The sequence below is a fragment of the Juglans microcarpa x Juglans regia genome, chromosome 5S (genome assembly GCF_004785595.1).
Source record: "Juglans microcarpa x Juglans regia isolate MS1-56 chromosome 5S, Jm3101_v1.0, whole genome shotgun sequence".
Classification (NCBI taxonomy): Eukaryota; Viridiplantae; Streptophyta; class Magnoliopsida; order Fagales; family Juglandaceae; genus Juglans; species Juglans microcarpa x Juglans regia.
In genome coordinates this window covers 27260444-27332532 of record NC_054603.1, presented here as the reverse complement: position 1 = coordinate 27332532, position 72089 = coordinate 27260444, and the positions used below count along the sequence as shown (strand labels likewise).

Here is a 72089-nt window from a genome sequence, read left to right as displayed (position 1 = left end):
AACTCTAATGTAGTCCAAATAACATGTAACATTAAAGTAAATGAAGATAAACTGGCCCAAGGCCCATGGCCCATGTTATTCTATCAATAGACTATGACAAACCATCCCCCATAGAAGCACCTTGTCCACAAGGTGCGGGTAAGTTTTCCTTGATTGAAAACTTAACTTATCGCTCCTTCAGTTTCTTGACAGCCTCAACTTCGTCCTTCATATTACAAGTTGACTCAAAAGGTGGTAACACAAAGGTCATTCATCTAATAGTTAGTCCTTTTCCTCTACCAAACGGCACTAGGAGGGGCTGAGTTATCAGATTCTTATCCCTAAAATTCTCAGCAAGGAGGTAAGTATTAGTGTGGAAGTCATCTCCACCAATAACATGAAGCCCATCCAAATCAAGCTTCAATGTTATTTCTTCAACTTGCTCAATCTGTACCTTCCCATTACCCTCACTGGCCGATGCAAGCTCATACCAGTTTTTGATTGACTGGTCATCCACAGATGGGGCTGGATCCTTTTCCTGAAAAATGGTTTTCACAAATTTGGCCTTCCAAAGAGTAATGACACCCACCAAGATTTGTGAGTCAACACAGAGCTTTTCGAAAAACTGAAGCACAATCATCTTCTTCCATCCATTCTTGGTCAAAAATTCACACAAGTAACTAGAGCCAGATCCTCCCACTGTCGTTGGATGCTCAAGTATTGTTCCACCAAGGAAAACTTTATAAATCTTACAATTCAAAACATCACGGTCAGTAGTAAGAATATGAACACAAGTTCGTTTGATGCCATGCTTGCTACCTCCCTTGAGGAATAATAGCAGCTGATCAAGCTTGGGGTAACCCGAAGCAAAAGCAATAACAACGTGTTGCACTGGCTGAGGCAGAGAAGCTAGTACAGCCGGATCAATTTCCAAATTAACAACACCATTCCAGGGCACAATTTCATATAGAATGTCACCACAGTGAACTCCAATCACTGTAGCCTTATACTGACTACTTTTATAGAGAATTTCATAGAGACAATTCTCTATTAGTCCATCTAATGTGCTGCAAGCCAATTGCCTTCCATCTGGACGATAAACCAACGGAAGAACATCGTGTGTATGATGAAATGTCTCAACAGCACGCCTCCCTTTGAAAACATCCCACAACCGAACAATTATGTCCCAAGATGAATCCCAAGATGAAGAAGCTAAAATTGCATTTGTAGGAGAAAACATCAATCCATTAACATGTCCTTCACCACTAAGAACATCCAACAAATGACCCGTCTTCATTGACCAAACAAAGATCTCAAAAGAATCTAGAGTTCCAGCACAGATCACTTCACTACTTTGAACAGTCGCTAGAGAAACAAATTGCCGAGATGAAGGGGTAGTGAATATCCTATCGAGCAACTCCCCCCCAGCGCACAACTCCATAACCAAGTGAATGAACACCGACTGAGTCAGTGTCTTCACGAAAGACACCTCTTGTGCTTCAGACTGATTAATCCCTTCACTCTGAGGGTGCACCCAAGGAAATCAAAGATGAGGAGGCTGTGAACCCTGAAGGATGGCTGGACGATGAGCCTTGAGATTTTTCTTTTCTACAATGGTGAGCTTTAGCACTTCACTGTGGGCCACGTTTTTGCGGAGGAACAAACCACCAATACTAACGCCAAGGTGCCAAGTGATACCATGGCTAACAGCCACCACAATCGCCACCCCACCCCTTCCTCTATCAAAAGGCTCTAAAACACCCATTAACGACCATACCTTAAGTAAAAGATGAGCAAGAAACTTCTTAGGCAACTCCCTGAAAATCCCATCAACCAAATCAAACCTGTTAGAGTTCACACAACCTCTCAAAAGCACATCGAGTGATAAAACCGTGTGCTTGCAGTTCCTGTCCAGCATTTCATCGAACACTTTCTGGGCATGCTCGAACATGCCTATTTTTTGGGCATTTCATCGAGTCTGACCGAGCTGCTATGGAGATATCCATGTGTTTCTTCTGATCTTCAAGAATCTCTTCGATCCAGTTGAAGCATTTCGCCGAAGCTAGGCGGTGGATGATGGTTTTGTATAAGCAACTTTCATGCTTAGTGGACTTATTGAACTTCTCGAAGACGCGTTTGAAGCTTCAGTCATCGTAGATATCGCCATAAACGAATTTGACCATAGATGTGGACTTGCATTGAAGGGTGGTGGAATGATTTCTTACGGTTAGTGAGTGTTTGTTGCTAAGAACGACCGGCAAATATGAGGGAAATGAAAAATAAATTTTTAGAGTAAAGGAAGGAAAGGATAGCTGGAGAGGGAGTTCTGAGAATGGATAAATCGATTTCTGATATCTAACAGGATTTCTAGGAATATGAGAAAGAGGAATTTGAGCCGAATTGACTGCCTCTTTTTCTTCCCCCGTTGTGTATTTTTCCTCTTCCTGCAGAGCATAGAGTTGGTTTTCTAGATTTGAGAACTCTTTATTGAAGTTGTTTTGAAAATTTTCAAGGTTATTCTTGACATCTTTAAATGTCCGTAAAACAATTTCAAAACGTTGCTGTGATTGTTCAACTTGCTTCATGATGTTGAGTAAGGATGAGAGAATGTTTTCCATTTCCATGGATTGATGAAGCCGATGTCAAGGAAAGACTGGCTCTAGATACCACTTGTAACACACCTGATAGGTAGTGTTTAGATAACTAGAAAGTATGAGAGAAAATGTAAAGAAAATGGTCAGATTCGAGGTTAACCTAGCCTCCAAGAGAAAGAAATAAAAGAGAATAAGAAAGCATTTTCATTAATGATTCTGGATAATCAGTCCTAGAGCCCTTGACTCTTACATAAAGGAGATGACCCCTACATGGGCCCAGACTAACACACTAAAAGCATATAAGAAAATCAAACTAAGGCCCAAGGCCCATTAACTCTATTGTAGTCCAAATAACATGTAGCATTAAAGTAAATGAAGATAAATTGGCCCAAGGCCCATGGCCCATGTTATTCTATTCATGGACTGTAATAAAAATATTGGTAAAATATTATTTTTTAATATTATTATTGTTTTAAGATTTGAAAAAATTGAATTGTTTATTTTATTTTGTGTGAGAATTTGAAAAAATTATAATGATAAGATGAGATAAGATGAAACCGTTTCTATATCAGACCCAAATAGACAATAGTTAAGAGAGGTGTGCCAACGGTGAGCAAAAGTAAGGTTATTTGATACCTTCCCCGCCACATATGAGTGGCAATAGCCAATTTTCTCTCCTTTTCTTTTGAACTGTATTGAACTATTATAACTTATAAGGCTATTAGCTTTTGTCCTATTGCTTGAATGGTAATTGGTAAGGAAATAATCCCTTTGTTAAGCATGTTAAGTCCACGATTTTGCTCGAGCTTTCATTTAGACTGCCTTGCTTTAAAAATAAATCATTTAAGAAAAAAACACCTCAAGATCTTGGTTTCACCTTGGGCATCGCTTGGAACCAGTGATGGATCTACATTCATACCATAAGGGGGCCATGGCCCCTCCAGCTCTAAAAAAAAATAAAATTAATTGCTCTTTATTTTCAACGAAAATATGAAGAAATATTCTTTTTACTTTAAAAAGTTCAAAAAATCTCTTAAAGTTCTTCAAATATATATATATATATATATATATATATATATATAAACTCTATTAGTTCCACCAAAATTATCGAGTCTCCATAAAAATATAAAATACAAGTTTCTCGGTTGTATTGCCTCTCCTCTATTGCATGTGATGCCCATGCGCCAACGTCGCTGCACATCCCTCATAGCCGCCACCGACCTGGATTGTCTTATTCTAATTATCCAGTCATGTTACCTTTTTTCTTAATCGATGATCTTGAAAAAAAAGATGTAAATTTCTTTGCCAATGGCTCTGGAATGGATGATTGCAGTGCTTCCTTTGCGGAAGCGAATCATGACCGTATTTGATAAATCCACTGGTTGGATTTCAAAACCGCTTTTACAGCAGTCCCCTCTTGGCCAAAACAAGGACCTGGATCCAATTTATTGGTCCTAGTGCCTCTTTATTTTTATTTATTCTGTTTGTATGCACTGCAATTTTTGTAATGTGGTTTTGTCAAGGTTCCCCCACCCCAACCTCTTATTATTTTTCAAAAAAAAATTTCTTCTAATCATTTATGTCCGTTTATGTTAAAAAAGAACTAAACCAGTTTTCATAAAATCCTAAAAACAAAATCTCTTAAAAATTTTATTTAAATAACTTTTCAAATTGACCTACTTACTTTTAAAAACCCAATACAAACACATTTCAAAATATTTTATTCAAGCACTTCTCATTTTGTTAGCTCTATACATAAAATCCAATAAAAAAAAAAAAAATCTCAAAATCTTTTTAAAACTTTTGAAAATTCTGAAAAATACAACTAATCAATGTGGCTGGTTTTTGTAAATAAGAAATCCTCTTTCGGCCAAATGATCTAATGCTCCTTTAATATTCTTGAATGTTTTTGGGTAATCCTTATGTGTGCCTCGGATGGAAACACAGGGTATCGCAGTTAGCTAGTTACCTTTGGATTCATATGAAAACCAAAGCTTGCATGGAAAACTCAAACCTGCCCATTTCAGTATGTAATATTCTAGGACCTAGTGACCCAAAGATAAATTGCTCACTTTGAGGGTGAGTAGCTTCCATAAGATTAGAGAGAGAGAATTTGAGAAACTTGTATTAAATTTTCCATGAAAAAGGAATCCTCTTACACGGAAACCAACCTCCGCTTTCGCAACAAACTTCTGTTAGCGCAATGGAGATGCGAGTGTTCTTTATCAAAGTCTAGTAATAGACATAACAACTAATGGGCTTTAAATACCCTTACAGATATGGGTTGAAATCCTGATTAAAAAGGAAATGAGAACTGGACAATCAGACCCAAAGCAAGAAAGAAGGGTCTCTCCGCCAACACAAAACTAAAATAAAGCTACATTAAGGCTAGCCCACCACAAACCACTTCCTTATCTTCTTCATCAGACCACCTCAGATCTTCATGCCGCTGTCTGCCCCCCGGTAGCTTCAACCGACGTATAACAATGCCTCTCTCTTTAAAAGCACCTTTCCCCTAAGGTGCGGGAAGGAAGCTTTAAGTTGGTAGTAGTTCTCCTAAGTGGCGTTCTCTACACCTATCCCTGTCAGAAAATCAAAAGTTTGACCACGAGTCGATTATGACAAGGACGGACTCGTCGATTGAGAACTTCTTCAGGTTGTAGTTGTAAAACACCTAAAGGATTAACCGGGGGAATCACTAGCACCATTGTAAATGTTCGCCGAGTCATTTCTTAAGCTGAGAAATATGAAAGATAGGGTGAATCCGAATTGTGGGTGGTAACTTAAGCTTGTATGCCATTGCCCCAATGCGACTGTCGATCTAGAAGGGACCACAGAAACGAGAGGCTAATTTCATGTTACAAAATTGTGCGACAAAGGTTTGGAGGTAAGGCTGGAGCCTTAGATAAACCTAGTCGCCTACTGAAAATTCTTGCTTTTTTCTTTGTAAATTAACATATCTCGTCATCTATTCTTAGGCTTGGTGCAAGTTATTTCAAAGGAGCTACAACATGAGATCTCGGGATTGTAGAGCGGTCTCCACTTCCCCAACTTGTGTAGTGCCCTGGTATGTAAGAGAGCAATCTAGGTGGGGGGTATCTGTATAAGGCCTCAAAAGGAGTAACCTTGGTCGAGGCGTGTTGGGTGGTATTGGACCACCATTCTACAAGAGACACCTAGTTGACCCAAACTTTAGATCGATCCCCCACAAAGCACCTTAAGTCAGTCTCCAAGCACTTGGTTACTACCTTTAATTGCCCATCATTTTGGGGGTGGCAAGCAATACTGAAAGCTAGCTAAACCCCTTGAGCCTTAAACAGTTCCCTCCAAAATTGACCAGTAAAGGTGCTATCCCTTCCGACACAATAGACTAAGGTAATCCATGGAGTTTGAACACATGTTTCAAAGTGACCCAATGGAATGAAATGGTTGGATTTGGTTAGGCGATCCATAACTACTCATAGGGTACTGAAACCATTAGAATTAGGTAGCCCTTCTTTAAAATTCATGGTAATGTGAGTTCATGGTTGAGAAGGAATAGGGAGAGGTTGCAGTAGCCCACTTGGGAAGGAGTGATATGTCTTGTAAAGTTGGCAACATCATTGCCAACTTCACAGCTCTTGATGAAGTTCTTGAAATCTGACTTCAATCCAGGCCAGTGAAAATCCTTTCTCACTCGATGAATGGTCTTGTCAAATCCAAAATGTCTGCCCCATGCACTCTCATGTAAGAATTGCAGAAGCTTAGTCTTAAACTTGCGACAACTTGCAATGTAAATCCTCACCTTGTAGAACAAGAGTCCATCCCGCCATGAGTAATGTTGAGATAACTGATCCTAGTAATATTTAGATATTAATTCCTATAGACTTGTGTCTTTGTCATAACCTTGCTTAATTTCTTCTACCCATTCAATAGAAGGTACTGACATTAAGGCTAGGGAGACCTTTTCTTCTTCCTCCTCCTCCTCCTTGTAGGACAATGCATCCACCACCATATTTTCCTGTCCTCTTTTGTACTCGACAACGAAGTCATAGCCCAACTATTTACTCAGCCACTTTTGCTGCATAAGAGTTTTGGATTTCTAGTCTAGAAGGCATTTTAAACTGTGGTGGTCAGTTTTAACCACAAATGACTAACCCAATAGGTATGGCCTTCACTTATGGATTTTTGACACTAAGGCATAAAGTTCCCTTTCATATGTTGATAAGAATAGAGTTCTACCTTTAAGATCCTGGCTGAAAAAAGAAATTGGTCTACCATGTTGCATTAGGATAGCTCCCACCCCCTTGCCTGAGGCATCACAATCAATAATAAAAGGGTTTAGAAATTTCAAGCAGGGCTAATACTGGAGGGTTGGTGAGTGCTTCCTTTAACTTCCCAGAGGTTTACTCAGCAATTTCACTCTAATAAAAATTATCCATCCTTAAGAGGGAAGTGAGAGTAGCATCAATGTCTCCATAATTTTTAATAAATCTTCTGTAATAACCCCTGAGACCTAGGATATCCCTTAGGTCCCTTAAAATATTGGGTCCTAACCAATCTACCATGCTCTTAACTTCTCTAGACCAGCTCAAACTCCTTAGGCTAAGATCAAGTGGCCTAAGTATCCAATTGTTTTTACAACCAAATCGACACTTGGACAACTTGGCGAATAATTGATGTTTCCTCAAGATATCTAGGGTTAGCTTCAGGTGCTTGAGGTGTTCTTATTCACTTTGATTGTACACCGATACATCATAAAAAAAGCCAAAATAAACATCCTCAAGTGTGGTCTAAATACTTCATGCATCAAGCTCTGGAAGGTGGATGGTGTGTTTTTCAATCCAAGTGACATTACTAGAAATTCACAGTGCCCTTCGTGGGTATGAAAGGATGTTTTGTGCAAATATTTTGGTTTGACCCCAATCGGGTGGTATTTGGATATGAGGTCTAACTTAGAAATACCCTTGATCTACTTAACTCATCCACCAACTCTTCCACCACTGGTATTAGGGGTGAAAGTTGGTCGGTCCACACCAGAGAAACCGTTCGGATCGGTTGGTTAGGTCTAGATCGGACCAACCCGGGATAAAGACTGGTTGGTCTCGGTCCTTGAAATAGAGGACCGAGACTTTTCAATCCAGTCCCGGTCGAGGGGTTTCCCACCCCGGACCGATCGAATTTAATATATATATTATATATATTATTTATATAATAATTGTATAATTAATTATGTAATTTTCATCTAATTTATTATCATTGACCATTTAAAATAATTTTTTATTAAGTTAGTTACATAATCCACATTAATAATTTACTTAATTTTAATTTAGCATTTTAAATAAAAATTTTTATTAATTTTTTTTTAAAAAAGAAGCAAAAAAAAAAAAAAAAAAAAAAAAAAAAAATTAAAAATAAAATAACAATAATAATTGGGCCGGAATGAACGGACCGACCGAATTGATAGCTATCGGTCCGGTTCAATCCCTAGGGATCCATCACCACTCAGATTGGACTGGACTGATTTACACCCCTACATATAATCCACACACATCTTCCATGTGCCATATACTTTTCTGACTAAGAATACGAGAGAAGAATATAGGCTTTGGCTGGATTATATCACCCTTGAGTTCAATAGCTCTTGGACAATCTTTTTGATCTCATCCTTATAGAAGAATTAGTATCTATATGGCCTCACAGACATTGGTTTGGCTCCCAGCATCAAGTTAATGGTGTGGTCGTGAGATTGAAAATGAGGAAGACCTTTAGGTTCCATGAACACATCATCATAATGCCTCCAATGCCCCTTTATAGGCTTTGAAAGATCCTGTTTAGGAGTTAGTTCCCTTTATCGACTAATGCAATATATTCCTTTCCTTTCTAACTTGTTAAGTTTTTTGCAGGGGCTCTCTTCTAACAGCTTAGTCAAGACCATCCCTTGCAAGGTGATACTCTGGCCACCCACATAGAAGTCCATAGCAATCTGTTTGAAATTCCATGAAATGGTGCACATGGTTTGTAGCCACTCTACTCCACAAACCATGTCACAACCAGCCAATTCCAACACAAACAAATTTAAGGTGAAAGAGAATCTCTGAATATTCACCCTTACTCTTAAACCTTTCCCTTTACTGATTAATTGCTCAACATTTGCCACTCTTGCCTTAATGTTCTCCTTGAAATAAATAGGGATCAGAGATCTTTTTGCAATATCAGGGTCTAAAAAATTTTGAGTGCTCTTTGTGTCAATCAAAATCACAATCCACTACCTTGCAATCTTTCCCTTAACTGTCATGGTCCTAAGATTAGATAAACCAATTAATAAATGGAGGGAAATCTCATGTCTAGCAGTCACCTCAGAGAGTTCGACAATTTCTTTGCCCAAGTTAGCTTTTAACTGGTGTACCTTCCTTTTCCTCATCATCACCTTCCACTTCTTCTATAAAATACAACCTTGAATTCTTGTACTTATGACCTGGGTTCCATTTGGAATCACAATAGAGCATAATCCATTTTCTCTCGTCCTTTATTTAGATGAGATTTATTTTCTAAATTGGCAGTATGGCCTTATTGGCTGGCTTATTGGGATAAGCTATTTGGTTGTTAATACTTTTAAGACTACGTGCATCAGAGTAGTTAGGCATGGTACTCCTGAAGCCCCTTCTATTGATTTTGATATGTTCCTCTTGAATTTTAGCTAAGCTAAAAGCTGTTAAGAGATTTGAGGGGTTGATCATTTGGACTGGCAATCTGATTTCATCATTTAAACCATTTAAAAAACAACTCAACTTATGTGAGTTTGACAATCTACGAAGCCTATTAGATTTAGACAAGGTCTCAAACTCCACCCTATACTCCTTAATCGATCCTATTCCCCTCAATACAGTAAAGACCTCCATGGGATTGTCATAGGAGCTTTGGCCAAATCAAAGCCTTAACAAAGGAATCCCAATCCGTGAGAGTGCTTGACTCTTCTAAATATTGAAACCATACCAGGGCTTTCCCTTCCATGTGGAAGGAGACCAATTGTAATTTGTGGTGAGGCATTGTACTGTGTCGTACCACCACTCCTAAACAGGATCATTCAAAACCTATAAAGGGGGTATTGGAGGCATTATGCTGATGTGTTCATGGAACCTAAGGGTCTTCCTCATTTTCAATCTCACGACCACACCATTAACTTGATGCCGGGAGCCAAACCAATGTCTGTGAGGCCATATAGATACTCATTCTCTTATAAGGATGAGATCGAAAAGATTGTCCAAGAGCTATTGAACTTAAGGGTGATATAATCCAGCCAAAGCCCATATTCATCTCTTGTATTCTTAGTTAGAAAAGAGTGTTATACCACCACTCTCACAGTAAGTCCCACATTGCTTGAGTATGACTATTGTATTGCCTTGGTCTCCTATATAAAGGTTGGCCTAGGAGGCCAAGACAATCCAAAATACAATTCTAATGAGTTTATATTATTTTTGAATGTATAAATTTTAATTTATAATTTGAATTATATTATAATTTGGTTTCAACCTCACCCATCGGTACCGGGGCCGGGGTAAGGGTTGGAAACCCTCCCCTCGCATGGTGCGAGGTGGGGTGCGAGGGTGGGTCCCCCCAGCCTCACACCATGCGGGTAGCACCCATACATTTTAGAGATGAATAGTAAAACCTAAGATTTATTTATTCATCTATGCTTTTTTTATTAAATTTAGCATAAAATTCAAGTTGGCATTTCTATATTGGCTTTTCTAGGTTCTTTAGAGGTCATTATTCAAGTTTTAAAACAGTACTAATTATGTCACCCTTTTAGGATGAATTCCCAAAATCAAGGTAATATGTTTTTGACAAGTCTTTTGCAAGGAGATGTAAGTCTCAAAACATCATTTTTGGAAGAATCTCAAAATGTTCCAATGTCTATCCAAGACTCAACCTTAAGCAACTGTTTATACTAAGGAAACACAACGGGGTGGCAACTTCTCTATAGAGGAAGACAAGATTTTATTATCATCGTGACTAAATGTTAGTATTGATGTGGTCCATAGAACTGACCAAAAACATCAAACACTTTAAGACAAAATTACCACATACTTCCTTGAACACAAGGACTTCCCATCTACAAGTGTGTGTAGTTTTACCTCCTTAGTGAATCAGTGGTCCAAAATTCAACAAGTAACCGATAATATTTTTTAATGGCTAGCTCAAATTGAATATCAAAATCAAAGTGGCGTTACCGAGTATGACAAGGTATAACTTATATTAAATGTGATGTGAATACCTTAAATTACCAATACTTATTTATTTTTTATTTACCTTAATATTTTTAGATTGTCAAGGCAAAGATTATGTATCAATCCATAAACAAGGTTTTCTTTTCAATTGAACATTGTTGGCTTTTGTTGCGGGATCAATTGAAATGGTTATAGCATGGGCTTAAGGAAAGAGCAAGAAAAAAGTCATCTATTGCATTATTTTCAAACCTCACTTCCCACACTCTGGAATCAATAAATCAAGTTGGAGAGGATGATGCATATCATGATACCAATGTAGACATCATGAGACCAATAGGTGGGAAAGCTGAAAAGGCAAGAAGAGAAAATATAGTCCCTCCAAAGATGTTGTGGCATTCATGAAGAAGAAAGCGGAATATCTTGAGGATGCACGTGTCTAAGGAGAAGACCTAATTCGCTTGGAAAGGGAAAGGCTTCAGATGGAGCAATTAGAACGAGAACATAGACTTCATATTGAAGAAGAGAAATTGAATATTGAAAAAGAGAGAGTTGATATAGTAAGGAGAAATCTTCAATTGCAAAAATTGGATTGGGACGAGAGAGTAATTAAGGGTGTAATCGGTCCTGTCTGGTCCAGGGGAGGCCACGAGTTGAAAATTTTGGTCCACCCTTTTTGTCGGATCGGACCGATTACCGGTATAGACTGGACCAAACTGTTAGTTATTAGTCTAATTCGGTCCATGAACATTTTTTTCTCCTTCCTTTTTTTGGTAAATAAATTAATACAAAAAATTAATTAAATTAATAAAATTAAATTTAAGTGAGCTCTTTAATATGCATTATGCAACTAGCTCATTAAAAAAATAATTAATTATAACTATATTTATGATGTTAATAGTTACTAACTTAGTATTTTAGTATTCATAGTGGTTTATATTAAAATTCTAACGTTTTACATATGGTTAATAAATATTAAATAATTTCATTGTCCATAAATTATTCATGCTTACTTGCAACTTAGGTATCCTAAAAAAAAATTACATAATTACTTTAATTTGGTTTAAATAGTAGAGTATGTATCTACATATAATAACATATATTATCATATGATATATTAGTTAATTAATAGCATATATTATTTTACATTTTATATGATCAATGGTGATAGATTAAATAATAATTATATAATTCACTTGTACACTACTATGTAAAATAATATATAATATATAAAAAATATTAAAGAAATTTATATTTAAACATTTTGGTCCAATTCGATCTGGTTTGATTCAAACAACCACACCCCAAGACTGAATCGAAAGCCGAAATTTTCATACACTATGGACCAAGACCAACCAACATGATTTTCGGTCCTATCTGGTTAGTTTTTCCGGTCCAGACCAAAAATCTTTCACCCATAAGAATAATGATGATGGAAACAAGTGGGATGACTCAAATACAACAAAATTATTGGCACCGATGGCAAGTGGAAATATAAGAAAAGTAATGATCAAGCAACTAGTTGCCATAGGTGATGCTTATTTTGAAATATTTTAAAAAAAGATGTTTTGGCAACAACTGCGTTGCTACCTTTTGATATGGTATGATCTGAATCATGATATTTAATTTAATAGCTTTTGGTATATTGTGATATTTTGCAACCATATTAGATTCGCTTAGAGAAGGTCATTATTAAACTTTAGATACTGGGACACACAGATTTGTAAACACAAAATAAAACTAAGAACTCATTCAAAGTTCCTATGATTCTCCATGTAGTTGCCATAGGTGTTCAACAAGGTCCGACTATAGTTGTGAATGAGTTTGTCGATTTCTAATGCGAAGATGGCCATGAATGAACTCCATAAGCATATAATTTTGATCACGTGATACTGGTGCATGAGGGCTTTTATCTATTTGTTCATAATCAAAATCTATTTCTTGCACATCTCGCTCATCTTCAACAATCATATTATGAATAATTATACATGCCTTCATTATGTCCCTGAGCACGAAGACTTTGAACATCCGTACAGGTTGACGCACAGTGGCGAAACGTGCTTGGAGCATGCCAAATGCATGCTCTACATCCTTCTTTGTAGATTCTTGAGCTGCAACAAAATATTTACTTTTGGCATGTACTGGGGCTGGAAGTGTTTTGACAAATGTTGACTATTGTGGATATATACAATCAGTAAGGTAGTATGCCATTGTGTAATCATGATCATTAATTGAGTAATTTACTTTAGGAATATGTCCTTGAGCAAGCTCACTAAATATAAAAGATCTTTCTAAGACATTGATGTTATTACGAGACCTGGGCAACCCAAAAAATGCATGTCATATTCAAAGATCATGATATGCAATTACTTCTAAAATAATAGTTACTTCATGACTATAGTTAGAATCTATACCTTTCCATGCCGTTGGGCAATTCTTGTATCGTCAATGCATGCAATTGATGCTTCCCAACATTCTTAGGAAACCACGACTTTCGTTAATCACTATCAATCTTGAAACATCATGGTTTGTTGGTGACCTCAAGTATTGTTCCTAAAAAATACAAACCACTGCTTAAGCAAATAATTTTAGACTTTCCATTGCAGTGGTCTCTGAAACTCTTAGATATTCATCCACAAAATCACCAGTTACTCAATATGCCAGAATTCTCAAAGCAGCTGTAATTGTTTTTAAGGCTAGAACAACCAAGTCTTTCAGCATTGTTTCTTCTTTGGAAAAAATATGGATTGTGAGCTTTGACCTCAAATTGAATTAAAAAAAAAAAGAGATATCCTCACCTTGAACCTCCTACGAAATACTTTGGGAGAATATACCAGTACTTCAACCAAATAATCTGAAAAAGCATTTCATGGCCTTGCAAACGATTATGCCAAATGTATTGACGAGGTGGTGCCAGTATTTCTTATTTATATAAAAAATGATACTTGGCCCCATGAGTTTGCCCCCTCAAAGTTACCGTCCGGGTATTTTATTTTATTTTTAATTTTTTCTTAATGGTTAAAGAAGTGACTATTAGTGATGTGGTGTATTTTTTAAAAAATGCTTAAAGATGTTTAAAAAATATTTTAAAGAAATAAAAAAGTGCAATTTGCACTATTTGTAAGTTTGATAAGGCAAACTCATGAGACTAAATAGCATCACCCTATTTATATTCAATATAAACTCATGACCATTGGAAGAATGTGTTTTCCAAGAAAATAACAGTTAAGAGAAGGACAAATTTTGAATAATAATGATTATCAGAAAGTTTTTATAATTTTAAATTTTTATTGTTAGAAAGAGATAAATTTTGAAAAATATAATCGTTAAAAAAAGTTAATGATTTTGAAAAAAATATATATATTTAGTGAAGAAAATTTAGAAAAAAGTAATCGTAAATATGAACATTATGGTACGTTTGGTTACCAAACTCATCTAAACTCATCATTACAATTTTTTCAAATTTCAACACAAAATATAATAAACAATTCAACTTTTTTCAAATTTTAAAATAATAATAATATTAAAAAATAATATTCTAACAATATTTTATCATCTCAACTCAACTCAATTCGACATCCAAACACAACCTACATATATTGAAAAATATAACAGTTGAAGAATTAGAATTTGAAAATTATGATCGTAAGAAAAATAATAAAAAAATAATATTTTAATTAAAATAATAAAGATAAAAGACTAATATGGAGAGTGAGAGGTACACATATAAAGTGCCTGGTAGCTAAATAGAAAAGGTGTAAATTTTAGTTAGCTGGCTGGGAATTTGAGGAGGTACTATGTGACACGACCCGTGAACTCAACACAAACATGATACGAAATTAGTGAGTTTGTGTTTGATGTTAATGGGTTCAACTCAAAACGGGTTGACCTGTTGAGACACGATTTATAAAAAGGTCAATAATGGGTCAACCTGCTTAACACGAAATCAACCCGTTTTGACTCGTTTAGAATTTATTTCAAAATCAAAATTTTATTATTGTTAAGTTGTAATATTGGTATTTCTCAGTATGATTATGTTTATATTGTTTATATTGTTGAGATTGTGATTTTAGACCTATGCTTATTTTTGTTATTATATGGTTTGTAATATTGGTTTTGTTGACGTCGTGTTTCACAGCCTGAGCAACTCCACCGTTGATGGTCGGTCTATTCCTACATACAAAGGAAATGAAGGCTCGGGATGGTGGGGGAATACCTTCGATGCCTAAGTTAGTTTGGATTTTGAACTTGTGATCTACGTGAGCTTCCAATCATTGTATATATGTGTATTTTTGCCCTCCAGGGGGGATATTTATACCTAGTGGGGCGATCCCTTGTTAGGCTGATTGTGGTGGTGTTGCTCCGTACCCAGGCCACGTCCTCTGCCAACTCCCTGCCATGTGACAGACCATCTATGCCTGATTATGGCGATCGTTGACAACCATGGGTCCTTGTAGTGGCATGCTCGCCTCTGTTCTTCATTAAATGTAGTGTGACCTCAGTCAGACACTCCCACCTTCCAGGTCTTATCTAGCAGTCAACGCTCAGGGACTTGGGTTTTTCCTGACCCTGTGCATGCGACTTGTCAGCCCGTAGACATGTCAGGCCTTTTGGCTTAGTCCTCGTGCCTCATGCGTGCTGCAATGCTGCTTCCTTGTGGGCTTCATGGGCTGCCCTTGCCCTTGCTCTTCATGGCCTGGCCCGGCCTGGCCTGGGCCATCCTATTCTCTTACCATGCTATCCTTAGGCCCACCTATACCGTGTGGGTTGGGCTTATTCGGTCGGGCCCATCACTGGGAATAACTCCCCTCACAATACCCCACGAATTCTCACTATACACGTATGGTCAGAATTCTAAACGTTCCATTCTGCTTTCCCGGGCCAGTTTCTTTTGATGCACATCAGGCACCCCACGATGGTTCGGCTGAGCCATCAATTCTTGACGGCGCCTCAGGTCCTTCCCAGCCCTTCGTCATCCGTCAATTTGGGGTAGCGGGAAGCCCTCCCATGTACTGGGTGGGTTATTGGACTGCTTGCTTTTCATGATGCCACTAATGCGACGGTTGGGCTCCATGATGCCACTCTGTGCATTTCTCGAGGCCTGGCGTGTCTCTTGCGTTTTTGGCTCGGGGTCACTTCATTGCCTACAGAAGACCAACCGTCGCGTCGTCCTCTATATAAACTCCCTCTTCCTTCTCCTTTTGCCATTTCTGTTCCTTTTCCTCCCGCATTCTCCTTCGAGCTTGCTCTCTCTTCACTTCCTCACTTCGTTCCTTCCTTCGCATAGTTCTTAGTGGCTCCCAAAGGGTCTTCCAATTCTCGTTTCTTTCATATTTTTAACGTTGCTTGTGACATAGGCTATGGACCAACTGGTGGGCGTGATTGTGGAGGAGCGTGGGGAGCTTAAGGAGGAAAATAGGGTGCTTCGGTCCCTGGCCCTCCTTGGCCGTATGGAGGTTTGCAAAGTGAACCGGGAGGTGGAGAAGCTGGCCCTCGAGTGCGATGCTCTGGTGGAGGACCTGGACACCTTGGCAGAGCGCAACAAGCTTTTGCAAGAGAAGGGCAGGAAGCTCAGCGGCGAGAAGAAGCTTGTGGGGGAGGAACTAGGCAAGATCGTAAAGCAGCTCTCAAGCCCATTTAGAGTGCAGGTGCCTTAGGGACAAGCACGCTAAGGCCTATCAGAAGTTGCGAGGGGTGGAAGGAGAAGTTGGAGTCGGAGCGGAGGGGGCTTCTGGAGCTCCGGGGAGAAAAAGAGTGGTTGTTTAGGCAGCGCGCCAAGGATGCCAGGCAATGGTCATGGCTACTGTCCCACCACTTCGTGCTGACTCGATTTGTTCACCCCTAGAAGGCCATTGTTCAACAACTCCGCTACTTTGAGGCAAAGCTCATTACTGCGACTAATACCATCCTAGCTTGAGATATTGGCATCTCGAGCCTAGAATCCAGCCGGGCAGCCAGCCGTGCCTACTGGGGGGGTAGTCATGTCCCAACTTAAGGGCGTCAGGGCCATTCGGGATGATCCTTGGGGGTATGGCTATAAGGAAGGTCTCGAGCAGCTAAGGGACTATATGCGAGAGCACCCCACGACCAATCCCAATACTCTGAACTTGGCTTCCCTGGAACCCGATCCTTGAGCCTTTGCCTTCACCCTCGGGAGGGATGTAATGTTGCTCGTGTTCCCGGATGCCCTTTCGCCTACATGTCCAGACTCTTGCTCTTCCTCTCTCCTTTTTGTTGTTGTCTGTTGTTCTCTCTCTTTCTCTCTCTCTCTCTCTCCCTCTCTCTTTTTTCCCCGCTTGGCAAGGCCTTGTGATGTAACCCTTGTACATACATATATGTTATATGAACTTTGTGCCTTATGGACTGTGTACTTTCTCTTGTCTCTTCGCATGTATGTGTATATTTTCCTTTCCTCTCTTTTTTTTGATTGGTCGCTCGGGTAGAGCTCGGAATGCTCTGGCCCAGCCATTCCTTTGCGGCGAGTTGAGGGACTCGGCTTATGGGTCCCAAAGTTCGTCAAGTCAAGGGACTTGTGTTCGAGTGGCCATGCAGGTAGAGCTCGGAATGCTCTGGCCCGACCATTCCTCCGCGACTAGTCGAGAGACTCAACTTATGGGTCACGAAGTTTGCTAAGTCAAGGGACTTGTGTTCGAGTGGCCATGCGAGCAGAGTTCGGGATACTCTGGCCCGACCATTCTTTCCCGGCAATTTGAGGGACTCGATTTATGGGTCACGAAGTTCGGCATGTCAAGGGACTTATGCCCGAGTGACCATGTGGGCAGAGCTCGGGAGGCTCTGGCCTGACCATTCCTTTGCGGTGAGTCGAGGGACTCGGTTTATGGGTCATGAAGTTTGGCAAGCCAAGGGACTTGTGTCTGAGTGATCAGGATGCTCTAGCCCTACCATTCCTTCATGGTGAGGTGAGGGACTCGGCTTATGGGTTACGAAGTTCAGCAAGTCAAGGGACTTGCATCCGAGTGACCATCTGGGCAGAGCTTGGGATGCTCTGGTCCGACCATTCCTTTGCGGCGAGTTGAGGGACTTGGCTTATGGGTCACGAAGTTCAGCAAGTCAAGGGACTTGTGTCTGAGTGACCATATGGGTAGAGCTCGGGATGCTCTGGCTCGTCCATTCCTTTGCGGCGAGTCGAGGGACTTGGCTTATTGCTTTGACAAAGGCGAGTTGGAGTGAACGTTCGTACTTTTCATTCATAAAACCCGTTTGATACATCCAGCTTATGAGTTATAGGCAAAGTACTTTTTAAGGTGCTCAGTGTTCCACGAGTGGGGGAGTTCGCGGCCCCTATATTCCTTGAGGCAGTAAGAGCCAGGCCATCTACTGGCCGTCACTAAGTACGATCCTTCCCATCATAGGCCTAACTTTCCCTCCTCCTGGGCGATCACCCCAGTCTGCTTTAGCACCAAGTCTCCTACTTTGAAGAAGCGTGGCCTGACTTGTTTGTTGAAATATTGCTCTGCCTTCCTTTTGTTGTTTGTCATTCGCACTCAACTTCTTGCCGTTTTTCTTCTAGGAGGTATAGGTTTTCCTTTAATCCCTCATCGTTGAGGCATGGGTCAAGGTGTTCGACTCGGTAAGTGGGCATCCTGATTTTTACAAGGATAACCGCTTTGCTTCGATAGGTGAGGGTGAAAGGTGTCTCTCCCGTGGGTGTCTTGACACTAGTTCAATAGGCCATCGTACTGTTGGGAGTTATTCGGCCCATCTTCCTTTCTGATCCCCCCAACCTTTTCTTCAAGATGCCCAACAAAGTTTTTTTGGTTGCCTCGACCTATTCGTTGGTCTGCGGATGCCGTGGAGAAGAGTATTTGACCTTGATCCCTAGTTCAATGCACCATGTCCGGTAGTGCGAACAGTCAAACTGCTTGCCATTGTCCGATATGAAGCTTTGGGGGATGTTGAACTGATAGACCACCGACTTCCAAAGGAGCTTTGTGATGACTTGGGGCCTTGATAGTCGCCAATGCTTCTACTTCAGCTCATTTTGTGAAGTAATACACTACTACGACCACTAACTTTACCCCGCCTTTTGCCGAAGAAAATAGACTAGTCAAATCCAACCCCTATTATGTGAAAGGCCATGGAGATGTGATCGATGTTAGCTCCTCTGGTGGGCAGCGGGACATAGGTGCGTGTTCCTGGCACTTTAGGAATTTCTTCACAAAGCTTTCTGCGTCTCGGAGAGAGTAGGGCCAATAGTACCCTGCCCGTGTTACTTTTGCGGCCAGTGCTTTTCTGCCTGAATGGCTCCCACAGATTCCCTCATGGATTTTGGCTTAATACGTACTGGTTTTCTTCTGGTGTGATGCACATTAGGAGAGGTTCGGAGAAACCCCTTTTGTATAGAATTCCTCCCAATAGCGTGAATTGCGCAGCTCAGTTCCTGACCTTTCATGCCTCTTCTTGGTCGTCTGGGACTTCGCCTTCATTAAGGAAGTTCATGATGTCCGCAGCCCACTCGGGTGGCGCCGGGGAGACAATTGATACCTCTATCTCGATGGTCGGGACCTCAACTATTTGGATTATAGTATGTTCAGGAAGGGGAAGCCCTTCTTATTCCAAGGCAGCCCTTGCCAGCCGATTTGGCTTTTAATTTCTCCCCTCGGTATTTGTTGGTTACAAAAGTAACGAAAGAGATCGTGCTCCTTGCAGACTTGCTGAAGGTACTGCTTCAACTTTTCACCTTTTGTGGAGAATTCTCCCAATACCTGGCTAACCACTACTTGGGAGTAGGCCCTTACTTCGACTTCAATGGCTCCCAGTAGCCTTGCCACTGACATTCCTGTTAGTAGTGTACTTGACCTCATTGTTGGTGGTTCTGAAGGCGAGTTTTATCATGTAGTTGTGCTTCTTGTCGAGCTCGGTGACAATGTGCACCCCTACACCCCCTCCAGCCCAGCAGGACGAGCCGTCGACATAGACATGCCAGGGCTTTCCCTGAGGTTCAACTTGTATTTCCTTTGGGAAATTGGTAAACTCATCTACAAAATTTGCCAGCACCTAGCCCTTGATCGTCGTGCAGGGAATGTACTCTATATCGAACTCACTTAGTTTAATTGCCCAGTTCGTCAACTGACCGGATGCATCTTGCTTCTATAAGATTTTTTCTGAGGGGGACGTCGGTGAGCACCTTCATCGGATGGGCTTGAAAGTATGACCTTAGTCTTTTTGCAGCAATCACCAATACAAATGCAAGCATCTCCGCCCGAGGGTATCTGACTTCGGCTCCACGGAATGCCTGACTCGTATAATAGACGAGTTGTAGTGCCTCTTCTACAGCTCGTGTAATAGACAAGTTGTAGTGCCTCTTCTTTAGGTCCCTGAATGCCTGGTCACATTTGATGTCCCATTCTCCTGCTTTCTTTAGGACCTTGAAAAAGGGAAGGCATCGGTGGATCGAGTGGGCGATGAAACGATTCAAGGCTGTAACACATCCTGCGAGCCTCTGCATTTTGTGAAGGTTGCAGGGAGGGGGAATTCCCACTATCGCCTTAACCTTCTCCGGGTTGGGCCTTGATTCCCAGCTCGGAGACCATAAAGCCCAAAAACTTTCCCTACTCCACTCCGAAGGTGCACTTCAGTGGGTTGAGCTTCATTTGGTAGCATCGCAGTATTGCAAATGCGAGCAGCTTTACTTCTCGGTAGGTTGGTGAGAGGGTTCTATCGTCCCAATCGGGAGTCTTTCCTCTCGGTAGGCGAGGAGATCAGTTATAGTCAGCGCATGCAGTATCTACCCGATGGGACCCTTCCGAGTTCTGCAATTAATCTGCTGACCACCAAATCCTCTTGAGCTTCGCAATTCAAGCCACATATCATTGAATCTTCCATTTTAGATAATCGTGTTATTCTTGGAATAATCTTCTTTTATATTAAAATTTATCTTTAGACACTATTTTCCAGATCTTTAGGCTAGATTGTAGCTGCATTTATCTTATTTCCGAATTTGAGTTTTGACATCTATTTAATCCCGTCTTGTGGGATGAATAAGAGGGGAGTTGGAGTTTTAGAGTAAAAATAGTCCATAATTTATTCTTTAAGTTTCTTTCCAAGAGGCAGATTTGGGGGAGCAGAGGCGAGAGCCACATGCTTTATCAACTAATTGCAACGAAAAACACTTGTTTTTTGTTTTTCTTTTCACTTTCATTATGAATTAATTTTATTTTCTAGAGTTTTGATGTAGTCTAGCATTGAACACACAATTTATATTCTAAATTATTTTATTTCAATATTTTCATGATTTTGTGTTTATTCCTTATTCTTAATGCTTACAATTTTTTAACTAATTATTGTTTGACCTATTGAATTGCAATGAGATCGAGAGATGATTTGTGATTAGTGCTCTAGGATTAAGCACCATTAGTTAAGCGAAAGTAGGTATACTTTACTGTGATTAGTTTGATTTTCAAGAAAAATTCAAAGAACTTAATGAGTCTCCGATAGTTAAATTCACATAGAGATATGAGTTATTAGTTAGAGATATTTTGGTATTATTTAAGAGAAAATATTAAATAGTTAAAGGATTTTTATCATCAACTTGGGATAATTGGAATTCTATAATAAGGAAGAATAAATTGTGTGGGATTTGGTAGGTGAAATCAAACGCTATAGATATATTTTTATCATCTTTAAAATCTTAATTTTAATGTTATTTTCTTCAGTTTAATTTATATAATCTATTCTTCAAATTTCGATTTTCTAAATAGTAATTAATTTATTAAATTTCAGTACTCAATAGCATAATTAGTCCTTGTGGGTTTGACATCCATTTTCTTTAAAAATATTTTACTACTTGTTATGATTCTGTATACTTGCAGATATTTTCAACAAAACAAGTTTTTAGTACCATTGCCGAGGACTAGTTATTGGTTATTGATTTTGATACTAGTTAGATTTTTACTACTTTGGATTTTATTTTATTGGTTTAAATTAGATTTCAGTTTGATTTTTATCTTTTCAGGAATTAGAAGTGCATGTCCCGATCTAAATCATTCGAGCATACACTTTTTGATCCCAAGATTGAAAACACCTTTTGTCGGATTAATAAAGAGAAAAAAAAAGAGGTCGTCACATCTAAATTTAATATGGTCGACCAGGAGCACAAGGCGTTAAGAGACTATGCTGTGCTATCTGTCAATGGGGTGACATCTAGTATAAGGTGGCCAGCTATACAAGCCAATAAATTCGAGATCAAGCCAGCCTTCATTCAAATGCAAATCGTCCAGTTTGGGGGCTGTCACAAAAGGATCCTAATGTCCATATTACAAATTTCTTAGAAATTTGTAATACTTTTAAACATAACGGAGTGACAGATGATGCGATTCGATTGAGACTTTTTCCTTTCTCACTTAGGAAAAAAGCAAAAGTTTGGTTGAACTCTTTGCCACCAGACATCACCACCACCTGGGGGGAGTTGACACAAAATTATTAGCAAAATATTTACCTCCAGCCAAGACAGCGAAGTTAAGGAATGACCTTAACGATATTACTACATTTACCCTTAATTTGGGTGAATCATTATATGAGGCATGAGAGAGATACAATGACTTATTGCGCAAGTGTCCACATCACGACCTCCCAGCATGGCTTCAAGTAAAGACATTTTACAATGGTCTGGGACCCACAAATCGATTTATGGTTGATGCGGCCGCAGGAGGAGCATTAATGAGTAAGTCCCATGGTCTACAGAGAGAGCAATGTCAAGAAAGACAGCTGGAGTTTTTGAACTTGATTCTATTACTACATTGGTGGCGGAGATGAAAAATCTATCACAACAATTAGGTAAGATGAACGTTAATGTTACTCAAACTAATGTTGTTTGTGATCATTGCGCAGGAAATCATTCAAGTGTAGATTGCCAAGTGGGGAATCCATTTGCCTAACCTAGTTATGAACAAGCCCATTATGTGTTCAATTTCCAACGTCAAAATAATTCTTATTCAAACACGTTCAATTCCGGATGGAGAAATCATCCTAAATTTTCATGGAGTAATAATCAAAGGCTGGCTAGACCACCTCAACAGTTTCCACAGTAAGAGAAGACACTGACACTTGAGGATATGTTTATGCAGTACATGCAAAATACTGATATGGTGCTCCAAAACAACTCGGCTTCAATCTGCAATCTTGAGGCACAAATCGATCAGTTCTCAAACATGCTAACTGAGAGGACAACAAGAACTTTACCGAACAACACTATGACCAATCCGAAAGAACATGTCAAAACCATATTATTGAGAAGTGGGCAAACATATGACCAGCTACAGATAGTAAATATCAAGCGAGATGCAGAAGTTGCAGAAAATGTGAAGTCCGAGAAGAAGGAAACCGCGTACGAGGTAAAAGAAGCAAAGCGAGGTGCGACCTACCAACAAGCTGAGAACACTAAAGAGAATAAAGGGGTTGCAAAACCCAAGAAATCCAGGGAGTTTATATCTGAAACTTATTCTCCTTCAATTTATGATCCACTAATTCATTTTCTGCAAAGATTAAGAAAAAATAAGATTGATAATCTGTTCTCTAAATTTCTGAGTATATTTAAGCAACTGCATATTAATATTCCTCTCATTGAAACTTTAGAGCAAATGCCTAAATATGAAAATTTTGTAAGGATATATTATCAAACAAGTGAAAGTTGGAGGAGCATGAGACTGTAATGCTGATCGAGGAGAGCAGTACAATTTTAAAAAAGAAGCTACCGCCTCAGATGAAAGATCCGAGGAGTTTCACGATCCCTTACACTATAGGAAATTCATATTTTGATTAAGTTTTATATGACTTTGGGGTAAGTATTAATCTAATGCCTCTCTCTATTTTTAGGAAACTAGGTTTTGGAGAAGCAAAGCCGACCACCATCTCTCTAAAGTTGGCGGACAGATCTATTAAATACCCGAGATGACTCATTGAGGATGTACTGGTGAAAGTTGATAAGTTTATCTTCCCGAACGACTTCATTGTACTTGATATGGAGGAGGAGAGGAGATCCCTTTGATACTGGGCTGACTTTTCTTTGTGACGGGGAGAACCTTAACTGATGTCCAGTAAGGAAAACTCATTTTGAGGGTTGGCAAGGAGCAAATCACTTTTGACGTATTTAAATCTATAGAATTTCCTTCCGAGGTACATTCTTGTTTTCAAATAAGCGACCGAGACATGGTCATGGTCGACGAGACTTATAGAACTGAATTTTCAAAACTACCACTAATAGATGTAGAGTGAGGTATGTCTTACTCACTCTACATCTATTAAATCTGAAGATGAAGAGGTTACAGAGTGCGAGAGATATTTGGAAACTACACCATCCATTTCTCCTTCAATAAAATTAAAAGTGGAAGAGCTAAACTCATCTCGGTCGACATCTCCAAGTAAGGAACCACCCAAACTTCAACTCAAACAAGAAAAAGCTGATGAGAGTCATACACAAAGGCAATAAAAAAGGTATGGAATATTTCCATAATTCCAAAAAAAAAAAAAAAAAAGAGAGAAGAAAAAAAAGAAAAAAAAATGTCCGACCTATCGAATAGTGGGGTAAAGATAAAGAGAGATACTTGAAAGTACAATGAAGAAAGGTATGTTGAGAGATTCACAAGGATTGAGAAGAGATGTTTGTGTTAGAAGTGAGAATGCTCTATTTATTTTGTTGATGTTCAAACTTAAGTTCTCTTGCTTTCTTTGAATCCTACATTTTCTTTGTAGCCCTCACCCTAGCCTTACATTACAAGCTTAATAAAGATCTATTGATCCCTGTTGATAGTTTTTGTTCTACATTAGTGGAGAGTGATTTGAAAAGCAAGCCTATGGAGTTTTTAGAGATCCATTATTTATTTACTTATTTGCATAAAACTATCAAATGAGCTAATGATGAAGTGAGAATGATGGGTATGCATGAATGTGGGGATGGATAATGCGGTGGAATTGAGTTTTGAATTAATTTTTGGACTTGATTGATGTTGAATGATTCCTTTAAGTTATAGACTTTAGGCAATTTTTGAGATAATAAATTTTATGAATCAAACTAATACTTGTTTTAATTGTCTTTATTTCCTTCTTTGCTCGAGGACGAGCCGAACTTAAATTTGGGGGTATTTTATAAGTGTCTTTTTATGTGATTTTTATCACTCTTTTATTTATGAAAAGTGTCAGTTTTCCTTTAGTTCTATTAATTTTATTTTATTTATATATATTTTTTTTTATTTTTTTTGTATTTGAAGGAATGAGAAGATTTACTGCCAAGGGAAGACATTTTAGTACAAAAGAAGAGACTGTGGAGTCAGACCAACGAGAGGCGACGAGATCTAAAAAGTCAAGAAGACTTATCCCTCAGTAGGCAAATAGTCTTTCCTCTTGGTAGGCGAGAAGACCCAACTGCAACCAGTATAAATGACCAATTTAAGCAACCAATCTAAACAACATCGTGGGCAACAACTAGAAAATGCGAACATCATTACCACTCGGTAGGTTGGCAAAAGGGTTCTATCATCTCGATTGGGTGTCTTCCCTTTCGGTGTGCAAGGAGACGAGTTATATTCAGAGCACACAGCATCTACCCGGTGGGACCCTTCCGAATTCTGCAATCAATCTGATGACCACTAAATCCTCCTGTGCTCCACAATTCAAGCCGCATATCACTGAATCTTTCATTTTAGATAATTCCATTATTCTTGGGATAATCTTCGTTTATATTAACATTTATCTTTAGAAACTATTTTTCAGATCTTGAGGCTAGGTTGTAGCCACATTTATCTTGTTTCCAGATTTGAGTTTTGACATCAATTTAATCCCGTCTTGTGGGATGAATAAGAGAGAGTTGGAGTTTTAGAGTAAAAATAATCCAAAGATTATTTTCATCAACTGATTCTATCAAAGAACACTAGTTTTATTATTTTTCTTTTCAGTTTCATTATGAACTAATTATATTTTCTAGAGTTTTGATGTAGTCTAGCATTGAACACACAATTTATATTCTAAGTTATTTTATTTGAACATTTCCATGATTGAGTGTTTATTTCTTGTTCTTAATGCTTGCAATTTTTAGCCAATTATTGTTCGATCTATTGAATTGTAATAAGTCTGAGAGGTGGTTTGTGATTAGAGTTCTAGGATTAAGTACCATTAGTTTAGCAAAAGTAGATATAGTTTTCCACGATTAGTGAAATTTTCAAGAAAAATAAAAAGAACTTAATGAGTCTCCAATTAGATAAATTTACATAGAGATATGAAGTTATTAGTTGGAGATATTTTTGGTATTGTTCGAAAGAAAATATTGAGTAGTTAAGGAATTTTTATCATCAACTTGGAATAATTGGAATTCTATAATAAGGAAGAATAAATTGTGTGGGATTTGGTTGGTGAAATCAAACGCTCTAGATCTATTTTTATTATCTTTAAAATCTTAATTTTAATACTATTTTCTTCAGTTTAATTTAGATAATCTATTCTTAAAATTTCGATTTTCGAAATAATAATTAATTTAATAAATTTCAATACTCAATAGCATAATTAATTCATATGGGTTCAACATCTGTTTTCTTTAAAAGCACTTTACTACTTTTTATGATTTTGTGCATTTGCAGATATTTTCAGCAGAACATTGCTTTTAACCAATAGGTCATCAACGTACACCTCCATATTCTAGCCAATATGGTTTTTGAACATTCGGTTGACTAGCCGCTGGTAAGTTGCACCGGCATTTTTCAAGTCGAATGGCATGGCCTTATAGCAGTAGAGTCCCTAGTCGGATATGAAGGCCGTCTTCTCCTCGTTGTACGGGCTCATTTGGGTTTGGTTGTAGCCCGAGTATGCATCCATGAAGCTGAGTAGTTGATGGCTCGTTGTTGAGTCGACTATCAAGTCGATGCGGGCCAAAGGGAAGTTGTTCTTCGGGCATACATTGTTCAGGTCGGTGAAGTCTATGCACATCCTCCACTTCCCGCTCACCTTTTTTTACTAGCACTACATTGAACAATCACTCGAGATAGTGGACCTCCCTAATAAAACCAGTTGCGAGGAGGTGGTCTACTTCTTTGCCTATGGCCGCATACTTCTCTGCGCTGAACCTTTCACGTTTTTGCTTGATCTTCGTTGCCGCGGGGTCCACACTGAGGTGATGCTCAATGATCGAGTTGTCCATCCCGAGCATTTCTTAGTGACTCCATGCAAAGACATCTTGATGCTTGATGAGGAGCTGCTTCATGGCCTGCCTCAACTTGGTAGCCATTTTAGTTCCCACTCGTATGGTGCGCTCGGGCCTTTGCTGATCCACAAAAACTAGCTTCAAGGGCTCATTGGGCTCTGCCTGCCGCAGTGCCTGCTCGTCTTGGACCTTATCGTCTTATTTGGCCAAAGTGGGCAGTGAGGGTGGTTCGGCGACCTCTCGCGATTCTTCGAGAGTTTTGAATTCCTTCCCCTCATGCCTCAGCTCCCGCGCGTAATATTCTTAGGCTAGCACCTGTTCACCTCGGACCTCTCCCACTCCTGCGTCTGTATGGAACTTCATCTTGAGATGGTACGTGCACGTTACCGCCTTGAGATTGTTCAAGGTCGGGCGACCCAATATCACATTGTATGAGGATAGGGCCTTCACCACTAGGAAATCGGCCATCGTAGTTAAAGTTCTGGGGGCCTTCCCGGCCAAGATGGACAGGGTTATGGCTCCTATTGGCTGGATGATGTCTCCTGTGAAACCTTTGAGCTACATCATCGTAGGGTGCAATCTGTCTGGACTAATTCCCATCTTGACGATGGCTTCCCAGAACATGATATCTGTTGAGCTGCCATTGTCAACCAAGACTCTCTACGTGGTGAAGTTGGCTACTTGTACGGTGACCACCAGGGCATCGTCATGGGGGTAGAGGATGGCTTCTTCGTCCTTCTTGCTGAACGTTATGATGGCTCCCCCCGTGTGTCTCCTAGTGCCAGCGGTGGCCCTCCCTGTCGTGAATGCCGGTGGAGCCCCATGATCGTGCGGATTTCGCCTATCAGGGTAATTGCCCTGATCGAGCTCTGACGTCGCGAGCTCCTTTGAGCCTTCCTCCTGGCTCTCTGTCTCCTTGGGCTCTTACTCCACCGGGGCCTTGGGCAGCCATTTGCTGGACATGCCGACGTTTCGTTATCCTGATGTTGTTGTTCTAGCAAGTTCCCAATTCTTCCATCCTCCATTTCAAAGTATAGTAGTCCTTGATCTGGTGCTGATCGGACTGGTGGTAGGTGTAGTATTCGTTGCGATCCTGACCTTGTTAAGGTTCCTCCCTCGAGCTCGGGGTGTGGTCGCCTTCCACAACCATACTCGTATGCGTGCGTGGTCAGCCACACCCTCGGGTTGACGTCTCGTTCCTTCATTTGACTTCTTGTGCTCCTTTCTTGTTTCCTTGACAGTTCCCCACTGTTCTGCCTCGCAGCTTTCTTGTCCACCTGTTCCAACTCTGTTCTCCAAGGGGTCGTCAGAGCCTGGAGGGTGTCATCAGCGTTGATAAATTAGTCAGCTCAGTCCATGAACTTTCTCAAAGTCATGGGGGTCTTTCATGCTATCTCTATCATAAATGGGTTCAGTGGCTAGATCCCCCCTAGCAGGGTTGCTAGGGTGATCTTCTCATCCTGGTCATCCATGGTCATATGCTCTCGATTGAATCGAGAAAGGTACAACTTCAGGCTCTCGTCGTCACGTTGTTTTACCGTTAGGAGGTAGGCGGACTTGCCTCTTCTTCCGACTTGCCATGAACTGAGTTAGGAAGAGAAAGGCCAACTCGCCAATGCTGTCAACGGACCCTAGGGGTAGGGATTCGAACCAGGCTCTTGCTGCACACCTCAGCATTAGCAGAAAGGCTCGGCATGCGACCACTCCCGATAACTCGTGAAGAGTCATGTGAGCCTTGAACGTCCACAAGTGTTCCAGTGGGTCCTTGCATCCATCGTACGCTTCCATCTGGGGGACTTCGAACTTTATCAAGAGAGGAACGACCATTACTTCCGCAATGTACGGTGGGTTCATGCTAGTGAGCAGTAGGTCCATAGAGGACGATGCACCCATTCGCTTGGCCATTTTCGCGTATTTGTCCCCAAGCTCCCAGAGCTCAAGGTGCATCCTGTGTCTCTCTTCTTCGGCCATAACGACCTTTGGTGAGCGTCGCAATTCGGCGTGCTCGTTGTGTCTGGTTTCCGCTCCTACCAGTTCTTCGTTGGTTCTTCATAACGTGACGTTTTCTTCTCGGAGGCCTTTCACTTCCTCCTTTAGCCTCTTTATCGTGTCTCCTATTTCGGTGAGTCTTGCTTCCATTGTTCCGAACTGGTCTTCTTCTCTTAGCAAAGTTTGGGAAAGTGTCGTTGCTGGCATGCAAATGACACACTTCTATAGGATAAATCCCACAAATGGTGCCAGTGTTGATGTCTTGTTTCACAATCCAAGCAACTCCGCCCTTGAGGGTCGGTCCTATCCTGCGTACACAAGAAATGAAGGCTCAGGATGGTGGGGGGATACCTTCGACGCCTAAGTTAATTTGGGTTTTGAACTTGTGATCTACGTGAGCTTCCAATCAATATATATATGTGTGTGTGTGTGTGTGTGTTTTTTTTTTTTTTTTTTTAACCCTCGAAAGGGAAATATTTCTACCTGGTAGGGGCGATCCCTTGTCAGGCTGATCGTGGTGGTGCCACTCTGTACCCAAGTAGCATACTCTGTCAACTCACTTCCATGTGACAGGCCATCCATGTCTGATCATAGCGACCGCTAACAACATTGGGTCCTTGTCGTGGCGTGTCTGCCTTCGTTCTTCATTAAATGCAGCGTGATCCCAATCAGGTGTTCCCACCTTCCAAGTCTTGTATAGCCGTCGGCGCTCACGAACTTGGATTGTCCTTGACCCTATGCGTGCGACTTGTCGGCCAGTAGACGTGTCAGACCTTCTGGCTTAGTCCCTGTGCCTTGCGTGTGCTGCCTTGTTGCTTCCTTGTGGGCTTCATGGGCTGACCTTTCCCTTAATGGCCTAGCTTAGGCCATCCTATTCTCTTACCGGATTGTCCCTAATGTGGCGCCCACGACCCCCATATAAGGAGACACGAGAATTGAGACGCCGAGATGATGACAACAGGGTCACACATCCCAACGTTAGTGCCAAGTGTGTGTACATGCAACAGTGTACAAAAACAACGCAGCGGATAATTAATACAACTAAGTACCAGAATTGTTAATACAATTTAAACAGTCAGTAAAAAGGTTTAAAAATTATACAGTCATCCAAAATAAATATTTTATAAGTCTCAAACCAAAACGAGTGATCCCAGATCACTCCTCGAGCAGAGCTAAATCCTCAGGCTCACCCTCAGCCTCATCTGCATCGAAATCTGCATTACCACAAAATGGTACCGCAGGTAAGTATAAACCAAACAACTACGAGATAAAAATACATTAATGCGACCAACATGCATGCATATGATGAAATATGCATTATTCTCAAAAATACTATTTTCCCTGAAAATAGATATTTTCCAACACACGCCAAAATCCCATTTTGGCCCAAAAAGAATACTCCGTCATTTTTTCAGAAAATGACCCAAATCAATAAAATCTTATTTTCCCAGAAAATGAATCACATAAAATCTTTTTAATCAACACATGCTATTTTCCCAGAAAACAGCCCATTATTCTATTAACCAATGCACCATGATCTCCCCTAGGGATCATCCGCACGTCTTAACTTCGTAGCGATGCTCAGTTCCGCTCCCAGTGCGTTCGTGGCCAAGCACCCACTACGCAACGAACGATGCCCAGTTCCGCGCCCAGCGCGTTTATGGTCAAGCATCTTCTAGCCCCCACCAGCAGAGGGGCCACGAAGTCAGCACGAGACCATCTTGTCCGATCCCGTTGTCGCCCAGCGACAACCCAGGGGACGTCACTCAGTATATTCCACTCCCGAGTGACCAGAGGAGCTCCACCGAGATAATGCCCCATCTCGGCTTGGGGTCGTGATACACACGCACTCAAAATCCTTTAACACATAAAAACCCAATTTTCATTAAACACATGAACATGAATGCATGTACACGAAAACCCAGTTTCCTTTACAAACATGATCATGCGTGTAATATGTCATGTACATGAACAACACCATACCAACAACCAACATTTCACAATACCAACCAAATACACAACTCCATCCACAATCAATCCGACTCCCAAACTCCTCGGACTCAGTCCGGCATGTCCAACCAGATCACAATAATATGGGTTAGTGTAAAAATATATTTAAATCACGATAGTTATTTAGAAAAATACTTACAGTGCTATATAATAATTTCCAAAGGATCATGGAGCTGCAAAATGTGGCGATACAACAATGTAACAGTGTAAAATACACTGTGGCCGTGGGTCTCAAATACCCACTTTTGAATGGGGACAAACTAAGACCCGAAATTGATAGGGTAGAGCCTAGAGAGGTCGGTGAAGCCAATGGTGGTGGTGGTTTGCCGTGGGTGACGGCGCAAAGGGTGGTTTTAGGCCAACGATGTCGAAATCGGAGATGGAGATAGATAGGCTTCACCGGTGACGGATCGGAGCTGGGGTTGGGTGCATTGGATTGCTAGGAGGTCGATGATGAAGCGGTGAAGAAATGGTGGCTGGAGGTGGCGCGACGGCGGCGCTGGAACGAAGAGAGCGCCGCGGCTTGGTGTTGGGCGTGAGGGCTATCGGCGGCGAGATAGTGGCTGGGATTTACGGGGAAGGGTGGCTGGCCGGTGGGGGAGCGGACGGGACGGGCGGTGTCGCGCACGGTGGCGCGACGGCGGTGGGTTGGGTGAGAGAGACACGGATGCACGGGAAGAGAGGGAGAGAAGGGCTATCGCGCCGGGGGGGGGGGGGGGGAATGCAGCGGAAAAGGAAAGAAAAAAGGAAAGAAAAAGAGAATGAAAACTGGGGAAAAGAAATGAGGTCCAATCCTCACCTATTGGGTCACAAAAATGATCCAACGAAGATGATTTCAAAATAACAAATCAATTAAAATAAATTAAACGTAATGATACAATGAAAATAAAATAATTAAATCCCACAATCAATTAATCTAAAAAGAAGAATAATTTAAATATACAACAATAAATAAATATTAAGAAAACATAACGATTTAATTTTTACAATTTAAAAATCATAAAATAACCCATTTAAAATATCCGATAATTACAAAATAAGAGAATAAATTTTTGAACAAATAAAAATAATCCTTCAGTAAAAATATACTAAAATACGAGGTGTTACACCTAAGCTCACCCATATCGCGTGGGTTGGATATATATTAAAATTTAAAAAATATTATATATATTTTTTAAGATATTGTGGTTATTAATAAATATAGATTTTAACTTTTATGTAAAATTATGTTAATCAGTTCAAATAAGTTATAAGTTTTAGTTCAACTCATTTATATAAAACAAACATATTTAAATAAATCATGTCGTGTTAATATAATAAATTATTAAACAGATTAAACCGGATAATATGATACGACTTATTATAATTGAATTAAAATTTAAAAATTTAACACATTTGACTTAACGGATTGAGTACAAATTAATCTATATAACCAAATATTTATAACTTAAAAGGCACACTAGCAGAAAACGCGATTTTTCATCCTCAGGAATGCTGCTAGTTAAACAACCGACGAAGTCAAGAGTAAGACCCACGTGAACTGGTATCTTCTACCACTTCTCTCCGACTCGATCCTTCAGCTTCACAGAAGCTCTCTCTCGCCCAACCCTAGATCGCAGCTGGTGACAGCCGACGAATAACACAATATCTTATTGAGTTCCTCTTCGGTCAGGCATGGCATTTAGAACAATGATACCTCACTCTCGCCCCCACCTTGCAGCCGCACATTCCGTAACTGCACACGTCTTCACTGCTTCGAATTGCTGTACGAAAAGCTCGCCATTGCCCATCAGGTTGGTGCAGATAAACAGTATAAAAGCTAGGAGATATCTGGGATTGCAAACAAATACAGAAAAGGAAAGGATAAGATCTCTCAGGACAACATCACCATCATCATCATCATTGGCTGCAGCGTAAGTGTTTCGGAATCCAAAACTACCCATATGGGTTTTCATCATCTCAACGGGGTTTTCTATTGGCTTCCCCTAATTTTTGCGTTCCTGTCAAAATTTTTGCGATTGTTCACTTATTTTATTTGTCTGGGGTTGCACAGGAGCGTGCAGGAGAATCTTCCCCCGTCCTTGGAGGCCACTTCCGAACCACCTCCTCTATTTGATGGAACTACGAGGTTCACTCTGCTCTTCAAAATGTTTTTTTCCCTGTCATATGCTGCTCCTTTTGTTTTCTTTTCTCTGATTCACTATCCTCACTACATGTTTGTTTACGATTTTATAATGTATACCGTGTGCTAAAATGAACTTGGACCTTTTTTTTTTTTCTTTTTCCCATCGAAGGTTGTACATTGCTTACGTTTGCCCATTTGCACAGCGTGCATGGATCACCCGAAATTATAAGGTTGTTATCATCTCTTTATCCTCCGTTATTTTGATTTCCTAATCTGTCTATGTACCATTTTCTTGTTTTGCTCTAGTTTTTCATACTTTTCTCCTTTAGGGGTCATTTTTCCATTTCCTTTCTATGCCTTTTGCTTTGTTTTTGTTTTTCTTCATTTTCTTCGCATGGGAAATATCTATTTATCATCATTTTTTATTATCATCCTCTCAACATCCCTTGATCTGGCATTAAATGATATGTCTACAAGTGAAACATAATAAATAGTCTCCAATCATTTAATCCACATCATGGGATGATGAGAGGATAATAGTAAAAGGGATGATGAGTAGCATTACTCTTTCACATAATATTTCTGTTGATGAATATCTTGAGGTGCAGGGATTACAAGACAGTATCAACTTAGTTGCAATTAAGCTTCAAAGCAGGCCTGCTTGGTACAAGGAGAAAGTCTATGCTGCAAACACGGTTAAGATTTCCTAAGAAAATTATGCCTATGTTGATAGCGTTAGATATTTAATACATACCTGATTGGGTTGCTAGATTTTTTTCATCAATTATCGAAAAATCCATATAACAGGTGCCATCGTTGGAACACAATGGAAAAATCATAGGAGAGAGTCTCGATGTAATTAAATATCTAGACAGCAACTTTGAGGGGCCTCCTCTTTCATCCAATGTAAGACTTGCATAATTCATCTGTGCCCTTGATGAGAAAAGTCTCTCTCTATCCTTTTTTCTTAAAATTTGACTAATTAGTGATGGGAAGTGTTGTAGGATCCAGCTAAAAAGGAGTTTGCTGAAGAGTTGATAGCCTACACTGACACCTTCACCAAGACAATTTTTTCATCATTCAAAGGAGACCCTATAAAAGAATCTGGTGAGTTATAGAAATTTGATGCTTAGGGATATCATTTCGTGTAGCAACTGTATTGACTAAGACCTTGAACTCCCAACAGGCCCTGTTTTTGATCACATAGAAGAGACTCTTCATAAGTTCGATGATGGGCCATTCTTCTTGGGACAATTCAGTTTGGTAATTTGATTTCTCGACTGTGTTGCCTTTTTTTCTTGTTGCTGCAGTGTGTTCTTTTTGTTGATTATTGGTGTGGGTACATATCTCGTTTAGAGATTTATTTCAATGTATCATACTTTAGAAAATGATCATGTTAATTTATACATGGAAAGCGGAAACAAATAATATGATTGCATAACAATATTCTCTATGATGCGAGTGTCCCTAATTATTTTTGGTTGGACTATGCGATCCACAGGTGGACATAGCTTATATCACATTTTTTGAAAGATTCCAAATCTTCTTCTCAGAGGTGTGGAAGCATGACATCACAGCAGGCAGGCCTAAACTTGCGAAATGGATCGAGGTACTATATATAACCACATCCACAGTCAATTTAGATCTCCATTTAACAATTACACCTTGACATTCATCTCTTCCGTTGAATTTTTTTACTGAATCCTTGAACCCACAGCATCTTCATTATACACTAGTTCAAGTAATTGTTTGTTTGGAACCTAATGGAAGATCAATGCTTATTAATTATGTAGCCAAGTTCATACCCTTTGTTGTAGATTATTGTTTGAGTCAATCGAGCCTGATCACACTCTTCTATGGGAAGTAGAAGTACAGAAACAAACTCTACCTGCTGCACAAGATCTTTTTTATGTTCTATTCTTTAACCTGGTTCTTGAATGGCAACTGTTCATGTTAACCCTTTTGCAGGAGGTAAACAAAATCGATGCTTACAAGCAAACAAAGATTGATCCCAATGAGCATCTTGAAACCTTCAAGGCTCGCTTTCTGGTACTACTATCTTATTAATTAGTAAATTGGATTTTAAATTTGATTCCGTTAAAGAAATGTTCACTCTTGTTTTGGAAATCATGTTTCTTGCTAACACCTCATTTCAATGTTCTATATGAGTCTCTCAGGCCAAGTAAGCATTGAACGTTCCAGCACACGTCTTCTGGACTTCGGAGCAAAATAAGTGGCGTTGTGCGTCTACGTTATGTTTCTTTGTATAATAAATGGTATGTGTGTATGAGTTTTGTGCTTATGTACTACTGGTCGAAGATGTGAGCTACTTGTCTCCGTGTATGTATACATGTACGAATGATAATATTCACAAGAATTTAATTAACATACTTGGAATTAGACATATATGTTTTTAAAATAGTTATTTTTTTTTATTTAAAGTTAAAAACAATATAATCAAAATATAAATGCATAGTTATTCAAATTTATAGTAGTTGAATGGAATATTTTGCTAGTTGTCTTTCAATATTAACAAAATATAATTTTTGTTTATGCACCGATCAATTTCATAAAAAAGTAAAACCAAAGTCGACTTATTTTCGATGGATTTGTCGAATGGTCTTATTTGTTTATAAGCTTGTTACTAAATATGTTTCTAAGATTGTCCTTAGAAATATTGCTGTAAGTTGTTTACTTAGATTAGGGCTAGGTAACGAGAGCCTACTACGTGGCCCGTCCATAAAAGTTATTTATCAAAGATTTTTTATGCTAGATTCATCTTGATGTAATGAAGTTTGAAAATACTATTAAAACATGAAATGAAGCATCCTGGAGGATTATGCTAAAACAATGATTTTCTGTTGCCCCCATCTACATGAACTGAAAATTGAGTACTTCACCATTGATTCTATGTGATTGTTTAAGTAAGAGATACGAATACCAGAAGACCATATCTTCCAAAAAGTTTGTTGTGATTGAAAGCATCTGAAGTTGCAATATTATTTGTAAATACAACTTTACATTTAAAAAAAAAAAAAAAAATCACAATTGAAATTGTGTACAGAAAAAAACTTCTAATGAGGATATGTTTGAAATTAGGAGTGGAAATTTATGACACAACCTGTGAATCTAATACGAACTCGACACGAAATTAACAGGTTTGCGTTTGATATATTTGGGGGTAGGTCAAAAGATTTAGAATGAGTTGACATTTAAGACATGATTAATAAACTAATCAATCCGCAATCGACCCGTATGACCTGTTTAATTTTTATATTAAAATTAAAATTTTATCTTTTAACCCTAAATATTACTAAATCTTAAGTTCCTAAACACCATTTCCCTCTCTGCCTTGCACCCAACCCCTCTTAGCCCTTTGAGGCTCTCACTCTCACAATCACGCTGCTTACCCTCTCTCACTAGCAAGTCTCACTGTCCCGACTCTAAACCATTGTAACAACTCACCAGAAATTCAATTGAGGAATTTCTTTAGGCTTTCGGAATCTCACGAAAATTCGAAAGTTTTCACGAATCGATCCAATCACGTAAGTTTTAGTTTGTCAGCATAGTCAATGTTGCTACTCATTATGGTACCAGAAGTACTATTTTATTTATTTGAGATACTTAGAAGCATGAGAATAAGAAAAGGTCTGCGCCAATAGTCTCAGATGATTATTTAGGATTTTATAGTACAATAAAACCATTTTCGATTTCCAGAATAAAGCTTGTTAAAAATACGTTGAGTTTTTCGAGATACTTCGAAGTCGAATTTTGAGAAACGATTTGTACTTTGAGGTTAGTATGATTATTTAGGATTTTAAGTGCACAGTTTATTTTTTACTTTTTCGGAGTGAATAGTAGCCTCGGTGTTAGCACCTAGATTAGTGTTTTCAAAATTACAATGCGGAACTTCCAAATTAGGTTAGAGAATTTTATTTGGACACCTAGCAAGATCTTAGCCATACTTGGTGAATACTGAATAGTATTGGATAGGACTGAGTTTCGACTTCGACGAAGTTGAAGTAGTCGTTTCCGATCTCCAACTCTAAGGAGTCGGAGGAAAATTTTTACCCTGATTCCGACTCCAAATGGAATCAGAGTTCAACTCCAAACGAAGGTTGGAGCTCCGACTGTTTATTGCGCTAAATCAAGGCCCTTTTTCTACTTTTAGGCTCACCAAAGCCTAATTATGAACTTGTAAAAAAAATTGAAAAAATAATAAAAAAAACTTAAATACAATAGTTCAAAAACTAAATAACACGTAGTCATAAGTTACAACAATCCCATTTATTACAGCACTAAACACTAACTTAGAGATAACTATATAAATACTGTGCAATTGTGCAGCAAGGATTTCACTTAATGGTCCATTGGTCATACATGAAATAAAGATAGAAAGTCGCAATCAATACAAGAAAAAGAATTGAGAATAAAAAATTGAACATAGTAAAAGTAGAATTTGATTCTCATCAAGAAAGGGGGTTCTCCATAGTCCATAGTCCCTCAACTCCTTCCCAACTCTCAAGTTTCAAGAGGCGTCCATCTCAAACTCTCAGTCATCGGCAATTATGTTAGGGTTCACAATTAGGTATATTAAATCATAAAAAGTAGAAGTTAAATAAATGAAATATTAAAAATAATTAAATAATCATTTAAAAGCATATAAAGTTACCCAATTCAAGCCTATAGCTCTCGGCATCAACGCCAACGGTATCTAGTCCAATGAGCGTTTCACTTATCCAGTTTTGTGTGCAAATGAGAGCCTCCATGGTTTTTGGTGACAATGAACTCTAATAAGCATCCAACACGCGACCTCTAGTACTAAACGCTGACTTCGAGGCAAGTGTAGTGACAAGAATGACTAGCACATCTCGAGCTATACAGGAAATGACTAGATACTTGGCGGAATTAATCTTCCACCAAGTTAATGATTGAAATATACAATTAGGTATCTCGACAGCTTCCATAAAATATCGTTCAACCTCAGACGTACATTGCATAATATTCATCATTGCAATGAGTTGTTGATACTGCTGCATAATAAGATGGCATGTACCTTCTCCAGATGGGTCATGATCATCTAAGGAAGCTATCGAGCCCATCGATCTCGAGTGTGAGGAGCTACCAACTACGGATGAGCTCTAACCACTATTACTGTAGTGACTGTATAAGTCATCAATATCACTTTTTAGCACTCTAATAAACTCTACAGCCTTCATTGCCCTGAGGACGAAATTTATCCAAAATTCTATAACGGCCAACTTATATCAGGGGTCAAGGATCACAACCACAAATAGTAATCTATTTATCTTCTCAATATTTTTTCAATATTGATCATATTCGGTCTTCATCCTTGTAGTCATAGCAGATAAAAATCCCTTAGAGTCATCACAACTATTTTGCAAGTAGAAGTGAAACCCCGAGAGTTCGCTGAAGTAAAAGTTCACAGTCGTATATTTGGATCTAGATATTCTTATAGTTATGTCATAAAAAAATTTCAAAAGTTGAACAAATTACCTCTCACTAGTCCAATCATGTGCGTCCGGTGCACCGAGCCCCTGTCCTTCTGGCTCCAACAAAGCATACATTAGGCCCCCATCCTCGACCTCTATCCGCTCGAACGTTTTTTGGTACTTCTGTGCCACATCCAACATCATGTATGTAGAGTTTTATCAAGTCGGAATGTCCAAACACAACATATTAGAATATCCAATCTGAAGTTGTTCTGCTATTGCCTTAAACTTCGCAAGCCTTTGGGGGAAGCCCTCACATATCGCACAATATTGCGTAATCTGGTAATAGAATCATCAACATCTTTTAACCCCTCAACAACTATGAGGTTGATGATATGAGCACAACATCAAATATGAATAAACTCGTGTTGACGAATGACATAATTTTCACTGTTGTATTTTGCTTGAACCAATCAACTGCAGTGTAATTGGCACTGGCATTGTCAACTGTAATATACGACACTTTTTCGAATTCCCCCATCCTTTATATAATCATCCATCTTCGCCCCAATGGATGCACCCTTATGATCAATAATTTCTTTGAAACTAATAATTCGTTTATATAAATTCTACTCATTGTTAATGTAGTGTGCTGTGATATACATGTAGTAAACGTTCTGTATGGACGTCCATGTGCCAGTCGTAAATGACACTTTCTGGTTAGTGGTAATAAACATCTTCTTCATCTCTGTCTTCTCATTCTCATGCTTCTTCATACAATCTCACATTACCGTATACCGTGATGGAATGAGAAATCGTGACTCAATAGTTTGTACAAACTTTCGGAAACCTCTTTTGTCGACTATGGTAAAAGACATCTCATCAGTAATTATTATCTCTGCAAGCATGTCTCTCAACATCTTCTCATTGTATTGAGGGATGACCAATTTTTTAACCTGTGTACCATCAGTGGCCGTAGAAGTTTCGTAACTGAGCTTTGTCTGATCAGTGGCTGCCAATCCATTCTCGATCTTATACTAGTGGCAATTATTAAGATGTGCTATTAATACACTGGTGCCTTACTTATTTGAATGACAACCACAAAGTTGCCCACAGTGGTGGCATCTTACTTGCGGGTTCGCATGATCACCAAGAATTTTGGTGAAGTGTTCCCATGTCCATGACCATTTTTTAGAAGGCTGTGGTGGTTGCTCGTGCTCAATGGATATCTCTTACTCTTTGTTAAACATATCCTCATCTTTTATATCTACTGGGAGTCGACTACTCACATAGGAAATAGCTGCTCTAGATGTGGCTCTAGATGTAGCTCTATGGGTGGAAGTAACCACCGGTGTAGGAGCAGTAGTATTGGCATCTACCATATCCACTTGTGGACGATCGTCTACACCAGGTGTAGCATCTATATCACAATTAAAAAATCAGAACAAATAAATTAGAAGCGAAAAATTAAAATAACTGTACGTACGAATTGTTTAGAACTCAGAAAGGCCAATCTAATTCTCGAATCTTGGTTGTTGGGGACTCGTATTCAGATGAAAGAAAAAAAAGGTGTTTGATTAATGTAGGCATACGTTACTGTGAATAAGATAACACAAAAAAGGCATCCGTTTCTATCTTTTACTGGTGACCAAAGTGAGAGTGGTGTCATGTCAAGGTGTCGTGACTCATGATGTGGGGGAAATGCCAAAACTGCTAGCATTCATGGAGCTTAACTCCTGAGCGTTGACATCAAGTTCTATCATGATTCACCACATGAATCGCCCCACCCATGATGTTTCCTCTCAACTTCCTAATTAACTCCATACTATATTTCAAAAATATGGTATTGCTATATTTCAGATTATTTAAGAAATTCAAACGTCAACCAAACAACATAAGATAATACATCACCTTATTCCTAATTAATGATTATACGATGATCATATGTGGTTGAAGACTTCAGAATTAAATAATATCTTGGAGATTCATGATTTCAAGCTTTTCTCTTGGAAAATAATATATTGTTTGGAGAGATCAAATAATATATAGCAAATAATATATAGAGAATGTATATTAATATTGCTCATGTTTTCACTAACCTGACGGTGGAATATCATGTCGTTGATTCATGCACTCACCCATAGTATCGATCCATATCTAAATATCTAGATAACCATTTAATGACTTTAATTTAAACGACATGTTGGCTTGAAATGTACATGAGTGGACCCTTTTCAACAGGTTCTAGTTTTCAATACTGCTCTAATGGAGAAGATATGCATCAATGCATGCAATACACTATACTAACTCGTTTACAATACAAGCTGCATGCCAAACCTTAATCTTGTACTACTCGAACAACTTCACCAAGGAATTAAAACACTTAGATTACCATTTCCTGGATATTCAAATGCATGAGGCAGCTTATTTACAAACTAACCATTTGAAGATGAGTCTCAAGTACAACTTCCATGTGGATAGACTCTAGGATTTCTGCCACCACACATCAAAACATGATACTGTAAAATGACTAATATTCTTCCCCAGTTGGATTTTAGAATTCTTTTGGAATCGAGATCAGCTTCTTTTGCAGTGCTGGTTCTTAAAGATTTTCATGAAGAATGTGATAGTTTTAATTAATTTTCACAGTTCATTTTCACAAAGACCTTCCATGCATACATTGGTGCCATTTTAAAGTGTTCCACACCACTATAATCGATTCCATTTTACATTTACAAGCAACCCAACAGGCCAATAGCCAACAACTAGACCTAGACCCAAAACAACTAATTCCAGGCAACCCAACATGGAAAAAAAATTGCTAAAATTACATGATTTAGGGCTCGAAGTTGGACTACACTTGTGAGTTACAACGTCACAATAGCTTAAAAGAGGTTGGCCTGAGAAGTGAAGGGGAATGGACTACGGAGGTGCAGAGAGGGAATGGACTCACCGAGGCTCATAGGAGAGATTCAGAAGGGAAGAAGGAGATACGGGGAAGAAGGAAGAAGAGAAGGGGGGTCCTGGGTTTTGGACCCCCGTGTGAAGAAACGACACTAATCTATATTAAGTGGAATGATGTCGTTTAGTTTTTTTTTTTTTTTTTCTAAACCCAGATATAAACAATACATCTAGATTTTTTTTTTTTTTTTTTAAAAAAGTTGGAGTTAGAAGTCCGGAGCACCGTGAAACTCCGACTCCGACTCCGACTCCGACAGTAATCTTGCTCCGACTCCAATGGAGTCGAGTCGAAATCGAAACGAAATTTTGATGGAGTTGGAGTGGGCGGAACACGATGTTAGGAAACAGAGTATAAACGCATGATTGCTGGAAATAAGTTTTTCTATGTCTTATGGAAGGATGTACAAGAGTTTAAATACAAGAAAGAAAGCCTATAATCTGTCCTATAATCAAGCTATATACAAGGAAAGTAAGCTGTACAACATATATGGAAAAAATCAATGAATATCCCGTAATACTCCCCCTCAAGTTGGTGCATGAAGATCCGTAATGCCTAACTTGTGAAGGAAGTGATGAAATGTGTCCCGACCAAGAGCTGAAGTGAAGATGTCGACTAATTGGTTGGAAGCCGAGATATGAATGGGTGAAATGAGGTGCTCACGAAATTTGTCACGAACGAGATGACAATCAATTTCTATGTGTTTCGTCCTTTCATGAAAAACTAGATTGCGGGTGATATGAAGAGCAACTTGATTATCACGATGAAGGAGCATGGGTTGTGGATGAAAAACTGCCCAATCATGAAGTAAAAGCTTAAGCCAAACAAGTTCACAGGTGGTAGTGGCCATGGCACGATATTCGACTTCAGTGGAGGAGCGAGCAACAACTGATTGTTTCTTTGTGCGCCAAGAAATTGGACTGTCACCAAGTTTGATGAAGAAGCCAATAGTCGAGCGACGAGTTATGGGGCAACTCGCCCAATCAGAATCAGAGTAGGCAGAGATCTGGAAAGTACATGTAGAGGAGAAAAATAAGCCATGTCCAGGAGAAGTCTTGAGATAGCAGAGAATACGCAGAGTTGTTTGGTAATGTGGCTGCCGAGGTTGCTGCATAAATTGGCTTAAAACATTAATAGGAAAAAAAATATCAAGTCGTGTGATGGTTAAGTAGATAAGAAGACCAATAAGTCTCCGATAAATGCTGGGATCTGATAACACTTCACCCTCATCATGAGTCAACTTCAAATTTTGCTCCATGGAAAAATGCGCAGGCCGAGTACCTAAATGACCTGAATCAGAGAGAATGTCCAAGGTGTACTTGCATTGGTTGATAAAAATCCTAGAAGGTGACCGAGCAATTTCCAAGCCAAGAAAATATTTGAGATCACCAAGATCTTTGATCTTAAACTTGGCGGCCAATAATTGTTTGACTGAATTAAGGGCAACAAGATCATTTCCTATCATCAAGATGTCATCCACATACACAAGTATGGCAATAAAAGAAGTGCCTTGAGAGCAAGTAAATAAAGAATGATCAGCATGTGATTATTTGAAGCTTGTAGACAGAAGGACAAAAGAGAGTTTGGAGTACCAATTCATTGATGCTTGCTTAAGACCATAGATAGACTTGTGTAGGCGGCAAAATAAGTTCTCCCCCTTACGACAATATCCTGGTGGAGGTACCATATAAACTTCCTCATCAAGGTCGCCATGAAGAAAGACATTATGAACATCTAATTGGTGTAGATGCCAATGACGAGCAGTAGCAATGGCAAGAACACAACGAACTGTGACAAGTTTGGCAACTGGGGCAAAGGTGTCATGGTAATCGAGCCATTCAACTTGAGTGTAACCCTTGGCAACCAAGCAAGCTTTATACCTTTCGATGGACCCATCAGCACGAAATTTGGTTTTAAAAACTCATTTGCAACCAATGGGTTTCTTACCAGGAGGAAGGGGTTGAAGACTCCATGTATGATTAGCATCTAAAGCATTAAGTTCAGAAGTCATGGCATCACGCCAATGAGAATGATGAGCAGCTTCAGAATAACTATGAGGATCAAGATGTTTATTCAAAGCAGATAAAAAAGAAAAATGTTTGGGAGAGAAACGATGGTATGAAAGAAAATTTGCAAGAGGGTGAACCGTACCTGTGGGATGCTGTGAAGTGGAGGAGGGCGCAGTGGACTCAGGTTGTAAGGTAGGGCAGATATAGTCGCGTAGATGAGATGGTCTAGTGATGGTCCGACGGGATCTGGCAGGCGGCGGAGGGTCAGTAGAGGAAGAAGGATCCACGGACTCAACTGGTGCCGACAGTATAGGCTTGGATGGAGGCATGAGGATGTCCAGGATATGTTGAGGGATAATAAAGACATTATGTGATGGTGGCGAATGATGATGGAAAGGAAAAACATGCTCGACGAATGTGACATCATGAGAAATAAATAATTTTTTGGTTTCTAAATTAAATACACGGTAAGCTTTATGACCAAATGGGTAACCAACAAAAACACAAGGGGAGGCACGGGGCTAAAATTTATCCCTATGAGAGCGTAAAGTTTGGGCATAACATAAGCAACCAAAAATTTTCAAATGATCATAGGAGGGTGCTTTGTTAAAAAGACGTTCATAGGGAGTAATATTACCAAGACTAGTTGACGGTGTCCGATTTATCAAGTAAGTGGTGGTAAGAATGCATTCACCCCAAAAAGAGAGCGAAAGATTTGCTTGGAAGTGCAAACATCATGCAACATTAAGAAGATGGCGATGTTTGTGTTCAGCAACGCCATTTTGTTGAGGTGTTTCAACACAAGCCTTTTCATGTAAAACACCATGATTATTAAAAAAAGCTTGAGTTTGATGAGATAAAAATTCTTGGCCATTATCGGTTCGAATGTGGTGAATTTTACATTGAAATTGTGTGTGAACCATGGCAAAGAAATTTTTGAGATATTGTAAAGCGTCAGATTTAAAACGCATCAAATACACCCAAGTAACACGAGAATAATCGTCAACAATAGTCAAAAAATAATGTGCTCCCGTGATGGAGGGTGTGGGATATCCTCCCCAAATATCATAATAAATACGCTAAAAAACAAATGTGCTTTTATTTGAAACTAAATTAAAAGGAAGCTGAGTATGTTTTCCTTTAGCACAAACATCACAATGTGTGGAACAATAAGATTTGGAACAAAAAATGAGGCATACAAGAAGGAGAAGGATGTCCAAGCCGCTAATGCCAAAGGTCAGATTGCAATGATCGGTTCACATTTAAGGCAGTAAAGGTGATCGGCTTGAAGTAGCAGAGTCCATTACGCTCCTCACCCATTCCAATCAGCATATTTGTGGCTAGGTCTTGAAAAACACAAAAAGTGGGAAAGAAAATAGCAATACAATTGAGTGACTTTGTGATTTTGTTAACAGACAGGAGATTAAATTGAAAATTTGGCAAGAAGAGAACATTCTGCAGAGTAAGTGTGGGAGATAAAGAAACAGAGTCCATATGAGACACAGGAACAACATCACTTGTAGGTAGACGAACAAGACTAAGATGATGAGAAGTAGGAGCCTTCAGAGAAGAGGAATGGTTACACATATGGTCAGAAGCACCACTGTCTATAACCCATTCAGCGTTAGAAGAAAAAACAGAGAGACAAGAAGGCAAAGAATAAGTACCAGCAAAATTAGCAGAAGGAGGTGTGTGAAGGCCCATTAATTGCTAATATTGCTCGTTAATGAGGCCAGGAATGGAACTGTTTGTTTCAGGGGCAATCGAACTACTAGAGACCTAATGTGCAACCGGTTGTTTCTGCAAGTCAGGATGTTGATAGGAGCGGTTTTGATTCCAATGCGATGGATACCCAATCAGCTTGTAGCAAGAAGTCTAGAATGACCAAGTTTACCGCAATGGTCACAAATGATGCGGCTACGACCCTTATTGCGAGAATCAGCACTGGAAGCATGATTGACAGACATGGCATCAACGTCTGGAGTTGGTAGAGGCAAATGGAGAAGTCTTTGGTTTTCTTCTTGGTGGATGATAGAATAGACCCGATTAACAGGAGGTAAGGGGTCCATGGCTAAGATTTGGCTTCTGATTTGAGCGTAGGAATTATTTAAGCCCATGAGAAATTGAAAAACCCACTCCACTGCTTGAATATTGGCCAACTCTTGTAAACCACCACAAGTGCAAGTAGGCATGGATTGAAAGGCAGCCAACTCCTCCCAATATTATTTGATAGTGTTATAATATTGAGCAATCAGCATGGCATCTTGATGAATATGCGTGGATTATTGCTCTGTGAGAAACGAGATTCCAGATCAAGCCAAACTTCTTGTGGTGTATTGCAATAGATAAGACTTTCGGTGAGGGACTTATCGATGCTGTTAAGGAGCCAAGAGAGCACCATATCACTACATCGTTCCCACAATTTTGCAGCCACATCGTCATTGGTTGGTTTCATGAGCATGCCGTCAACAAAACCGAGCTTGTTCTTAGCATTGAGAGCCATCTTCATCGCTCGACGCCAGGTGGAGTAATTATCACTTGAAAGGAGAGAGGACACAAGGAGAGAACTCGGGTGATTTGCCGAGTGAATAAAATATGGAGAAGAAACATCACTAATGGGCTGAGATGCAGAAGACGAGTGACTGGAAGTCACTGCAGGGGCGTCGCCGACAATTATGAAAGAAGCTTACGATGGAACCCTAGACAAAGATTACTGCTGGCTCTCTGATACCATGTTAGGAAACAGAGTATACATGCATGATTGCTGGATATAAGTTTTTCTATGTCTACAGAAGGATGTACAAGAGTTTAAATACAAAAAAGAAAGCCTATAATCTGTCCTATAATCAAGCTGTATACAAGGAAAGTAAGCTATACAACATATATGGGAAAAATCCACGAATATCCCGTAATACACGACTTGTTAAGCTAAATAAGTCAGACCTTCAAACCCTAACACGACCTATTTAAATAACGAATCATGTTAAGTCACTTGTTTTGATTTGTTTAATAATTAATTAGAAATGAGTTAATACGACACGACTCATTTCAACTCGTTTTATATAAATAGGTTGAACTAACCCGCAGAACACATTTGACCTGATTAATATAATTTCACATAAAAGTTAAAATCTATATTTATTAGTAGCGATAATATCTTATAAAAATGATTACTTATTAACAAAAAATATTAATATTACAAACCCAACAATAATAAATATGAGCATAGATAAAAAATTATTATCCCAACAATAAAAATATAAGCATATTGAGAAATTTCAATATTACAATACAACAATAATAAAATTGTAATTTTGAAATAAAATTTAAACGGGTTATTGTAGGTTGATTTCGAGTTAAGTGGGTTGACCCGCTATTGAACTATTTACTAATTATGTCTTAACGAGTTAACTCGTTTTAACCTGAACCCATTTATATTAAACTCAATCCCGTTAATTTTGTATTATATTTGTGTTGGATTTAGAGTCATGTCACATATTGCTACTCTTAAAAGGATATTATTATACTATTTCTCCTTCGCCTTTTTTTCTATCATATTTTTTTTGGCAATGTTTTTAATAAGACATGTTCTTTATGTATGGACATTTAAAGGAAAGTGTTATGAATATGTACATGAATTTGGTAGACGACCATTTAAATTCCATCTCTCATAATTCTAGCTTATTCATTTATCAACTCTTATAATTTCTAAATTCATCAATGTATTTCATTAATTCATATATCACTTATTCATATTCTTTATCTCTTATGCTTATAAGAATTAAAATGATGTCTTGGAAATTATTTGTAAGACACAAGGAATTCAAGGTGAATAATATTGAGCTTTGAAATAGCTAGTTTTCTATATTGCAATCTTTTATTTCTCTTGCTCTCTCTTTAATTTTATAATAAAAAAACTATTTTTTAAGAAATCTTTACATCTAAACGTTTAAGTAGGATTATGTGGAAAAAAAAATTTTCATAAAAACCTATAAAAAATATCTCTTACAAATTTTATTTAAATAACTTTTCAAACGGACCTACTTACTTTTAAAAATTTAATAAAAATAAATTTTAAAATATTTTATAATCTTTATTCAATTACTTTCTCATTTTGTTAGCTATATACATAAAATCTAATAAAAAAAAAAATCGTAAAATCTTTTTAAAAGTTACGAAAATTCTGAAACTAATGATCAACTGGCTGGTTTTCAGGTAATCCTAACATGTGCCTCGGAAGTCGGATGGAAACACGGGCTCTATCGCAGTTGGCCAGTTAGAAAAAATTCATTTATCATTTCAACTCAAATTATTTTCTAATTATTTTATAATATAATATTAAATAATAAATTTATAAATAAATTATAATAAATAATTTTAATCACTTAATATTACATCATAAAATAATAAAATAATAATAAAAATTAAGATAACAAGTAACATTATTCTATCCGTTAGGGTTGTACATCGATGGGTTCGACGCAAAATCGAGACACCACTGACGTCTGCCATGGGTTTGTTGATCCGGCCGAAACCGAGGGTTTGGGGAGAGAAAATCAATCATATCGATCTCGACGTGTGTCGGCGTGGTCTTCGATCCACTGTCAGCGTCTTCTGTGAAGGAGGAGGAATTGAAGAAGAATGAAGAAGTGTCTCGCCGTCGCTGTCATGGAAGAAGAAAAGAGTTGCAGAGGCTAGAGAGAAAGAAGACGATGCGGGGAAGAAGAAGAGAGGCGTGGGGGGGTAATTAATTCATCTTGAAACGGCGCCGTTTGGCTTAAAAACCAAACGGTGCCGTTCTATTATAATTTTTTTTTTTAACTTTCAGGTCTAAAATGACGCCGTTTCAACGGTTTTTCTGGGTTTTAAATCGGCGCCGAATCGCCGATATCGGTTTTCTTTCAATTCCTCTCGACTGCTGACCGGTTCTTTGCCAGTTTCCTACTTTGACGGTCGGTCTGATCAGTTCACGGCCGTTTCTGACGATTCCTATCTAACCTTACTGCCCGTCACGATTGGATTTCGTATGAAAACGAAATCTGCCCATAATCGTGGGCGGAAGTATTTTGAAATTATTTTGAAATAAATATATATTAAATTTATATAAAAAAATTAATTTTTTAATAATAAATTTATCTCTTAATAACGTAACGTTGGTTCTTTTTTTTTTTTTTTTTTTGAAAGATGTAACGTTGCTTTTTAAATGATTGTTGAGTTCCACTTCGATAAGGCATGGCTTATTATTATTATTTCCCCCGTCTGACACCTCACTCTGTCCCCCACGTTCTAGCCCCACATTTCGTCACTGCACACGTCTTCACTGCTTCGAATTGCTATACCAAAAGGTCGCCATTGTATAAAATCGGTATAAAATCAAGGAGATATCCAGACAATCCCGCAAACAAAGACATAAAAGGAAAGGATAAGATCGATCTCTGGACAACGTCACCATCATCATCAATGGCTGCAGCGTAAGTGTTTCGGAATCCAAAATTCCTGATATGGATTTTCTATCATCGACTCAAGTCTCAACGGGTTTCTCCATATGGGGTTCCCTTAATTTGCGAGTTCTTAACTTCCTGTCAAATTTTGTGAGATTGTTCATTTTTATATTTGTCTGGGTTGTGCAGGAGCGTGCAAGAGAATCTTCCCCCGTCCTTGGACGCCACTTCCGAACCACCTCCTCTATTTGATGGAACTACGAGGTTCACTCTACTCTTCTAAATTTTTTTTTCCCTGTCATATATATGCTGATCCGTTTGTTTTCTTTTCTCTGATTCACTATCCTCACAACTTTTCTTTTTTTTTTTTTCCCCATCGAAGGTTGTACATTGCTTACGTTTGCCCATTTGCACAGCGTGCATGGATCACCAGAAATTATAAGGTTGTTATCATCTCTTTATCCTCCGTTATTTTGATTTCATAATCTAGTGTCTATGTACCATTTTCTTGTTTTGCTCTAGTTTTACATGACTTTCCCTCTTTAGGGGTCATTTTTCCTTTTCCTTTCTATGCTGAATATCTTGAGGTGCAGGGATTACAAGACAGTATCAAATTAGTTGCAATTAATCTTCAAAGCAGGCCTGCTTGGTACAAGGAGAAAGTCTACGCTGCAAACACGGTTAAAATTTCCTAAGAAAATTATGCCTATGTTGATGGTTTTAGATATTTAATACATACCTGATTGTGTTGCTAGATTTTATTCATCAATTATCGAATAATCCATATAACAGGTGCCATCGTTGGAACACAATGGAAAAATCATAGGAGAGAGTCTCGATGTAATTAAATATCTAGACAGCAACTTTGAGGGGCCTTCTCTTTCACCCAATGTAAAGACTTGCATAATTCATCTGTGCCTTTGATGAGAAAAGTCTCTCTCTATCATTTTCTCTTAAAATTTGACTAATTAGTGATGGGAAGTGTTGTAGGATCCAGCTAAAAAGGAGTTTGCTGAAGAGTTGATAGCCTACACTGACACCTTCACCAAGACAGTGTTTTCATCATTCAAAGGAGACCCTATAAAAGAATCTGGTGAGTTATAGAAATTTGATGCTTAGGGATATCATTTCGTGTAGCAACTGTATTGACTAAGACCTTGAACTCCCATCAGGCCCTGTTTTTGATCACATAGAAGAGGCTCTTCATAAGTTCGATGACGGGCCATTCTTCTTGGGACAATTCAGTTTGGTAAGTTGATTTCTCGATTGTGTTGACTTTTTTTTTTTTTTGGTGCTGTGTTTCACCTAATTTTTTTTGGTTGGACTATGTGATCCACAGGTGGACATAGCTTTTATCACATTCTTTGAAAGATTCCAAATCTTCTTCTCAGGGGTGTGGAAGCATGACATCACAGCAGGCAGGCCTAAACTTGCGAAATGGATCGAGGTACTATGTATAACCACATCCACAGTCAAATTTAGATCTCCATCTAAGATTTACTCCTTGGCATTCATCTCTTCCGTTGAATTTGTTTACTCAAATCTTTGAATCCACAGCATCTACATTATACACTAGTTCAAGTAATTCTTTACAGCACTAGATATTTAATTAATCATGTATGTCAGTATGTGATATTTTATTAGTCCGTATGAACCGACAGCTATGGCTTTGTTGTTGTGGTGTGAAGTTGCACTATGGGAGTTTTAAATATGACTATTGTATTGTCTTGGCCTCCAGTATAAAGGTTGGTCTAGGAGGCAAAGACAATTTAAAATACAACTCTAATAAGTTTATATTATTTTTTAATGCATAAATTTTAATTGATAATTTAAATTATATTATAATTTGGGTATAAAAAAAAAATTTAGACCCAAAAAAAATTTATAGACCCAATGGGTCATTGGGTTGAGCGGGGGCTGGGCATGGTGTGGTTTCAACCCCACCCCCTAGTACTGGGGCAGGGGCCCTGCCCCTAGGGTTAGCAACCCTCTCCTTGTAGGGATGGGTCCACCCTGTCCCGCACCATGTGGGTAGCACCCCTACCCCCTTCCCGGCACAAAACTGTGGTGTCATGTCTACTTTTGTGCTATGTTTGGAACCTAATTGAAAATCAATGCCAATTAATTATGTAGTCAAGTTCATACCCTTTGTTGGAGATTATTGTTTTGAGTTAATCGAGCCTGATCACACTCTTCTATGGGAAGTAGAAGAAGTAGGGGTGTAAATTTAAACTGGAAAACCGGATAGGACCGGTTGGTCCAGAATCGGTTCCTATATTATGAAAACTAGTCGGACCTAGTCCGGTTTTGGTTCCGTAGTTTCTGAGACCGGACCGGTTGGAAACTGTTCTTGAATGGAAACTGTTCTTGTTTATAACCATCTTGCAGGAGGTAAACAAAATCGATGCTTACAAGCAAACAAAGATTGATCCCAATGAGCATCTTGAAACCTTCAAGGCTCGCTTTCTGGTACCATCTTATTTAGTAATTTGGATTTTAAATTTGATTCCGTTAAAGAAATTTTTACTCTTTGTTTTTGGAAATCATGTTTTTTGCTAACCCCTCATTTCAATGTTCGATCTGAGTCTCTCAGGCCAAGTAAGCATTGAACGATCCAGCACGTCTTCTGGACTACGGAGCAAAATAAGTGGCGTTGTGCGTCTACGTAATGTTTCTTTGTATAATAAATGGTATGTGTGTATGAGTTTTGTGCTTATGTACTACTGGTCGAAGATGTGAGCTACTTTGTATTATCCAGCGTGTGGTATTGCTTATGCTTAAATAAATGGAAATCATTACCAATAGATTTCGACTTTGTAATTATCATGTTTCTACTTAGAAATGATATTTGCAGTTAGAGAGTGCGTAAACAACGCGCATTTCTTTTTTAAAAAGTGAGTAAATATAAGATTTATATAAAAAAAATTAATTTTTTAATAATAAATTCTATTATTTTCTAAAAAAGAGTACGGCGTTTGTATAACCTATAATTATATGTATCAGTACTCATATTCATTAGGTCTTATCAGTATCCAGGAATTTGTTCATGATTAAGTAGTTTTGATAAAAATAAACTATTTAGATTATATTTTATAATTTTATCTACAAAGTTAGATAAATATATTTTGGAATCTCATGTATGTATACATGTACGAGTGATAATATTCACAAGAACTTAAATAACATATTTCGAATTAGGAATATATATTTTTTTAAAATATTTAAAATTCTTTATAAATATAAATACAAAGTTATTCAAATTTATATTAATTGAATGGAATATTTTGCTAGCTGTATCTTTCAATTACCAAGTAAAATTTTGTGTTTATACACCTATCAATTGAATAACAAATCAAATCAAAGTCGATCTTAGTCAAGTTATTTTTCGAAGGATTTGTTATTTATTTATTTATAAGCCTGTTAAGATTGTCCTTGCTACATATTGTTCTAAGTTCAAAATCTTAAACTTTTAAAATTGATGCTTGAGATTAGGGCTGGGTCGCGGGAGCCTGCCATGTACTTGACCTGTCTACAAATTCCTCTCGGCCCGTTGGGTAACGGCCTACCCCCTCTCACTACTATCAATTCCAACGGATGGGTTTAGACCTCGTTTGCATTTAAAATTTATTTCAATTCAACTCATCTCATCTTATTATTATTATTTTTTCAAATTCTTACACAAAATATAATAAACAATTCAACTTTTTCAAATTCCACAACAACTTTCTCAAATTCTCGCACAAAATATAATAAATAATTTAATTTTTATTCTACTATTTACAAACCATCTCAACCTATCTCAACCTATCTCTAAATCCAAACCACACTTTAGTCTAAGGTCCCGTTTAGATACATAAATACTCTCAATTCATCTTATCTTATCTCATCTTATCATTATAATTTTTTCAAATTTTCATATAAAATATAATAAACAATTCAACTTTTTTAAATTCTAAAACAATAATAATATTAAAAAATAATATGCTAACAATATTTTATTCAATTTATTCAAAACCATCTAATCTCATCTAATTTCACTATCCAAATGAGCTCTAAAACCTTAATTGGGTGGTTGGGATGCCCTCTCAATTTTTCAACGCCTTATTCTCATCTCTTCACTCTCATTCTTCTCTCTCTTAAATGAATAATGATTCATGTGACTAAATTGGTATACCTTTAAGTGAAGAGAGAGACAAAAAGCTATTTAAAGCATGTCTAAGTAAAAGGGATATGTTGAGAAAAAAAAGCACCTATTTATTTATTTTTTTATTAAAGACTTAGGGGCCATGTCCACAATGGACCCCTCCCTAATTTTATTAATTACCCTCATTTGTGGCGGAAGAAAAATGTGGTACTATCATGGACTCCGAGGAAATACAACCAAGACACAAATCTTAGAGACAAAATAAAGTCCAAATAAAGATCAAATCCTAAGACCAAAAACGATAAACAACGAGGTACATTCAACACTTCAATAGAGCACCTGCAAAAAAAGGTTAGTACGCACAAAAATACTAAAAGCATAAACTAAACCAAAACAAAAACCAAAGGCGCGCTAACGCCAGACATTTCTACATGAGCTTATACATCTAATCATAGGGAGACCCCATTTATCAACTCTCAGTAAGCCCCGCAACTGAATTGGCACCTCTGTCATATGGGACCATTCCGAATCACCTCCCCTTGCTCCCCTCCTCGCTAACCAATCAGCAGGCGCATTCCCTTCTGAGATACTGTGAGGTTTAACTCAGGAAGCAAAGTTTGAAGCTCTTCCCAGTAGTCCTCTAAATACTAAATGCCACATTGTTCACGTTGCAACCAAGAAAAGAGCACCTTGGAATCAATCTCTATATCTACCGCAAGGAAATTCCTTTGCTTACAATATTTAACACCTTCCAACAAAGCCATCAGCTCAACACGTGAACTAGAGCCATAACCTATATTCACAGAGAAAGCAAAAATCAGAGCACCATGCATGTCCCAAACCACCCCTCCTGCTCCCAAAAATGATGGGAACCAAGGTGGGCCTACTCTTAAAGATCCTTTGCAAGTTCCAGATGGGCCAATTACAAGATCAAGGGCCAAGAAGATCAAGGAAGCAATGCACGGATTAGTGCAATCCACTTGGGATGAAGTTAGCAAAAGCCCAACACTCAAGATGAGCTTGAAAGAAGGAGAACCAGCTTTGATCCACTTGATTCAAGCTGTGGAAGACATGACTTAGAGATAAGGTCTGTTGTTATTGGAGGCTTCCAATTTGGTTAAATGATTTATTTTATTAGTTTAGAATAAGTGGGCTTGAAGATACTTGGCCCACACGTCTTATTTTTAATAAACTAGGGTTTTCGGAAAGACCTTGTATTTTGGCTAAGGGCTTATTTGGAAAGTTACATTTTAGGAACTAAGGTTTCAAGAGATTACTGTAGCGTTACTGTAGCCGTGCGTACTGTTCATCAGGGGCATTTTGGGTAAAAGGGGCTTTATTTTGGTTAGGGTTTTAATTAGGTTTAGTTTAAATACTCCTTGTAGCTTCATTTGAAGCCTTAGACAATATTGAATTTTATTTGTGAGTTGAGTTACTCCTCTTGTTCTTGATTGAACTTTTGAACTTATCAAAGGTAAATCACAACTTTTGTGGCGTTCCTCCTTTGTAATTTGGGTTCTTGGGATGGGTTCTTCAACGGGTCTAGAATTTAATATAATCTGGGTTCTTGAAACGAGTTTTCATCGGGTCTAGATTCTCCATTCAATTGACTTGATTTTGGCTTTCTTGGAGATTTTTCAAATTGATTGTGGGTTCAAGAGATTCTATTTCCTACGGGTTCATATCATTTGGTATTCAGAGCAAGGTTTCCAATCAAGTCTAATTCTATCTTTTATTTCTTGCATATTTAATTCTAGGATTTCATTGTTCTGAGATTGATTACAAAAAAAAAAAAAAAATAGAGGTGGCTGCTAGATTTCTTCACTATTACTGAATCACATTGTTTTAGGGATTGTGTTGGCTAAAATCTCTTATTCTAGGGGCTGCCGTATATCACTTGTGTTTGGGTTTTTGAGTTATTGTTTGGGTTTTCTCAATTGCTTATTCTTGATTGTGATCAAATCAGTTGGTGAAAAGAAAAGAAAAAAAAAAAAAGAAAAAAAAAAATCCAAATTTTTTTTCCTTGAGCCTTATCATCAAAGGGGCTGCATACATTATTCTAATTGGTATCTTGTCTTATAGTTATTGTTTCATTCATATAATTTTCTTGATTCACGTGTTGTTTTTTTTTTCTTATTCCTTCCATGTTTCTCTTGTTCTTGTTTCTTGGACCTAATTACTAGTTGAGATAAAACAATGTTGCTTTGTCTTGATTGAGTTCAATTAGTTCTTAAAGAACTTGAGTGGGAAAACTTTTGAGGTAAAAGGCAAGAGAGTGTGAGACTATTATAGGGAAAAAGTCAATTAATAGTGAAACATGAGTGGAGTGCCATTATTTGAGTGTAAACACATAAGGAAGTGTGTGAGGTTTTCTTTTTTGCCACTAACATTCTTTTGTGCAACACCTTATAATGTCTCATCGAAGTAGCACATCACCAAAGGGGAGAGCAGATAACTATTCCTTTGTATTGCAAGCTATGCAACAACAGTTTGAGCGGTTGAACTTTATGTTAGGTGAAGTGAGGGATAGGATGGATCATCAAGAAGTAGCGATTAGAAATCTGCAAGGTGGGAGAGATAGGAGGCAACATGAGCATAGAGTTAAAAATGAGTATGAGAATGAAGAAGATGGTGAGGATGAGAAAGACTTAGCATCTAAAGTTGGGTCGGGTAGACATAGAAGAGTTAGGCGTGAAAGAGGACTTGAGGGGAATCTAAGGGGTCGGGATGGTATAGATAGAGACAATGGGAGCATCAAAATGAAAATACCATCTTTCCAAGGTAGAGCTGACCCTAAGGTTTATCTAGAGTGGGAGAAAAAAATATAGTTGGTGTTTGATTGCCATAATTACTCTGAGGAGAAGAAAGTGAAGTTGGCGGTAATTGAGTTCATTGATTATGCTATTATTTGGTGGGATCAATTAGTGACCAATAGGAGGAGGAATTATGAGAGGCCTGTAGAGACATAGGGAGAGTTGAAAGCTCTCATGAGGCGGAGATTTGTACCTAGCCATTATTATAGAGACCTTTACCAGAAATTACAAAATCTTACACAGGGGTCTAGGAGTGTGGAGGATTACCATAAGGAGATGGAGGTGGCGATGATTCGGGCTAATGTAGAGGAGGACCGGGAGGCCACCATGGCTAGATTTTTGAGTAGTTTGAATAGGGACATAGCCAATGTAATTGAATTGCAGCATTATATGGAGATAGAGGACATGGTGCACATGGCTATGAAGGTGGAGAGGCAATTAAAGAGAAAAGTGACAACAAGGTACACTTCGGTTTCTAGCATTACTCGGAAATCAAAATGGGATAGGAATGATCAAGCTGAAGCAAATAGAAAGACCGAACCACCTAAGGGAAAAGATGAGGGAACTAGCAACAAACCCAAGGTAGAATCTCAACCTTCACAGAATAGAGATATTAAATGTTTTTTAAGTGTTTGGGTTCAGGGCACATTACTTCTCAATGTCCAAATAGGAGGGTGATGATTATGCGTGACAATGGGGAGGTGATGACTGAGAGTGAGGATGATAGTGATGAGGTGCCTGAGTTGGTTGATGCTAGTGATGATGATGGAGTGGTATACCCCGTGACAGGTGAGTCTTTTGTTGCCAGGCGTGCTTTCAATGCACACATTAAGGTGGATGATGCAGAGCAACAAAGAGAGAACATTTTCCATACTAGATGCCATGTCAACAATAAAGTATGTAGTATGATCATTACTGGGGGAGTTGTACTAATGTGGCTAGCACTACTTTGGTTGAGAAATTGAATTTACCAACTTTAAAACACTTTAGACCATACAAATTGCAGTGGTTGAATGATCGTGGGGAGGTTAGGGTAGACAAACAAGTGTTAGTTACTTTTTCTATTAGGAAGTATCATGATGAGGTACTTTGTGATGTTGTGCCTATGCATGCTGGCCATATTTTGTTGGGGAGGCCATGGCAGTATGATAGGAGGGTGACACATGATGGGTTCAAGAACATATACAGCTTTGAAAATGAGGGCAAAACAATTAAACTTGCTCCTTTAACTCCAAGCCAGGTCTATGAGGACCAACTAAAATTGAAAAGTGAGGTTGCTAAAAAAAAAAAGAGTGAAAATGAGAGTGATTAAAAGAGAGAGTGAAAATGAGAGATAAAAAAATGAAGAGTGAAAAAGTGATTGAGCAAAAAAGAAAGAGTGAGAGTGAAAATGAGCATAAAAGAAAGAGTGAAAAATAAAGTAGAGAGGTGGCTGAGAGTAAAGAAAAAAGAGTGGAGCAACGAGATAAAAAAGAAAGAGAGTCTGCAGAGAGAAAAAGAAAGGCAAAAGTGACTTTCTATGTAAGAGAGAGTGAGGTTAAGAGAGCTTTCTTCACAGATCGCCCTATGATTTTTCTTGTCTATAAAGAGTCTTATCTTACTCTTGATGAAACTAACCAGTCTCTTCCTAGTTTGGCTGTTTCTTTGTTGCATGAGTTTGAGGATGTATTCCCGGAGGAGATGCCGAATGAGTTGCCACTCATTAGAGGCATTGAGCACCAAATTGATTTTGTGCCCGGGGCTGCTATTACAAACCGACCAGCCTATAGGAGTAATCCAGAGGAGACAAATGAGCTTCAGAGGCAAGTTGAGGATTTGATGAGCAAGGGGTACGTGAGGGAGAGCATGAGCCCTTGTGCAGTACCAATGTTACTTGTGCCAAAGAAGGATGGGACGTGGAGGATGTGCGTTGATTGCAGGGCGGTCAACAATATCACGGTAAAGTATCGCCATCACATTCCTAGATTAGATAATATGCTTGATGAATTGCATAGCTCATGTATTTTCAGTAAAATTTATCTTAAAAGTGGATACTATCAAATTAGAATGAAAGAGGGTGATGAATGGAAAACTGCTTTTAAGACTAAGTATGGGCTTTATGAATGGTTGGTTATGCCATTTGGACTTACAAATGCGTCCAGTACTTTCATAAGATTAATGAACCATGTCCTACATGCATTCATAGGTAAGTTTGTGGTTATGTACTTTGATGATATCTTAGTGTACAACAAAGACTTAAATGAACATATCGAGCATTTGAGATATGTGTTTGATGTGTTGAGATGTGAGAAGTTGTATGCTAATTTCAAGAAATGTGCCTTTTGCATGGAAAAAGTTATTTTTCTTGGTTATGTTGTTAGTACAAAAGGTATTGAGGTGGATGAAGAGAAAGTCAAGGCCAACAAGGAGTGGCCAATGCCAAAAAGCATTACTGAGGTAAGAAGCTTTCATGGCTTAGTTAGCTTTTATCGACGTTTTGTTAAAAACTTTAGCACTATTGCTGCACCACTCAATGAGTTAATTCAAAAGAATGTTTGGTTTCATTGGGGGGCTAATCAAGAGAATGCTTTAGCCACTATTAAAGAAAGGTTGTGCTCTGCACCTATGTTAGCATTACCTGATTTTAACAAAACTTTTGAGATTGAATGTGATGCCTCAGGAATAAGGATTGGAGCCGTTTTGATGTAGGATAGGCGGCCCATAGCCTTCTTCAGTGAAAAGCTAAGTGGGGCATCCCTAAAGTACCATACTTATGACAAAGAGCTTTATACTCTTGTTCGTGCATTAGAGACTTGGCAGCACTACCTATGGCCAAGGAAATTTGTTATCCACACCGATTATGAATCATTGAAGCATCTCAAGGGTTAAGATAAGTTGAATAAAAGGCATGCTAGATGGATGGAATACATTGAGACATTTTTCTATGTCATCTGTTACAAGCAAGGTAAGGAGAACATTATTGCTGATGCTCTATCCCAGAGGAGTAGCTTGGATGGACAAAAGAATGTGGAGTTGGTGAAGTCACTTCATGAGAGGAGACAGTTTCAAATTGTCCAAAAGAATGAAAGGGTTGCTTCCCAAGCCAATAAAGGGCGAAGACGTGTCATCTTTGAACCAAGAGATTGGGTTTGGGTTCACATGAGCAAAGAAAGATTCCCAGCCCTAAGAAAGACTAAGTTGCATCCTCAAGGAGATGGACCTTTCCAAATTCTTGAGAAAATTAATGACAATGCATATAAAGTGGATCTTCCAGGTGAGTATAATATTTCTGCTACTTTCAATGTTTCTGATCTTTCTCCTTTTGATGTAGGTGAACATTCGAGATCGAATCCTTTTGAGGAGAGGGGGAATGAAGGGAACCAAGATGGGCCTACTCTTAAAGATCCTTTACAAGTTCCAGATTGGCCAATTACAAGATCAAGGGCCAAGAATATCAAGGAAGCAATGCACGGATTGGTGCATCCACTTGGGATGAAGCTAGTAAGAGCCCAACACTCAAGATGGGCTTGAAAGAAAGAGAACCAACTTTGATCCACTTGATTCAAGCTGTGGAAGATATGACTTAGAGATAGGGCCTATTGTTATTGGAGGCTTCAATTTAGTTAAATGATTTATTTTATTAGTTTAGAATAAGTGGGCTTGAAGATGCTTGGCCCACACGTATTATTTTTAATGAACTAGGGTTTTCGGGAAGGCCTTGTATTTTGGCCAAGGGCTTATTTAGAAAGTTACATTTTAGGAACTAGGGTTTCAAGAGGTTACTGTAGTGTTACTATAGCCGTGCGTACTGTTCATCAGGAGCATTTTGAGTAAAAGGGGCTTTATTTTGGCTAGGGTTTTAATTAGATTTAGTTTAAATACTCCTTGTAGCTTCATTTGAAGCCTTAGATAATATTAAATTTTATTTGTGAGTTGAGTTACTCCTCTTATTCTTGATTGAACTTTTGAACTTATCAAAGGTAAATCACAACCTTTGTGGCGTTCCTCCTTTGTAATTTGGGTTCTTGGGACGGGTTCTTCAATGGGTCTAGATTTTAATATAATCTAGGTTCTTGAAACGAGTTCTCATCGGGTCTAGATTCTCCATCCAATTGACTTGATTTCGGCTTTCTTGGAGAGTTTTCAAATTGATTGTGGGTCCAATGGATTCTATTTCCTACGTGTTCATATCACAAAGGCCATAGGTTTTCGAGATTACTTCCGTTTGTATTTAGTTTTATTCGATCACAAGTAGGCTTTGTCCATGAAACAAGTTGAATTTAGTTGGTTTGAGTTGGAATTGGAGGAATCTTCATATTGACCTTGTCGGCAACAATCACATTTCGAAGTTAAAGGAGTCCCAACTCTTCTAACTTTGTCATCTACAGCCAAAGCTCCATGGAAGGCCTTCCACATTAATACCGAGACTTTTTTTTCGAAGTAATTTGTTCCAAATCCATTTATGTTCCTCCAAAATTGCATCTTGAAACTGAATACACTCCCAAGCTGATTTAGTTGTAAATGCACCACGCTCAGATTTAGTCCATATTAACACATATGTTCCTTCCTTACATTTGCCAAGCACATTTATGATATTATCCGCAGTTTCTATTCCCACCATCCTATCTATTAAATCCATATTCCAGCCATTATTGATATGACAATCCTTCACTTTTAATAGCAGTTGCTCCTCCACCAAAAAGTTATCAGCAAGAATCCCCTGATGCAACCACTTATCATACCAAAAGAACACCTGCCCCTCATTTATTTTCCATTTGGAGTTATTCAAAACAAGAGGAATACAATTTGCTATCATCCTCCAAAATCAAGACCCCTTTTGATGGCCAAACAATATCATAGGCCTATTCCCAATATATTTAGATCGGAAAAAATTAGCCCAAAGAGAATCCTCATACATCAATTTCCATGCAAATTTTAAATGAAGGGCTCTATGCATATCATCCAAGTTTCTAATTCCCAAACACCCTTATACAGTAGGACGACAGATTTGATTCCAAGCAACCCATTTTAGTTTGCCTCTTCCTTCGCTTTCTCCCAAAAAACAAAGAATTCATCAATCTATTTAAAGAAGAAATTATGGCTTTTGGAACCTGTAAAACTGCAAAAGAATGCAATACCATACTGGCAAGAACATGTCATAGTAAAATTAATCTACAAAATTAATCTACCACCCACGGACAATAACCTCCTTTTCCAGCCACTAATTTTCTTACTCACTTTATTAACAAGATCCTCCAAGTCCACAATTTTAAGCCTTCCCGAAACAATGGGAACTCCCAAATATTTGAAAGGAAAACTCCCCTCAGAAAAACCAATAATTCTCTTCAGATGTCGTTTACGAGCAATGAATATTTTATTCGAAAAAAATATAGCCATCTTTTCTTTGTTAATTGCTTGACTAGACCACTCCTCATATGTAGCCAAAATTTTCAAAGGCAGCAGATAGAGCTTCGACCACCATTAGTGAAAATAACGACATCATCCGCATAAATGAGGTGAGATAACAAACGAGTGCCACAAGTTTGTGAAAATTAACCAAATTTTTGCTCAACCACACTCTGCTTAATCAGTTGAGATAAAACTTCCTGTAAAATAATAAACAAATAAGGAGACAAAGGGTCCCCTTGTCTCAAGCCGCGCCCACTTTTGAAAAAACCTTTAGTAGTGCCATTCAATATGATAGAAAACCAGGGAGTAGAAATACATTCACTGAACAACGCACATACTTGTGAAGAAAAACCAAATGAGCGAAGAACTTCCAACAGGAAGCCCAATTAACACGATCATATGCCTTCGCCATATCCAATTTAGGCATCACATTCCCCCCATGGACCTTCTTGTGAATAGACTGAACCATTTCTTGAGTAAGACTTATATTCTCAAAAATACTTCTACTAGGGATAAATGCGCATTGTTCCAGAGATATCATTTTAGAAAGGAGAGGAGTTAACCGAATAACTATCACCTTCGAACAAAGTTTGTAAAACACCGTACAAAGACTAATAGGTCTAAATTTATCAAATCCCGTAGGATTATCAATTTTTGGGAAACCAAGTAAGAAGATGAGTAAAATTTGGACAACTTACCTCCTTGAAAAAATTCCGATGTAGCGTCCATAACATCAACTTGAACAATATCCCAACATTTCTTATAGAATCCTGAGCTGAAACCATTTGGACCTGATGCACTATTAGAGGGAATAGAAACCAGTGTATGGTGAAATTCTTCAGCGGAAGGAATAATACAAATAGCATCAGTATCAGCCATTGACATAGTCGGCGAAATAAGATTTGATAAATTTGGCAACCCACTAGGAGCCTCTTTTTGCAAAAATTTTGAAAAATATTGAACAGTAGTTACGTGAATTTCCTTTAGAGAATTCAAATTTGTTCCATCTTGAAGACTCATATTCACCACTCGTTTCTTCCGTTTATATGATAAGTAGGCCTGGAAAAATTTAGACTTTTGATCTCCGTCGAGACGCCATTTAATTTTCGACATTTGAGCCAATCTAATATCTTCCCTATGCCTCCATTCATCCAACTCCAGTTGTTTCTGCAACCTCTCATGTTCAATCCCAAGGTCCCATTCAGTTATCAAGACTGACTCCAAATCATCAACTTGTTTTTTCAGGTCCTGTATATGCAATCCGGTTCTACCATAAATTTGCTTATTCCAATTTCGCATTATCCCCCTAAGCATTTTAAGTTTAAGGGCCAACTTCAAAAGCCTTGTACCCCCTACATCCCCCTGCCAAGCTGAAGCCACAAAAGAGTAAAATTTTGTATGCTCTGTCCACATTTCCTGGAAACGGAAAGGAGTAGGGCCATAAGAAAAAAGATCAGCTTGAAATTCTACAAACATCGAAGAGTGGTAAGATTTTGATCTCATTAAATAATTGTTAGTAGCATTAGGCACTTTGGTTAGACAATTAGCATTCAAGAAAACTCTATCAAATTTCGCCCAACTCCTCGGTAAACCACTCTACCCATTACACCAAGAGAACCTTCTTCCCATAGCCTTCATTTCAATAAGACCACACTCGTGAATCCAATATTTAAATTCTTCCATTGCTGCTCTTGGGCGAGGCCTCCCATCCCTCCGTTCAGAATCCTCCCTTATAATATTAAAATCACCTACAATAATACATGGCTCATTGCCTAGAACATGGCTATTTAATTGTGCCCATAAATCTCTTCTATCAATCATAGTGCATTTGGCATAGACAAATCCACAAAGTAATATGCTAATCCCAACACGTAGTAAAATGAATTGCTCATGCCGTAAAACCAATTGAACTGAAATATTGTCCTGCCACAACACCCAAATTTTCCCAGCCTCCCCTTCATTCGAAATAAAATGATCCATATGTAAAATATTCATCATACCTTGAGCTTTATCAGACGACGCAAAAGGTTCCGTCAAAGCAATAATTTGAGATTTCATCTTACCAACTAACTTTTTTAATCTCCATTTCAAGGTATGTAAACCTCGGATATTTCATGTCTAAATTGGCTTGATCATAAAGAAAGTTTATTAGGTCTGGCTAAAACCTGAGATGATCTCCGAACGTTATCAAAAAAATTTTGAGTACCTTTTCTTTTTTTTGGTTCCTCCTCTTCATTCTCCATGGCATAATCTTTACGAGTATCAAATATCTCAGCATCAAGTTTCGGATTAGGTTCAGAAACAGTCTTCCAATGTAAAGAAAGCATCATCAGGCACTAGTATGACATCATCGTCATCAGGTGCCAACCTAACCTCTCCCACCTCTTCCTGCGTATTTACAACCCTTTCAATCAAACACTCACCCTCTTTTGATACAAACTCGTCCGCCAGTTTATCACCACCTTTAGACTCATTCATCAGTTGATTTGTGGCCACATCCACAACCTGGAGTTGCAAAATATTACTAGTATTACCAATATCATACTTTGAAATAACCATAGCACCTTTGCCTTTACCAACGTCTTCCAACAACTTCGCGTCTTGGACTTCCTTTGCAGTTTCAGTCTCTACTCCATTCTTCCTCTCCCAAGCTTTTTCGCCATTCTATAGGATCTTCATTTTACAAGTACGCACATTATGACCTTGGATTTTACACCGAGAACATAATGCTGGTAATGTCTCATAGATCACTTCTTGTTTGCAACCACTACCCGGCAGCCCTATCCAAAAATAAGGGATTGGCCCCTTTGAAGCATCCATCTCCAGACATAGCCATGCACTATCTATAAGAATATTGAACACAATTATGTGTATTGTAAAAGTGTCACACCTTGTATTGCATACGTGATGAATATATATACACAGCTGATGCTAACATAAAAGGAAAGAACATATTAATGTCGCTTTGCTGTACAGAATATTACAAGAAACAAAATAGGTAAGTAAAATAAGAGTTAACGCTAGGAATGATGCTCAACTTTGATCACGGAGGAATTGTTGTGCATGATTTCCATTATCATCTGTTACGCCCCTTCAAGATGGTGCTCCCATCAGTGACACCAATCTTGGATCGTACAAGTTGAAAACGTGGCCCTGATAAGGCCTTGGTCATTAAATCAGCAAGCTGGTCAAGAGTAGACACATGGGCAACTTGCAGGAGTCATTTGCTAACATAGTCCCGTACGAAGTGTAAATCTATGGCAATGTGCTTCATCTTCGAGTGGAGCACAGGATTGAGACTCAACTGAGTGGCACCAATATTATCATAGAGAAATTTTGGAAGGGACTTCATGGTGATCCCAAGCTCACGAAAGAGTGATTGAAGCCACACAAGTTCAAAGGTGGTACTGGCAAGTGCTCGGTATTCAGCTTCAGTGGATGAACAAGCCACATCTCATTATTTTCGAGTGCACCAGGAGATAGGATTAGCTCCAAGAAAAATAATGTAGGATGAGGTAGAGGTTTGATCATCAATACTCCCTGCCCAGTCAGCGTTTGAGTATGCGAGAAGTTGAGGTGCAGTTGAGCGACGAAGCTGAATCCCATGATAAATGGTATGTTTGAGATAGCGTAGAAGTCTCTTGACTGCTGTCCAGTGAACTTCAGAAGGAGAGTGCATGAATTGAGCTAGCTTATTGACGGGAAAAGCTATGTTCGGGTGAGTTAGAGCAAGGTACTGAAGTGCACCAATGACATGTCTGTAGGTGGTGCTAATGGCTGGGCTTGAACCATCATTGAGCTGAAGTAGACTTGAGGTGGCCAGAGGAGTAGTGACATCTTTAGCACCTTCCATTCTTGTTTTATACAGAAGATCATGAACATATTTGTGTTGTGTAAGAAATAGGCCATATGAGGTTGGAATAACTTCAACGCCCAATAAGAAATGAAGTGGCCCGAGGTCTTTTAGAGAGAATTGAGCACTAAGCGTCATAATAATATTGGTGATGAAGCCAGAATCATTTCCTGTGAGAATCAAATCATCAACATACACAAGAAAGTAAGCTACAATGTTGTGTTTGTGATAGATAAATAGAGAGGGATCCGAAGCAGATTTTTCAAAACCAATGCCACAAAGGCAGTCATGCAGAGCACGATACCAGGCTCATGGTGCCTATTTCATTTCGCAGATGGACTTTTGAAGATGGAAAACATGATGAGGATAGATTGAATCAATAAAACCAGCTAGTTGTGCCATGAAGACATCTTCAGTTAACTTGCCATGAAGAAATGCATTGTTCACGTCCAGTTGACGGAAGGACCAACCATTCATTATAGCAAGTGATAAAATAATTCTGATTGTGGCTAGCTTTACAACAGGGGAGAATGTTTCAGTGTAGTCGAGGCCAGGAAGTTGATGAAATCCCTTGCAACAAGGCGCGCTTTATAGCGATCAATTGAGCCATCTGATTTACGTTTAATGCAAAAAATCCATTTTGATCCAACTAAGTTCTGTCGTGAGTTATCAGGAACCAACTTCCAAGTACCATGGCGTACAAGAACAGTGAACTCCTCACTCATGGCTTGGCGCCAATAAGGGTCCTTGAGGGCTTGTTGAACACCAGTGGGCTCCAAAGTGGATGGAATGGAATGCTCGGTAGCAAGATAGAGCCTTTTTGGTTTATGAATGTTGTTCATGGAGTGTGTGACCATGCGAGTTGGTTGAGGATGCCGTGTGTCAACAACGTGATCAGTGGCAGAGTGTTAGGGACCTCGGTCTTGTCCCTAACACTAAGGACCACAAGCTCACCTTGGTGTGAATGATGAGCGAGTGACCTTGCCAACTTGCTTGGCCTTCAACAAAGGGATGGTGTTTGGGTGATGGAATGATGGAGATAATGATGAACTTGGGTAGGCTAAGTGTTTAGGGAAGGTAAATCAATGTGAGCGGCTAGAGACTTGTTCTTGAGTGAGGAGCCAAGATGATGGGGCTAGGGTTGAGTGGATGAAATGAGGCTAGGATTACGGGTTGGAGGCAACTAGGGTTGCCGTGGACTATCAGAATGAACTAGGGTTGACGTGGTCTTTGAAGATTGTCTTAGGATTATGGGTGTTTGATGCAGTGTGGATGGCTTGAGGGTTGCCCTTGATGTTGGGGCCTCTTGGATGATGATTAGGGTTGGTATGGTGAAGTGTAGTTAGGGTTTTGTGTGGTGGCTAAGGGTGATTTTGAGATTGGGAAGAGATAGACTAGGGTTGGAGTCTTGGATGAGATGCTAGGGTTTGGAAAGTGTTTGAATGAGTCTAGGGTTTCTCTTTGACTTTAGGGATTAGGAGATGGAAGATATGATTGGGATCTTTGATTGACTTGAGTGATTGTAGGGAATGAGAGATTTGAGGGATTGGATATAGTAGATGAGATGGAGTTTGAATGAGTCAATGGTTACTCCTTGATTTTAGGGATTGGCTAGGATAAGATAAGGAAGATAAGATTTGGCTTTGAATATGGCAAGAGGATGGTGTCTTTGGTTGACTAGGTCTATGGAAGGAGTTGCGAGTTTTAAGGAATTGGATGAGTGATTGGAATGAGTCAACTTTCCTTGAATTAAGTAAGTTGCAAAATGGGAGGGACTCTTGAGGGATGGCTAGGGCTTGTGGGAGTGGAAGGAGGCAAGACTCCTAAAAAGAATGGATTACCTTATAGGGACTTGAGGTGGACGGCTAGGATTTTATGGTTGGGAAGATTTATGGGCAATCCAAGTATGGTAAGTATGACTCACGGCTAGGGCTATGTGTTTGAGGGATGAAGGGCAGTTATGGGAAGTGAACTATTATGGAAAGTAGGACAACACTAGGGTTGGTCGAGTAGTGTATGTGAGAAATATGGCTAGGGTTTAATGGAGGGGCGGCAAGGTAATTTATAGTAAATGGACTAGGGCAAACACTATAGTGGGCAAGACTGAGGTGTCGTTTGGATTCGAATATGAGTTGAGATGGGTTGTGAATAGTAGTGAGATGGGTTATGAATAGTAGTGAGATTTGTGAGTTAAAGTTGATGAATAGTAATGAATAGTAGTGAGATGAGTTGAGATGGGTTGCGAATACAAACCTCTCCTTAGTGTTTAGGTGGATCAAATGAATGCAAGGAAATATATGAATGAATAATATGGATGAACACGTATGAACATTCAAGAACACAATGATGAACAACTTCACCACCAAGTCAAGAATGCACAAGATGAATGGACTCAACAAAAGAATATGAAGACTCTTTTTGGTTTAAATGAATATTTAGATATGCAAGAAAGTGTAGATGAATAAGATTGAAAATAAGAAGAATGAAGATAATGGATGAACAATATAGCACTTCAACTATTGATTCACGAATTGCACAATAATTGAAATAAATCTCATAGATTGATAAATTTGAAAATAACAAAGATAACACAACTTGGATTCACGAATTGTACCAAATTGCAAGAATAAGATAAGTTGAATCACACATTTTCACGAATTGCAAGGTGATGATTCTCTACTAGGGATTCACGAATTGCACCCAAGTAGCCCAAGTGCCTAGCACCGAAAATGTGATCTCAAGAACAAGTCTATCCACTTAGGGAATTTGCCAAAGGTTCAAAAGATCTAAACTAAATGCCTAAGGGTCCTATTTATAGAGAATACAAAGTGGAAACCCTAATATGTCACTTGATAATTAAAATATAAAAAATCAATAAACAAATAATAGTGGTGTGGAACCCATGGGGGCCCACGCCATTGGCCCTTGGTGGCCTTGGCTAGCCCATGTATGCCTAGGACATGGTCCTAGGGCGGTTTTTTATGGAGTCTTGACACAGAGAGAGCAAAAGCCATGCACAAGGTAGCACTATCAGAGGAAAAAATCCGAGGGGTGACACTAGTGCATGGCACGGACTGCAGTTGGTGTTGGCCAGCATCTTCTAGAATGGGACCCGAGACAGGTGGACCATTAGGCACAAAAGTGTCAAGTGTCAGAAGTGGTGGGAGTCGTGCCACAAATTGAAGTGATGGAGAAGTTTGGGAGTTGGAAAAATGAGGAAAAACAAACTCATCGAAACGAACATGGCGTGATAAGAAAATTCTGTGAATGGTGGGATCGAGACACTTGTATGCACTTTGGGAGATAGAGTAACCAACAAAGATACATGGTCGGGACTTGGGTTCCAGTTTGTGTTGAGAATATGGTTTAAGCCAGGGAAAGCACAAACATCCAAACACTCGAAGTTTGAGATAATTTGAGTGAGACTTGAATAGAATTTCGAAGGAAGATTTGAGAGAATGCATAGGTGTGGGCATTCTATTTATGAGGTAGAAGGTAGCCTGAAATGCCAAACTCCAGTAGGTGGGGGGAAGATGGGCTTAATGGAGTAAAGTCATGCCTATTTCCACAATATGCCGGTGACAGTGTTCAACCACTCCATTTTGTTCAGAAGCGTGGAGAGCAGTTTTTAGATGACTTATTCCATGGTGGCAGAGATAGCCTCGAAGTGCAACAAACTCAACTCCATTATCAGAGTAGAGATGTTTGATAGGAAGAGAGAATTGCTTTTCAAGAATTGCTTTGAGTTGAGGAAAAATAGTGGAAACCTCAAATTTGAGTTTCATGAGAAAATACCAACAATATTTGGTGTGATGATCAACAAAGAGAACATAGTATCTATATCCTTCAAGAGAGATGTGAGGTGCAGGACCCCAAATATCAATGAACAAATATTCAAGGGGGAAGGAACTTGAGATACTAGAGGCATGAAATGATAACTTCTAACTTTTATTAATAGAACGTGAAGTACATAAGGAACTGGAGACACGATTATTAGCTGGTAATTGAAAATTTTTTATTAAATGAGTGACAAGTTGCCGAGAGGGATGACCCAAATGATTATGCCAAATTTCAAAAGAGACGCGTTCAGTGGTGAAGGCTGCCTTCGGATTTCCAACATGATAGGAAGAGGCTAGCAATGTGTAGATGCCTTTGTCACATGGCCCTTGCATTAGTGTCACCCCCAACGTCGGATCCTTCACAAAGAAGTAATAAGGATAAAATTCAAGAACAAGATTATTTGTTTTGGTAAATTCATGCACAGAAATCAAACTTTTATGAATTTCAGGAACACAAAGAGTATTGGTGAGAACAACATTTTGAGTAGGTAACTGAAATTTGACAGTACCAACATGTGAAATTTGCAAACCTGATCCATCACCTATTATGACCTCATCAGTTCCATCATACTCTAAATGTATAGAGAGTTTTGACATATCAGACATGCTATGATGGGATGCTCCAGAATCAACCACCCAAGACTTTTCTGTAGAGGAACCAGTAGCAGCACAGTTTGCAATTGGAGAAGATGGATTCCAAAATTTTCTGCATTGGTGAGCCATGTGACCTGGTGTAGCACAGAACTGACATACTATGGAGGACCTGTTTGAAGATGAATTGGAGTGTTGTTGTTGTGATGATCGCTGATGAGACTGCGAGTTGGTATTGCTTCGGTTGGGTTTGCCTCGATGAGATGAAGAAGAGGGACCTTTCTTCTGGTGATAGTTGGCAATAGCAATGGTAGTTTGCTGCAGGGTCTCAAGGCGTTGAAGATAGGTCTCATGACTGACATGCAAGTCATGCAGCTCTTCAAAGGTGAAAGGATTTTCACGTGTGCGAATGGACCCTGCAATAACACGGTATTAAGATCCCAAGCCATTTATAATGTAAAGTGTGAGATCGTCATTAGTGAGAGGTGAATCCACTAGTGCTAGTTCATCAGCAGTGGATTTGACTTGCTGAAGGTAGTTTGTGATGCTTTTGGCACCATGATTCAGGACGTTAGCGTGTCCTTGAGTTGCATGACCCTCATTCTGGAACGATTGGCATAGAGCCGGGTCAGTTTGAGCCAAGCTTCTTTAGAAGTGCTAGAAGCAGCAATAAGTGGCATGATACTTTTAGAGACTGAAGCAAAAATGCCATTGAGGAGAAGTTTGTCTTGGCGAGTCCAGCGATTACGAGCAGCAAGAACCTCTGCAGTGGGGGAACTCCAGAGCATGGGATAAGGATTGGAACCATTGATAAAACCCTGTAGATCATACCCAATGACAAGGTTGTCAAGTTGAGCATGCCATGCAGGAAAGTTGGAAGAGGTCAGCTTGTAGGGAAGCTGGGCATTTGCGTTAATGGCAATGATGTTGGTTTCGGGAGGAGAGATGGGGGAGTTGGAGTTGGTGACAGACGGGGATGTTTGAGCCATAGCGGAAGTAAAGAACAGAGGATCAACTCGTTTAATAGAGAATGGCTTGTGATACTATATAAGAATATTGAACACAGTTATGTGTATTGTAAAACTGTCACACCTTGTATTGCATACGTGATGAATATATATACATAGCTAATGCTAACATAAAAGGAAAGGACATATTAATGTCGCTTTGCTGTATATAATATTACAAGAAACAAAATAGGTAAGTAAAATCAGAGTTAACGCCAAGAATGGTGCTCAACCTTGATCACGAAGGAATTGTTGTGCATGATTTCCATTATCATCTGTTACCATCTGTAGGAGTTGCACACCTTCGGATTATCTCTACGAATGTAACGGCCTATCGGTGCAATGAATATTTTTAAGAATGATTCTTGATAGAAATTGGGTGGGAGTCTAGGCAATGTGATTCAAACGGGAACCAAAGATGGTTCTTCAACTTCATTAAAATCAGGTTTCCAATAAAACACTCTATATTGTATTCCATTCACTTCACAGACTTCACGAGAGAGTGCTTTCTATAAATCTGCTTCATTTGACATACGTACAAACACGTTTCTTGGATGCCTCATAGTTGAAACCACTGGTAAACAAGATAATCTCCAACGGTTGTGAATGTAAAGCTTGATAGCATCCAAAGAAGGCCTTTGCCGTAAGAATTTTAGAACAATGGAGAAACGGAACGACTCAAAGGATCGAACTATCTCCTCCTTAGAGAATTGAAAACATAGTTCTCCATCTACATATTTTGGTCGCCGATAAGCCCCAGAGATCTCTGGAATTGGTTGAGGTACCGTAGAGACCAGATCGACGTAAGGACGTCGACCTACCTCTACATCAGCAGCCATGCAGCCCCACGAACCCGAACGTCGCAATCACAAGACCTAGGCAGAGTCTTTCTTGCGCTCCAAGAACCCTTCGCTTTTGACACCATAGTGAGTGGCAACACTGACTATACTGACAGACTAAAATTTGGGTCGATTCATGAATTCTTTTGAGTTTTCACAAGTTCCTAAAGTCTAAAAAAATTCATCTGTTGAATTTCTGGCAGGCTATTAAATTTTGTGTTATTTTGCATTATACACACATCACGACATGATATGACAAAAAAAAATTAAAAAAAAAACAATTGGAGGGTGAAAATGATACGACTTTATAGTTATTAATTGTCCTTTAATAATAATCTAGTCGAATAGTGAATGATGTGGCTTCGTATGAACAACACTTCTTGTTATTATTATTATTATTAGCGGTACTAATTAGATATAAAGAAACTAGACAACGTCTACAAACTTTTAAAATTTCAAATTATTTAATATTTATGGACATGACCATTCAAATTTGTTTAAAGAGAAGTGTTACATACACAAAAAGAGTACACAAAAATAAACCTACAAACTGATATAGTTTCATGTAATCCATTATATCTACTTTACAATAAAAGTAACTTTACAATTTGAAGTACTGCATCAAGCCACATCAGTTTGTGGGTTTACTTTTATGTAATCCCTTTGTAGCTAAAGTATTTCTCTTGTTTAAATCTCAGCGAG

The 72089-nt window shown here is 38.8% G+C and overlaps 1 protein-coding gene, 1 long non-coding RNA gene and 1 other non-coding gene across 5 annotated transcripts; 1 reads left to right on the top strand and 2 right to left on the bottom strand.

The window, feature by feature from the left end:
- Window positions 1–22265: 22265 nt before the first annotated feature.
- LOC121268727 lies at window positions 22266–22371 on the bottom strand. The gene has a single exon (XR_005941238.1). It is a non-coding gene; the product is annotated as a small nucleolar RNA R71 (small nucleolar RNA).
- Window positions 22372–32403: 10032 nt separating this feature from the next.
- On the top strand, window positions 32404–51717 carry LOC121266927 (glutathione S-transferase L3-like). 3 transcript variants are annotated; one of them, XM_041170782.1, is made up of 10 exons: window positions 32404–32839; window positions 32980–33054; window positions 33221–33281; window positions 33660–33746; window positions 33859–33957; window positions 34056–34158; window positions 34238–34314; window positions 34553–34660; window positions 35020–35100; window positions 35229–35437. In XM_041170782.1, the coding sequence occupies exons 1-10, from the start codon at window positions 32601–32603 to the stop codon at window positions 35235–35237; spliced, it is 939 nt and encodes a 312-aa protein (XP_041026716.1). In that variant the 5' UTR covers window positions 32404–32600; the 3' UTR covers window positions 35238–35437. The 3 variants fall into 3 exon arrangements, with proteins under 3 accessions (XP_041026716.1, XP_041026715.1, XP_041026717.1); XM_041170781.1 differs by lacking the exons at window positions 32980–33054; window positions 33221–33281; window positions 33660–33746; ... (4 more) ...; window positions 35020–35100; window positions 35229–35437 and adding exons at window positions 49103–49177; window positions 49296–49356; window positions 49507–49593; ... (4 more) ...; window positions 51302–51382; window positions 51507–51717 and having other exon boundaries at window positions 32436–32839; XM_041170783.1 differs by lacking the exons at window positions 32404–32839; window positions 32980–33054; window positions 33221–33281; ... (5 more) ...; window positions 35020–35100; window positions 35229–35437 and adding exons at window positions 48787–48943; window positions 49103–49177; window positions 49296–49356; ... (5 more) ...; window positions 51302–51382; window positions 51507–51717.
- On the bottom strand, window positions 33257–33674 carry LOC121266930. Its single transcript, XR_005940940.1, has 2 exons — window positions 33617–33674; window positions 33257–33430 (listed from the first exon to the last, which is right to left on the bottom strand). It is a non-coding gene; the product is annotated as an uncharacterized LOC121266930 (long non-coding RNA).
- Window positions 51718–72089: the final 20372 nt, after the last annotated feature.

Excerpts from the sequence above, each read along its gene's own strand:
- LOC121266927 (XM_041170781.1), top strand. The coding sequence starts at position 32,601 with ATGGCATTTAGAACAATGATACCTCACTCTCGCCCCCACCTTGCAGCC. Across the intron at positions 32,840-49,102 it reads TCATCATCATTGGCTGCAGC|GAGCGTGCAAGAGAATCTTC; the intron begins GTAAGTGTTTCG and ends TGGGTTGTGCAG. Across the intron at positions 49,594-49,705 it reads AAGTCTACGCTGCAAACACG|GTGCCATCGTTGGAACACAA; the intron begins GTTAAAATTTCC and ends TCCATATAACAG.